We start from the raw sequence: 72,089 nt of genomic DNA, 5'->3' as shown, positions 1-72,089 counted from the left end.
TTCTATTTCGACCTAAAGATCTATTATAATTCCAAGTGTCTCCAATATCCATGTGGTTGACTCGTTTGACAACCTAGTTTGACACTTCTTTGACTTCCTGAACCCCAGTGGTCTTCATATTTATTCCATTTCATCCATCTACATGGATGGCATCCATAGGAATTGTTTCACCTCTGAAATCTTAAATTCTAAAGCCCTTTTTCTGACTACAGCTTCCCCTCTAACTCTTTCTCCCAATGTGACAATTTTTTAGTCTCATCAAATATTGACTTTCTGTTTTTGGTCATGCCATCAAAACCATCCTGGCTCTTGGCATGTCCCTACCCAGCACCAACCTCATGGTTCAGTGCTTTAGGGAAACACTTGCCTACACCGTCGACTGCTTTTATTCTGACAAACTCACCCTGCAAAACTTCCACCGGTAATTCGGTAATTTGCTTCATTTTACCTCAATCTAATGTTCTGAGGATTTTAACAGAAAAACCACAAAACCATTTTCTTTTACTTAGGAAACTCTTAGCTGCAAGTTGTGGAAAAACTAAATGAAAATGCTTTAAACAATAAGGATGTTTATTATTTCATGTAACAAGAAATCCAAAGGAATGGTGCTTCATTCCTAACATTGATTCATCAGATTGTTATCTTGGCTTGGTCATTGGGCTTATGCCTTCAAGACTGCAAAATGTTGCTACAGTTTTATGCATCACACAGATAGAAAAATATTCAGAACAAGAAAGCACGAGTTTAATCCTATTCATTTGTTTGAATGAGATGAAAGTTTCTCTGAAAATTCTCTCGGTGTATTTCCCCTAAGCTTTCATTGGCCAGGTTTGGGTCATAAGCCTTTGATATAAATGCGAGAGAGAAAGCAAGGATCTGGCATTTTAGTAGGAGTTCAGGTTTGTCACCAAGCATGGATTGGCTTCTGGATAGGCAACAATAAGGGTTTACTATACATTAATATTGATGCTTATAAATGTATAGTCTCCATTTTCAGCTGACGCTTCAGTGGTACTTGACAATACGCCTGCTTGTTCCAGTGCATCTCAAACTTTAATGTACACACAAATCACCTGGGGATATTTCAAAAAGAAGATTTGATTCAGTTGGTGGGGTGCTGAGATCTGCATTTCTATCAAGCTACCAGGGGATGCCACAGCTACTTGACTAATGGCTACTCTTTGAGTCACAAGGCTCTATCGCCTTCTCTTATTTCAAATATTCATCATCGCTCTCCACTAACCTAGCACTATCCCTGTCACTGTCAGGAAATTATCTCATTCTCTATTTCACAGAGAAAATAGACCCATAAAGTAGGGTTTTCTCAACTTAAGAGGTAATATTGTGTAAGCATCAAGAGAGAATGGCCTGTAGCATTAAAAAGCTGAGGTTTCCAATTCCCGATATACTACTTCCTCCCCTGTGATGTTTTCCAATATCTTTAACCTTCCTGAGCACCAGATCCTTAACATATAAAAATAATAATGCCAAACTCTTGGTGTTTTGAGAATTGATATAATTTGAATAGGTCCTACTTAAGTTTTTTTGATTATAAAGAAACAACTTAACTTAGAAAAAAGAATTGAAAGCATTTTTTAAAAAATTGGAGTATAGTTGCATTACAATGTTGTGTTAGTTTCTGCTGTACAGCAAAGTGAATCAGCTATATGTGTACATATGTCCCCTCTTTTTTGGATTTCCTTCTCATTTAGGTCACCACAGAGCAATGAGTAGAGTTCCCTGTGCTACACAGCAGGTTCTCATTAGTTATCTATTTTATACATAGTAGTGTATGTATGTCAATCCCAATCTCCCAATTCATCCCACCCCTCCTTTCCCGATTTGACGTCCATATGTTTGTTCTCTACGTCTGTGTCTCTATTTCTGCTTTGCAAATAGGTTCATCTGTACCATTTTTCTAGATTCTGTATATATGTACGTTAATATATGATATTTGTTTTTCTCTTTCTCACTTGCTTCGCTCTGTATGACAGTCTCTAGGTCCATCCACGTCTCTACAAATGACCCAATATTGTTCCTTTTTATGGCTGAGTAATATTCCATTGTATATATGTACCACATCTTCTTTATCCATTCACCTGTCGATGGACTTTTAGGTTGCTTCCATGTCCTGGCTATTGTAAATAGTGCTGCAATGAACATTGGGGTGCATGTGTCTTTTTGAATTATGGTTTTCTCAGGGTATATGCCCAGTAGTGAGTGGGATTGCTGGGTCATATGGTAGTTCTATTTTTAGTTTTTTAAGGAACCTCAATACTGTTCTCCATAGGGGCTGTATAAATCTACATTCCCACCAACATTGCAAGAGGGTTCCCTTTTCTCCACACCCTCTCCAGCATTTACTGTTTGTAGATTTTTTGATGATGGCCATTCTGACAAGTGTGAGGTGATACCTCTTTGTAGTTTTTATTTGCATTTCTCGAATAATTATGAAAGGATACTAAGTAATATATTGGTTAAGATTAATTTTAAGTGTAAGAGAAAACCCCAAAATCACAGTGGCTTAAACAAGTTAGCTACTCATTACTGTCTCATAGTCAAGGGTCTGGAGATATGCTGTCCAGGTTGGTATGGCTCTTCACAGTGACAGAAACTCAGGCTGGGATTCTTCTAGTTGTAGAGAATATTTATTTCAAGCACACACTTGGAAATAGAGATGGACTCAGTATATACTGAGCTTACTGTGAGATGGAATCAAATTAAAACTACATTTATCAGCTCACTACACAAGGCTCCACTATTCTTGGTTGGCTGTTGTGTTTGTGATCTCAGGAGCTGGAGTTGACTCATAGTCTGTACTCAATGAAACCTCAAGGGTCTGGTTATTTCCCTTTGCCCAGTGCACATTTACTCTGATAAATGGATGTAAGCATATTAGAGAAAAGTAAGAAGAAAATTTACAGAAACTATTTGTCAAGTGATTGATCCATCCTGCCTCAAAGTTACCCAGCTTCTTTTTAATTCAGGGGATGCTAGATTTGGATTTGGGGTGAGATATGTTGACTTTATATGGTGATGGCCTAAATCAGGCCTCTGGTGGCCAGAACTAGAGTCCTTTCAGTTATAAAAATCAAGTATAAAACTAGTGGGTTACACATATATTTTGGTTGTGTGCTTAAATCAGGTCTCTGGTGGCTAGACCTAGAGTCCTTTCAGTTATAAAAATCAAGTATTAAACTAGTGGTTTACATATATATTTCTGTTGTGTGCTCAGATCTTTCTGATTACTTTTACACACTTTCTGCCTACTTTGATAAACATAGCCCATCTATTGTCTGGAAATTTAGATGCCATTTGTCTCCGACAACTTGAGATTCTTTCATTTCTCTGAAATATGGGAACCAATCTCAATAGCACTCTCTCTACCAGGGACTACAACAACAGAAAACAGTCAAAATGCTTTTTAAAGCTGAAAATGTTCCTGACCTTTATCATTATCACTATCTCTCTCTCACACACACAACAAACACACACTCATAATTGTAAAAATAAAGGAGAGGTATATATAAGGCAAATGTATCAACCTACAACAAACTAGAAAATAAAATAGCCCTTCACAATAGATAGTTTGAGAAACACTGCTAATGCATCTGTGCATCTCCTAAGGATCCATGAAATCCAGTCTATAAAACTTTGGGAAGAAAATCAAGCTTTAACAAATGTGATTTAAATATATTTACATTTCTTCATTTGAAATGTAGTAATTTCTCAGTATTTGTGTATTTAGCATTCCATATTTCAGCTATTTTAAAGCAACTCAGAAGGTTCTTGGCATTCAGTACTTTGTCATTTTGCAGAGGCAACCATTTGAATTTTGCTTTGAGACTGGTATGTCCAAGTGAGTCACTGCTAATAAGTAAGGCTTGTCTGACCCAACATCCATCACAGTGTGATTCTGTAACATTTAACTCCTTGTCACCCACACAATTTATAGTGAGGATTTTATATTGCCATTGTATTAAGGAGTATCTGAACATCACAGGAAGTTCTTTCAAATGCCTCTAAAAGTCAACATTAATTAAACAATCATTATAGTTAACATTAAATAAATAAACATTAAAATGGAAAGAGAAATATACTTAAATGTCAGATATATAAAATAACAAGGAAAACAAAATATATATGTTCACTGAAGAGAATGAGAAGACAAGTCACAGAGTAGAAGAAAATATTTGCAAAAGACATATCTGGTGAAGGACTGTTATCCAAAATACACAAAGAACTCCCAACACTCAACAGTAAGAAAATGGACAACTTGATTAAAAAATGGGCAAAGGTCTGAGCTGACACTTCACCAAAGAAGATATACATATGGCAAATAGGCATATGAAAACATGTTCAACATCATATGTCATTAAGGAATTTCACATTAAAACAACAATAAGATACTACTGCATACCTATGAAAGTGGCAAAAATCCAAAACACTGACACCACCAAATGCTGGCAAAGAGGTGGAACAACAGAAATCCTCATTCATTGTTAGTGGGAATGCAAAATGGTACAGCCACTTTGGAAGACAGTTTGGCAGTTTCTTGTAAAACTGAACATATTCTTACCATACAATCCATCAATTGCACTCCTTGGTATCTATCTAAATGAATTGAACACTTATGTCTACACAAAACACAAAAACCTGAACATGGATATTTATAGCAGCTTTGTTTATAACTGCCAAAAGTTGGAAGCAACCAAGATGTCCTCTAATAGGTGAATGGATAAACAAACTGTGTTACGTCTAGACAGTTGGAATATTATTCAGCACTAAAAAGAAATGTCATGAAATGCTATGAAAAGACATGGAAGAACCTTAAATGTACATTACGATCTGAAAAAAATCAACCTGAGAAAGTTATAAATTGTATGATACCAGCCATGACACTCTGGAAAGGCAAAACTATGAAGACAGTAAAAAGATCAATGCTAGAGGTTGGGGAGTGGTGGAGGAGGAAAGGATGAATTGCCAAAGCACAGAGGATTTTTAGGTTAGTGAAACTACTCTGTATGACACTATAATGGAGTACACATGTCATTATAAATTGGTCAAACCCATAAAAGGCACCACACCAAGAGTGAGCTTTAACATAAACTACGGACTTCAGGTGATAATGGCGTAACAATATAGGTTCATAGATTATAACAAATATACCAGTCTTGTGTGGGATGTGGATGGTGTGGTTGGGAGTATGTAGGAACTCACAGTGTTCTGCTCCATTCTACTGTGAACCTGAAAAATAAATCCTATTAAAAGAAAGAGCCATGCAGACAGAATTTATTCATAATTAATTTACAGGCATGTTGAGCCATGATTCCATAGTTTAGAATAGTAATTACAAAGAAACCTTAACATGGCAATTTATTCATTTAAGGTATGGCCCTGGGAAGAGATGCATCATCCATTATTTTGTAAAAAGCATGCTCTGTATAACCAATTAATTGGCAACACACTCTCTAGAAATGGGCCTGATCAATTCAACATGGAGCATTTATCCCGTAATGTGTTTGCTTGCAAAGTCATATGTTTATTTACCAAAGATTAAAGACTATATTACAGTGCCAAATGTTTTGTTTCAATTAAAGTATTTTAATGCTAGTAATTCCATAACTTGCTTAGCAAACAGACAACTGGGAAAAACAATGTTTATTAAGTACAAGTGTTGCTTTTACTGGAAGGAAGCTAACTCTCAAAGATAACTCTCAAATTATAATGCCCTACATATTTTAGAATTAGCATGAAGATTCTGATATACACAGCTTTTAGCCTTCTGGCTTGTTTTCTGATTGAGTGTCATTTGTTTTAGCTCCTTATCATTTAATATCTGACAGAGTTGAGTGTGTGTTATTTTGTTCTTTCTTTCTTGTATTCCACAAATGAATTGAAATAGCCTACTCTCATATAAAATAATTATCTGATATAAACTTTCTGGCAGAGAATAAATTAGTTTATAGGAATTTGGTAGCCATTTTCCCGCAGCAACCAACATACATTCTTCAAATTTTTTCACTTCTTTTTTCCAACTTTAAAGAAATTTTACTGAGAAAAACACCTAGAATTAGACTCAATAAATCAAATTATTACCATATTTTGTCATACTAATGACAAAAAGTCACTAAACTTTAAATCAGTGTATAGAGAAAACATGAGGAACATAGTATATGATAAAAGTATCATCTCTATTAGATTAGAGAATTTTTCATTTTAAAATCATTTATATTTGTATTTTCAAATACATGGGGCAATTATTTGGAAAAAATTCAATCAGATTCTTACTTCATGCTTTAAAAAAAAAAAAAAAAGATGAAATGAATGTTTGCATGTGTGGTAGGCTAAATAACAGCCCCAAAGATACCCAGGTCTTATTCATTGGAACCTGTGAATGTTACCTTATCTTGCAAAAGAGATATTGCAGGTGTAATTCAGTTAAGGATTTGAAATGGAAAGATTATCCTAGAATATCTGGGTACACACTGAATGTAATCACAAGTGTCCTTATAAGAAAGGGGAAGACAAAGAGAGATTTGACTACAGAAGAGACGTGACAATGGAAGAAAGAGGTTGGAGTAATGTAAGAACGCGACTGCCAGCCAAAGGGTACAGCCATTTAGAAGCTAGAAAAGGCTTGGAAACGGAGTGTCCCCTAGAGCCTCCAGAAGGAACCAGTCCTGCCACCTTTAGCCCAGTGAAACTGATTTCACACTTTTGGCGTCTAAAACTATAAGAGAATAAATATGTTCTTTTAAGCCACCCAGTTCTTAGTAATTCGTTTCAGTTGCCATAGGAAACAAAACTACATGTAAAAGTAAAAAGACAAAATATACATATCAAATACATACGGTATGCATACTGAGGCATTTGGGAAATGTAATTGATGAGTGCCACTTTGAAATGAATAAAACTAGATTGATGTGATGCATAGAGTGATGGAAAGATGGATAGATATATAAGAAAGGAAGAGTACAATGATAATGGTAGAATCTAGATGGTAAGAATATAGGTTTCCACTGTGAATTTTTTTTTCAGGCTTTCTAAGTTTGAAATATTTCATAATAGAATATTGGGAAGAGTCATAGATGAAAATATAGGTTATCATGGGGTAGGAAACAATCATTTTTCCATGAGACCAAGGGTAAAAGCTGGAAATTAAAAGATTATTGGATTTGCATGAGTCAAAATGAAAAGCTTTGAAGTAGAAAGTTTTTAAATGAACAAAGTTAAAACAAAAATAATTAAGTGGGAAATATTTGTAATATGTGTATCAAAAGATATGTATCCATAATATGACAATGAAATATTGTCCCTAGAAATCGACATTATATACACTACTATGTGTAAAATAGATATCTAATAAGAACCTACTGTGTAGCACAGGGGATCTACTTAATGCTCTGTGGTGACCTAAATGGGAAGGAAATTCAAAAAAGAGTGGATATATGTACACTGTGCATACATAAAACTGATTCACTTTGCTGCATAGCAGAAACTAACACAACACTGTAAAGCGAGTATACTCCAATAAAAATTAATAAAAGCAGAAACATTGTCCCTAGAGGTTTTTAATGGTCTCCTAATGGTGCTGAATACATAAAATTATTGTGTTTGAGATTCAGATTAATACTCTGTAGCTAAACTTTGGAGTCACCTCCTTTCCTTTATCAACTATATCATAACTTTTATTATTTGGGGAAAATTATATGCAAAAAGTATGGAAAAAGAAACCCAATAAGAGGTTATGAGAAAGTTGTCCTTTATTTGTCGTAATAAATGATGCTAATTGGTGATGTAGATGATATTCTGGACCTTTCATCTCAGAGCATGCACATTGGATGTTAACTCTGAAGTAAATGTGCATCTAGATGACCTCGCCAGTCTTTCCTGGATCTCTCTTCCAACACTCAAGGTGGTTTCTTTAGAAACTAGCTCACCTCAAGTTAATTTAAACATTATAAACCAAGTATAAAATATGAAGTGCTATTTTCTATAATAAAGATCATTTAACCATTATAAAGATGAGATACCACCTCAAGAGTCTCCGTTGGAAAAAGAATGAATAAGAATATTATGGTGTAACTAATCAGTGGAAGAGTATGTAGCCAGTGCAAATTGTTTTCAGAGAATTCTCAGCCATCAGACAAATTGTTCATAAAGGATGTTCTATGAAATAGCAGTTATGTATAGTTATTTGTATGGTATGGTCCCAGTATTTCAACAAAATCTTCTAAGTAGAAATAAATACACAAAAAATAAAGACCAGAAGGAAGAACATCTAATTGTTGGCAGTTGTTTTCTAGATTGTGGGAAATGGCCTTTGTTTCTATCTTTTGGTTTTCTCCTGTATCTTTCTTTCCTCCCTCCCTCCCTCTCTCTCTCTCCTTCCTTCCTTCCTGTCTTTCTTTTCCTTTCTTTCCTTCTTTTGCTATAACCATGAATCATTTTTATAATAAAATAACTATCTAACACAAAGGTACATTTATGTATGCATGTGTGTATAAGTGGACAATGTGATTCCATGAAATCATGGCAGCAATGATTCCAGTCTTAGCAAATGGAAGGGGGTCGGTCACTAATGATTCCACCCTGCCTCCTTCTCACCTGTGCGTCCCCAATCAGTGAGGGAACTTTTTAACATAAAATACTTGAGCCCTACCCTTAGAAAGGCTGAGATTTTCTTGAATGGGGACAAAGCATTTGTATTTCATTAAATTTCCCCAAGAAAGTCTAATACCCAAGCAGATTTGAGAATTACACAGCTAAGCAATGCTTCTCAGACTTTAGTATGTAGAATTACCACCTGCTGCTTGTTAAAAAATACAGATTTTTGGACTTTTACCTTTCAGTCTGAGGCAAAGCCCAAGCAGAAATCTGCATTTTTGGGCTTCCCTGGTGGCGCAGTGGTTGAGAGTCTGCCTGCCAATGCGGGGGACACGGGTTCGAGCCCTGGTCTGGGAAGATCCCACGTGCCGCGGAGCAACTGGGCCCGTGAGCCACAACTACTGAGCCTGCGCGTCTGGAGCCTGTGCTCTGCCACAAGGGAGGCCGCGATAGTGAGAGGCCCGCGCACCGCGATGAAGAGTGGCTCCCATTTGCCGCAACTGGAGAAAGCCCTCGCGCAGAAACGAAGACTCAGCACAGCCATAAATAAATAAATAAAAATAAATAATTAAAAAAAAAAAAAAAGAAATCTGCATTTTTGACAAGCACCCAGCTGTTCTATGTGTTTAATAGGAAATACATTATGAAATAGAGCAATCATGCTTTAAAATATACAGGGAAGTTGACAGAAAGTATTTTATGAGGGCAATTTTTACCTTTACTCTAAATTCACCCTGCCATGAACACGTGTGTATGTATGTACTTTTTTTAAAAGTATTTCACGGCTTCCAACTATTAGTTTCTGTTTGTAATTTGCTTTATAAATACAGAACTGTCATCTAGGGGTCAAAAGAGGTAACTGCAAGTTTATTCAAGTTTTTGCATTAAATTATTTTTACTTAGTCCATTCCTAAGAACCCCTCGCCCAAACACTAGAGAAGCAAGACAGTTTCATGCTTGAAAGAGTTCTGAAGTCCCTCTGATCTTTGACTGCTTGCTTTACCACTTACTAGCTGTATGATCCTCTGAGTCTCAATTCTCTTATCTGAAAAATGGGGCTGTCAGTAGTGCTTACTCCACAGGGTTAGGTATCAGTGCATGAAAGTACTTAGCACAGCACCTAGTGTCCACTGCAAGCTCAGTGAAAGGTTATGTTTTCTTGTACCAAAATCCACGCACTAAATTTGATTCATATTTAAGTTGAATAATATGACTCCAGTGGTATGTATTATTCCTGATCATTGCAAAAGTACTAACATCTAAAATCTGGAATAAAAGTTTAGCTACAGTCACACTGATGCAAACTACTGATGTTGTTATGATTGCTAGCCCTAACGTGTGTACTCAGAACTAAGAATCAGCTGTGAATTCAAATTAGTTCATTTCTTTCTATGACCTAAAACTTATACAACACACTCCAAAGCATACCATGTATGAGGCAGTCCCTGTTTTCCAGGCATGGGCAATTGCTCTCCTGAGTCCTATAATTTTTGTTGCAGAACACCAGCCTACAGCCCATGGGCCAAGAGTAGCCTGTGGGTGATTGTCATCTACCTGTGTTCCTCTTGACACTTAATAGAATACCTATCCTCTATTGCTTTCTAGAGACATTGTGGCCAGCTGCTTAAGAAGGTGTGGCAGGAATATGCTCCCCAACACCAGCCTGCATACCAGGATCAACAAATCTACCTTTGTCCTATACAAGAAAGTCTACATATCATGTTGCAAAGATGGCTGGTCCCAGGTTCACAGTTTATTAGCTTGGTTGCTTAGGACATGAGGTTCATGGAAGTAATGTCAAGGACATGACAATATTGGCCTGAGTGGGATCTGTAGTTTATCTGACCCCAAACAGGTGCCTCTCCTCTTTCTCCCTCTCTCTCTCTCTTTCTGTCACATACATGTGTGTGTGTCTATATTAAATATTATATTATAACAAATGGGAATATATGTAAAGCTTTTCACACAGTGGTTGGCACATATAGAATATTTGCTATATGCCAGCCAGTATGCTATGAGCTTTACATACATTCTCATTTATTCTCACAAAACCTTAAGAAGTGTATTACAATATCCTCATTTTACAAATATTATTGCAGGATTAAAGAAGTTAAGTAACTTATCCAAGGGCATGAAGCTACGAAGTGATAGAGCCAGAATTCAATACTCAATCTCAGGATTTCTAACTTCAAGTTATATATACATACGATATTTTATATATATATATATATATAATATATATATATATATGTGTGTGTATGTATATATATTTGAAGTTATATATATGTTACATATAACATGCATGTTTAGATGTAGTTTTTCAATGGAAAAAATACATATATAGATACATAGGTATACATTTACCTACATATATATATTTAAGCTACTATAAGTATAAAATTAAAGCTACTGATCCACCATTAGTAGAACATATGTTTTGAGCTATTTTCTCAGTTTGTAAATGAATTTAGGTTACACCTCTACTGAGTTCTTTTTTATTCACCGAATAACACACACGTGTGTGTGTGTGTGTGTTTTAGATACGTTTTATATATATGTTTAAATCTATACATCTATTTGTGTGTGTATACATATATATATATATATATATGCATACCCCCCCCACACACACACATGTCCTTCAATGAACAAAAAAGAATCCAGTAGATGTGTGACCTGAATTCACTTGCAAGCTGGGAAAATAACTTAAAACATATGTCTTACCCCTTGTGGATAAGTAGCTTAAATTTTACAGAATATGCCAATTCCATGAGTTTTATGCAATCTCTTGGTTGTAAGGTACACATTTTTAATTTGTTTTCTGATCCTCAAAGAATAGGAGAAAAGATGCAACAACCTTAAGAGATCGCTTGGGTTCACAGCAGATATATGCATTGTTGGTGTTAATCCTTGTTTAGAACTGGGCAAAATCCAGAGACATCAGAGCCCTCTCCAGCATTCCTTCAGTGTTATCTTTGGAAAATCAAGTCACTCTGTATTAACCACACAAATGAAAATCTTCATGCTTTAGCCAAATGAGTGGATTTGTTAACTCTGTTGACTTAACCTGGTTCTCCTTTCTATTCATTTCAGAATATTTCCTTCTTTAATTGTCCTTTATGTGTCTATTCATTATCTACCTTGATTATTAGCCAGATTAACTTTTAAAGCCAACTAGAATCTGTTTTCAATTTGTTTTAGAATGGTCAACCACACAGTGTTCCCAGCCTTTAGCCTGAAGTTTTCAATTAGGTTGCAATGACTTTTTAACTTGAAAATATTGTTGTTTTTTCTGGCTGTATACTTAACAAGAAAGGAAAAACAACTTTCCCTTTACTTTGATAGTCTTCCACCAAATAATAAAAACCTGATCCAAAACACTAAAGTAGATCAGTCCATTGAAACTGGTGGGAAGTAAGACACAATGAAAATGAAGTGGCACTGAAAAATTTTGACAATAAGTTAATTTTGTATGTTTTTTAAAGAAAGCTAACATAATCAAAGCAAATGGAAATGGATATGTGGTATTTAAAAATAACATTTGTTCTATCTTTAGAGTTTATTATAAAAATATTATTGACTCTGACTTCTGTAGTGTTTTCATTCTAAAGATCTCCAACTTCAGTCTAATTTTCAATTTCTATTTGAGGATGATTTAACAGAGGCATGAGGGGAAAATCATTTTCTATGGGGTAAATCTTAATAAGAGAAGATATAGATTCATAAGCTTCCCACTTGTCTGCTGTATTTCTAATACTGAAGCTATAGAGCTTTATTCTCCTTGATTTTCCACATCCTATCATTTGAATCACTGTGTGGTATTGGAATAGATATACTGAGCAAGATTTGAGCAAATAGTGCTCTAGCATTATCACTGTGACCAAACAACACTCTTCAACGAAGCCCTGACATACTTACTGAATACTTAGTGTTTTATTCAGACTCGGGTTGGAAACTAATGCTCCAGTAGGGAGAATACATTTGCCAACATACTAAGAACACCACTAGTGTTCAGTGAAAAAAACTAAAGTGTAAGATATAAGTTACAAACGCATACGTTGTAGGTATACAACTGCCGCTAACTATAAACAGACACCACATTCCAATCATTTCCCTGTCACTGGCATTTTTTTTTCTTGTGATTTTCTACTGACAAGGTTACCAATCCATCTAATCATTGATTTGGAGAGTACAAAGATAAAAATACTAATTATTTTGTTCCACCCTATGTATTATATCATAAATATATAACATTTTAATTAATCTTTAACAAATACGTTGACAGCAATCACTTATCATTAACTATGTGCCAAGTACTCTGCTCAATGCTTTATATGCATTTTTTTCATTTAATCCTCATATCACCCTTAAGAGATAAGCATCATGTTTGTCTCCATTGATAGATAAGGAATCTGAGGTTCAGTGAGATTCAGTGGCAGTGAGGCACACTCAGTAAGCATCCATTGATTGTCTTATGTTATTCATGCCGTCGCTTCTAATACCCCTGAGCAGCCACATCTCTTACTTTAGCAGGGAAAATAGAGATGACGTCCTTTCAGCCTTATTTCTGGATATCAAAGAATGGCTGGACTTGCAGCCACCCATTCCCTGGAAGAAAAGCTAAACAATGAGCAATAGAAGTAAAGCAATAGAGTCACAGACCAATTACAAATATAAATTGTACCCAAGTGACTACAAATATAATTATGAATTTGGTCAAGGACTTACCTTTCAGAGTTCAAACAGAATCAATTTTACCCTCCAAAATGTGAAACATTAGAAACATTAGCTAAGAGAAGCCAAGTTTCTAGATATGGAAAAGCTAGAAACTAACATGCTTTACTGTTAATCAGCCAAAATGATTTATTAGGCCAAATAAATGTCAACATCATCTTTGCCAGGCAGATATATTATCAACAACTACCTTGCCCCTTCCCTACACAAAAACTCTGAGCAACACCTATTCTAAGAGCATTAAAGAGTCTTGATGGAAAACGTTGCCTCCTTCTCCAAGTTCCCTGGCCCAACTTGAACACAGAATGCTGTAAAAAGTACAGTCACAATCAGTTGCCCTGGTGTGTCATACCCTAAAGAGGACAGAGTAAAAGTTATTCTTCCTCAAATACAGGCAAGATTGCTCATTGCCACAGAATTACTAGCATACTTCTTTCTTCTCCTATTTCCCATCTTCCACTAACTATAACCCTTCCACAACCCTTTTTGGTGAAAGTGGCAGAGTAAACATAACAGTATGTTAATTTCTCCAAAGCTCATAGGCTTACCTCTAAAAGGCATCCCCTTGGGCTCACAACTCTGAGCCTTTGAGAAAAAAATAAACTAGAAATATATATCGAGACAAAAAGTGTAAACTGAGACTACCAGTATCAAACTGACTTAATTGTTCAATAAAACTTTGCCCAGAAAAGACCACAGATCAATAAATATTATTTTTTCAAAATATTCATGCATTGATTACTTGAGCAAAGAGTTGTCTTCTCAAATAACAGTTTATCCATCAAATCTTCCCTTGAGACACTCACCTTACTCTGTCCACCAGTCCTAAACTATCATGTCACAAATTTGGGGCAATTTCATCATCTCTACACCTTGAAACACCTGCCCAGACCCTAACCCCCTATAGACGTCCATTCATACTTCCCTTTTGTGAGATACTGCTGAAATCAGTCAAGATGGCATTCTGTCTCACTGCAGTGACTTCTAATCTATTGACCTTACATAATCCCTAAGATCTTACGGAAAACCCCGAACGAACTTTTTGGCCAACTCAATATTTAGCTGTGCTTTATTAAATGGTTGTTTTGTAATATTTTAGGGAATTCAATAAAAGAATGTCAGTATGGTACAGAGAGCTGGACTCTTCCAAGTGTACTCGTGAAGAACTCAAGCTGGTTTTGTTTAATCCATTTTATGAGCATCTTTGTTTTTCAAGATTTCAGGGAACAGATTTGGATGATGCTATCACAACCACAAGTACGGAGATTTCACTGAGAGAATATCAAGATTATTTAACATAATCTCATAGATTATAAGTGCAGATCAAAAATACTTTTCAGTGGTTGACTTTAAAGTGTCAGCAGCTTTTGAAAGTGCAAAGGAGTGCAAAAGACAGAATTTCATTTTTTTTCAATTTGTGTGTGCATTTCTCACAAATTAAATCCAGACTTGTTTCTTAACTCAACATTTGGAAGATATTTTTTAAATAGGCCAACAACTAATTATTTGCCCACTTAAACAAATAAGTAGCTTAGAGAAGGTAATTTTTTATTTTGTTATTTTTAAAATCAATTCCAAAACTAAAAAAAGGAAAAACAATTGACTTAAAACCATAAAAGTAAAATCTTACAAAATTTAAGCTATAGGTCTCTAAACATTTATTAAAAGTCTCAATTTCAATTATCTCTATTTTCATATTTATCTTTCAAGAAGAAATTTTTGAGGAGCTGTAAATAAAACAGTTGTGTTAATGACAGTTGTGTTAATAACAGTTTGAATACATGGTATAAATACCCTTTCACTGCAAATGGATTAATATCTGTGCTAACCACATATATCATCTATGTTAACTGATGCTGCACTGACATATTATTTGATTAAACACCTTTCAATATCAGACGCTTTTTCACTCTTAGCAGGAAGTTTTAATGCAAGGGATCTAACCTGGATTCATGGACAAATAGTTTAGTCTTTTACAAAAGATACAAAGAACTATTGACATGATGATATTTCTACTTTTCCTTGGCAAAAGCCCTACATACAGAGCTACAAAGGCCGACCTCATTGGACCAGATGGAAGAGGAAAGAAAACTGAAAACAATAAAATGCACAAATTAAGGCCTCAATGACTTAACCAGGCTCAGAGCCATCCTGTGGAACACTGGAAGGCAATAGAAAACTTCTCTTCAGCTATTCACTTTTTAGACGGGAGAAGAAACACAGGAGCGAATTAAAAATGAAAAGCTTAATAAAAACAAGGAAATTTTAACCTTAAAATACAGGGGGTTTGTACTAACAAAACACACGTTTTTATCATCAGAGACTCGGAAAATGTCACGTGAAGAATATTGATACGCCAGTTAGAAAGAATAACGAAGGAATTTTTCAGCAGAGGTATGAGGTAATTAGTAATCCTGCTGTGGTTACTGAAAATAGTTATTTCTCCTTTCTTTCTTTCTTTTTTCTTTCTTTTTTTCTTTCCTCCTTCCTTCCTTCCCTCCTTCCTTCCTTCCTTCTTTCCTTCCTTCCTTTTCATATATTTATTTTCCAGTATTTAGACATATGGAAAAGAATAGCAATGTAGATCATTCAAAGTTACAATTAATTTACATCAATTTATATTTGGGTTAAGTAAACAGTTTAGAAGTTGTGTTTTGATGTGGAATTTTGGTATAATGGCTAGGCTTGCCATGCAGTACCACTTCATAAAGCAATAGTGTGAGATGGCAGGGTACAGAGCCTGTAAGCCTCTGGAGACAAGGCTGTATGTCTTAGTTATCTTTGCCATCTTTGCTCAGCTCAGCATCTGACACTTGATAAGCACTCATTTTTTAATCTGTGAAGGACATGTTCTTGAGGAGGTTGAAGGACCTAGTATGTCCAATTACAGATGTCAATACTACACGATTGTTTTATTTAGTAACTTGTCTTAGAGATGTAACTGGGAACATAGACAGCCAGTTTACCATCATTTCTTCAGCAGCACAGCTAGGATGGTTATGGAATCAAGGTGGCTGGAGTTCAAATTCCGTCTCCAGTGCTCACTTGCTGTGTGATTCTGGGCAGGTTCCTTACCTTCCTTGGAGTGGCTCTCCTTGCTGGGAAATGGAGGTAAGAGGAGAAGCTGCCTCAGAGGACTGCTGGGAGGACTAACGAGGAAATCCATGCAGAGAGGTTAGTGTGGTTGCCTGATCCATAGAGGGCATTCAATAAATATCATTTATCACTATTACTCATACCCTAAAATAAAATCATACAATTTTTGACAGCTAACTCTATTAATGTCCCGTGGCTGCTGTTACAAATTACCACAAACTGAGTGGCTTAAAACAACAGAAGCGTTTTCTCACAGTTCTGGAGACCAAAGTCCAAAGTCTGTATCACTGTGCTGAGATCAAGGTGTTGACAGGGCCATGGTCCCTTAGAGGCTCTGGTAGAGAATCCTTTCCACTCCTTGCCTCTTCCAGCTTCTGGAGGCTGCCAGTATTCCTTGGCTTGTGACCGCATGTGTCCAATTTCTGCCTCTGTGGTCAACTGGTCTTCTGTTCTGTGTGTGTTTATGTCAGTCTCCCTCTGCTTCCCTCTTATAAGGCTACACACGGTTGTATTTAGGGCCCACTCTGATAATCTGCTCTTTCTCAAGAATCTTAAACTTAATCACATTTACAAAGGCTTTTTTGCCATATAAGGTAATCTTCACAGGTTCCAGAGATTAAGACCTGGATATCTTTGGGAGAACCATTATGTAGCCTGCCACATTGATATTTAGAACTTCAGAAATCGGAGGATTTGCTTCCCCAGCTGTGTATTATGGGAGTAGTCTGTTTGTCTCTCTCTGTCTCTGTCTCTCTCTCATACTCTCTCCCTCTTTCTCTCCCTTTCTTTCTCCTCTTCTTCTAACGCCTGTCCCATTTACCTAATTATATATGTCAAGTGGCTTGACCAAATAAAGTTGTTTTCTTATGTACTGAAAAACTGGAATAGGCAGCTACAAGCCGAAGTCAGGACTTGCATCTCTGCAAGGCTCTGTGATTCTTTTGGATTTTCTAGCATGCTTATTGCCACATGGTGACAAAATGGCTGTCCCAGATCCAGGCGTTCAAGGTAGGAAGAAGAGTGTTTCCAGCTGCTTCTGTCTGTTTATCAGTAAAGCAAAACTTTCCCTGAAAATTCTCGGGAGATATCCTTTTATGTCCTATTGGCCAGAAGTGTGTCCTCCATCTCTAGATGCAAAGGAAGCTGGGAAAAGAAAATACAGCTTTCCTTGCATGGACAATGGAAGGCGTCAAGACGGATCAGAGAGAACTGCTGTGTAAGCCAAGCACCAGGTTCTACGGGATACCTGGTCTGTAGAAATGTTGGAGGGAGGGTGTGTTGGGCAGAGGAGGAAGGAGAAGAGAGAGGTAGAACTCTAATGAAGACCTACTAGGAGTCAGGATGTGAGCCTATAGTTCCATTCAGCCTCTCATTTCCTATTCACAGGAGTCTTCTGAGGTCAGAACGAGTGTTCCCAATTTGCAGAGAAGAAACTGAAATGCTGAAATTTTTAAAAACACACTCTAATATACAGAGTTAATAAATGATGAAGCCAGGAATAAAACTGAACTGGGTCTAAATCCAGACGCTCCGCTCTTTCTAGTATCCAAAATGAAGTATCAGACCAAGCAGAACAACTGTAGTTGACTTTTTTCCTCAGCAGCCACTCTGCTTCGAACGCTATTTTATTTTGACAGTGTTGACCAAAACTCAGAGCACTTCACCCAGATCTTAAATGTGCTCCAGGGCTGCGGTTATGGGGGCAGCTAAAATGCTCCAGTTCCATCACAAACATGTCATGAGAGGCAGGGCCTGGGCAACACATTGCAATATGCAGCTGAGATGGGAATGTGGTACAGTGAGCCTGAGAGCTTGTCCTCACCACAGAGAGTGGGATCCCTGGGCTTCCCATGGCACACGTGATGCTTCTCATCAAGAGTCATTGGCTAAATTGTATTTGTTGGTGACAAGTGCTAAAAGGAATGCAGCTCAAGTATTGCTGCTGACATATGGAGTTAAATCAGACTTATGTCTCCAAATCTGCCTTTATAGACATGAGTTTCCAAATATATTGCTGAGAGATTTTTACAGAGAAGAAGTTCCATTGGTGGATACTGGCTTATTATTAAAGAAAAGCAAACCCTTTCTTAAAATTTTCTACAAATATAGAAAAATTTAGACAAGAGGAAAAAATATAATTTAAAAATCTGCTCCAGAACTAAAACAACCATTTTTGATTATCTGAATTATATCTCCTGCCTCATCTCCTTCTCCTTGAACTAATCTAATGCTTTCTGTCCCTGTTGGGTTTATATAATTCAAGCTCATCAGTTTCTGTGTGTTTTATGAAAGCAATAGAGGAAATAAAAATTTTGATGCACCCATCAAAACATACTGTACAAGACAAAAGTTTTCAATTTACATTTTGTTCTGATAAAGTGTAATGACTGTAGCAATACAAGTTAGCCAATATCAAGAGGATCTCAGATCCTAAAAAGGAATTTATTCCCTTATGGTTAAAGAATGTTCCACACAGTGAAGATACAAAATAGGATTTCATAATTTGCACATTCTTGGGAGTGGGTAGGGACTCCTTTATTCATCCATGAAAATAAGCACTGGCCCATCTACCTATGGCTCTGGAGGAACAGGTAAGCACTAGAGACGCAGGAGTGAGGATATCAATCTCTAGGAGAGATCCAACCCCTTTAAAGTGAGGAAAACTGAGGAAAAAAGAAGAAATGTCTTTCAAATCATTATGCTGTACGCCTTAAACTCGTACAGCAGTGTATGCCAATTATACCTCAACAAAACTAGAAGGAAAAAAAAAAGAGATGCCTTCTCAGCTTGCTGGGAACACAGATTAGGTTTGGACCCAGGTTCTGCATCACTCAAAGCCAATAAGTCTAACTCAACAGACCCTTCCTGCCCACACTTGACCACTTGTTTTGATTACTGGCCAGCAAGAGTGGTTCCAGAGGCAGGCACCAAATGCCAGTGGAGTCACCATTATAGATCCCACATATGACACCCACTGCCAAGAAGAAACTGGATTAGAGCACTGCTGGATCTGTTAATGCACCCACTGTCCTGCACTCTAGATTTCCCGGGACTGAACCCCCAATAAAGCATTAGCTTCTAAGCTTATACATTGGGCTTTGTTTTCTAAGAAACCCATGTTAAGACAGAGAGTGATAAAAATCACACCTGCTCTCAGAAGTAGTTTATAAGGCAGGGGTGGCAGGGATTTTGTGCTAGGCATTTGTGAAGTTTAAAGAGTGTGGAAATGGGCCTGGTAAGATCCAGGGATGGTCACAGGCCTAAGTCAGAGCCAGTATGAAGCAGAGAAGCTATCCCCTCCTTTGGAAATCGAAGTGGAATTGGGAATCGCACTTACCCATGCCCAAGGAAGATAGATGATCAGAAAGAGGAAGGGCAGGAGTTCTCCTGTGAGGCTGGACTCCATCTCACCTCACAGATAACAGTGAGGTTCTCGGAACAGGGCATTCCATTTTTAGTAAGAGCAGACTGAATTTTCAGTACAAATCAGTGAAAAGCAGGAAGAAGACGGGACAAATGTGAAAAAGAATTTCCTTCCAAATCTTTATGTCTAGGAATACTAACAATGGACTCCCCCAGAGTGTTAGGAAGAGACCAGCCTTTAGCAGACCTGAAAGTTCATGAGGGATTGCCTGAGGAATAAAGGAAATTTCCCCAAGATTGGAGCTCCACTCATCTCAGCAAATCTTTACTCGTCCTTACTCAGCCCAAGTTAAACAATCAAGTGCATTACCAGAGCACGTGCAGGGTCATCCAAAGCTAGGATTTCAGTGTTAGGTCTGCCACCTACTGGTTTTGCAATGTTAGTCAAGTCAGCTCAACATTGAGTCTCGACGTCCTCTGTAGACTCCAAATAACACTCACAAGATTATTAGCAGAATCAATGAGGTAATGTGAGAGATCTTTTTAAATTGCTGCCTCAGAATGTTTTTGGCTACAAAGTACAAAATATCCAACTAAATGTGGCTGAAGTCATGCGGGCATTTATTATCATCTCTCATGGCCGGAAGCCCAAAAGTAATTGCCAACGTTGGTGAATCCTGCCACTAAGTGAGCATTCTGCTTCAGCTCTTTTCAGTTCTCTAGCTTTCCCCGCGAGTGTGGCACTGCTACAAACATGATGTCCTCACACAGTTGTATTAAAAAGTAGGAAAGGTGAAAGGGTCTCTTCTACGTTTCCCTCTTCGCATCAGAAGAGAAAAAACTCTCAAAAGTCCCCGCAGACCTCCCCTCAGATCTCATTGGCCAGAACCGGTTTATATGTCCCACTCTAAACCAATCATAAATGAGGACGTAGGAGAGCCAGCCCAATTTGGTTTAAAACCAATCACCATTCACCTCCTGGGCTGGGGGGAAGACCTCCCCCTTCTTTTCTAGAGTCCATTGCCACCAGAGAGTTAAACGGAGTAAAGGTTTTGTTGGCTCAGAAGTGGGAATGGCTGTTGACTTGAAAACTGAAAGTGATTGTCAAAATTTAAAAGAGTTAAACAGGTAGTATTTTAAAAATACACTGTATGACAAAAATAAACACATAAGTAAATAAAAAATAAAAAAGGATAAGAATAAGTTCCTGTCCTTAAGGATCTTAAGATCTAACCTAAGAAAACAGCTTTATTGAAAGTAGGAGGATCTATTTTGAGAATCTGTTTTCTCTCTGAATTTGGATTCCCACTACTTCCAAAGCAATGATCAGGATAATAGGTGTATAATGCGTTCACCACCTAATCAATCGATTCTGCAAAAAATATAAAAAGGAGTAAATGAATGACATGCCCTCCCCGTTAAAAATAAATCTCTGTTTATTGAAAGTCGGAGTTAAAATTGCATTTCTGATCTTTACAGATGTAAAAAAAACAAAAAAAAGTTGATTTCTTCGCTTTCTCTGTTTGGGTTCTGATATACATAAAAATTGTATTGTGCAGCCGTCCATGGTGGCCCTATCTTTTACCAGACCACAACATTCCCGGCCCTCCAAACATGTCAACATGTGGGGTGAGATACCTAGCAGGCGGGAGTAATTTCGTCATCTTTCACTTGATGTTGACAGAAATGGTACAGGGTGGTTTAAAAGAATTGAAAGCAGAGACAGGTGTTTGGGAATTTATAAACAAACTGTTTGTGCTTTAAAGAACACATAAGAGTTCCTGGAGGATTTCCCCCCATCTTCTCCCTGTCTTTACTTTCCATTGTCTCTGTGCTTGAAAATTCTGTCTTGCTATTAGTTTTTAATGAAACCAGTATGTTTATCATATTTGATGGCAGACTTGGTTGTTTGCAACTCAAGGCTATGTTATTTTTCCCTCAGACAGATTCAACTGGCAGCCTCTGCAGATTCCTTTGCACAAAAATGACACCATGACACAAAAGTTCTAGTGGCAAGAAGCAAATTCTATACCTCAGGAATTCTGCCAACAAGATAAAGCATTGCCAACTGACTTTTCTTTTCCTTAAGAAAAAAAAAACAAAAAACAGAAAGGGTAGAATTAAAAGTTTGGACAAGAAAACATGCTCACATCTCACATATCATAACAGAGCAATGCACTTTAGAGTTTTCTATGATTCTAAATGCTTGGTTGATGCTACAGCAGCCCCTTCACAGCTATCACTTGCTGCCATTTCAAAAGATCTTGGACTCTGGGGACAGACTTGATTAGCATGACTAAGTTTCATAGTCCCAAAGCTTCAGGCATCAGCAACAGAGAGGAGCCAGGTAGACACTGGATAAATAATAAATAATGAGAAACATGTTGTAACATTCACTGTCAAATTATATTTCCCATTTTTTCTTACATCTACAAATTTCTAGTAAAATGAAGTTATGCAGTTTCATTAAATTATCTAGATGCCATTTAAGAAGAAAAAGGAAAACAGTTTTCGTATAATTTCAAATGTCTCCTTCACGGCAGATACAAACATACGGAAAGCTCTGTGTTGTATAAAAATTTCCCCTTGTCCCCACTGTCCAGTCAATCTACAGAACCAGGTCTTCCCTTCCTTTCACTGCCAAACTTCTCAAAAGAGAGTTTACAGGGACTTCCCTGGTGGCACAGTGGTTAAGAATCCGCCTGCCAATGCAGGGGACACGGGTTCGATCCCTGGTACGGGAAGATCCCACATGCCTCGGAGCTCTCTAGGGCCCGCGAGCCACAACTACTGAGCCCATGTGCTGCAACTATTGAAGCCCACGTGCCTCGAGCCCACGCTCCACAACAAGAGAAGCCACCTCAATAAGCATGCGCACCGCAAGGAAGAGTGGCCCCCGCTCCCCGCAACTAGAGAAAGCCCGCGTGCAGCAACGAAGACCCAACGTAGTCAAAAAAATTTTTTAAAACAGAGTTTACACTTTTTCTTAAGCTCTCCGTTCCTTTCTCATAATAATCTTTCTGCCTCCATCCATTTGTTTAATGGTTTCTCAAAGTCCAATGACCTCTTTACAAAGGATCTCAAAGTTTGTGAAATATCTGTTACTCTTGTTCCATTTGTCCTTGTTCGTAGGCCCTTGAAGACAGCATGCTCACCTGAAAATCCTGCTAAACTTAATCCTATCATCAGTTTCTCCTAAATGCAAGCATTCTCCAGAAGGTTTCTAGGACTTCAGCCTTTTTCTCTCTCAGACTTTCTCATCTACTCCTGTGGCTGCAAATACCCACCATGCGTGCATCTGTCTCTTAAATTTTGCTTCTCATCGAAACAGCAGACTGGCTGGTCAACTGCTAAGTTAAATCAGCATATAGGTGCATCATGGCACTGCAAAAACTTCCCTCTGGTCCAAACCCATTCCTGCTCCTTCTAGTAAGCTTTCGCCCAAACCAGGATTAAAACACAAGATTTATCTTTGGCTCTTCCTTCTTGGGAACTTCTAACGTTCAATCAATTGCTCAGGTCTCTCACTTATATGCCTGCAGTTATTTTCCTCATCTAAGCCATAGTTTTTACTGCCATGGCCAAGATCAAGTTCCTATTACTTCTGTTCTAGACCATTTCAAGCAGTATTTATTCCCTCTTTCCACATCCTTCCGCGCGTCGTTTCCCTGTTGGAGTGATTTTCCTAATGTACAGTTCTGACCTTGTCAGTCCTGACTCAAAAACCATGTACCTTTTACCCATTTTCTACAGAATAAAGATCAGTGTTTAGTTTAGCATTTAAAGTCCTTTATAATCAGGGTGTTAGAAAGCTTTGCAATCTTTAAAAATCTTGTGTAGAATTCATTGTTTTAGCTTGCCACAGAGAAGGACTCACCACAGAGGTAAATAAATAAATAAAGTTGGTTTTGTCTTTTTTTTTTTTTTTTAAGTTGGAGAGTGAAACAATTTTTTAAACTATGATTGTATTGCCATCTGCTGGAGTGACTGGAGCACAACATTTGAAGCAATTTCTTTTTTCAAAAATGTGAAAGGGGGCTTCCCTGGTGGCGCAGTGGTTGAGAATCTGTCTGCCAGCCAATGCAGGGGACACGGGTTCGAGCCCTGGTCTGGGAGGATCCCATATGCCACGGAGCAACTGGGCCCGTGAGCCACAATTACTGAGCGTGCGCGTCTGGAGCCTGTGCTCCGCAACAAGAGAGGCCGTGATAGTGAGAGGCCCGCGCACCGCGATGAAGAGTGGCCCCCGCTTGCCACAACTAGAGAAAGCCTTCGCACAGAAACGAAGACCCAACACAGCCATAAATAAATAAATAAACAAATACTTTAAAAAAAGAAGAAAAATAACAGTACAGTTAAAAAAAAAAGTGTGAAAGGTTTGGCTTCAATATTTTAAAATTCTCTCTGAATACGGCTTTTAATGTCTAATCTAATAACAGATGTTAAAGTTTCAGGAAAGAATTACCTTTGATTTTAAAGCACACCAAATTACGATTAACAAATTAACATGACTTTTGCTTAGAAGCGACTGTGAGTGTTCACCCTTTATTACTGAGAATATCCCAGTTGAGTCCAAGAATGAAATGATTGGCTTTATGAGAAGTAAAGTGCCTTGTCTAACATCAGGTGACTTTCAGAAAGTCGCATTTTCTGATGCTACTCAACCATTCAAATCTTTCTCAAACTTTAAGACGCTGAACTAGAATTACCTTTCCCAATGAAGGTTTCCCATGCCAAGTCTCCCCCTTCTTGAATTCATAGGGCTTACTATTTGCATAAACCCTTCATTTAGGAGATTAAACAGACTGCAGTGTACTGACATGTACATTTCCTGTGTTTGCCTCTCACTGTTCAGTCATGGTTAAGAATCTGGTCTGTAAAGTCAAATTACCTGTTTCAAAATGTAAATTTGACACTTACTAGCTGTTAATTAATATTTTTGTGATTAGTTTCCTCCTCTGTCAAATGGAGATAACAATGCTTCCCTCACAGGGCTGTTAGAAAGATTATTTTATCAAAAACTGTAAAATCACTCAAAAAAGTGCCTGCCATATAGTAAACCCTTAAGAATTAATAGATAGTGTCAAGCATATTGCTACAGGTATGATGCTTATGCAGCAAAAATCCCAAGAGGTAGCAGTGAGTCCCACAACTCATAATAGTACTATTATTAAATGACAGACTTCATTAGGTATTTTTAAATTAATTAGATTTTTAAAGTATAATTTACATACACTAAAATTTATCCATTTTAATGGTACAATTGATGAGTTTTGACAACAGTTGAATAACCATAACCACAAATAAGATAAAGATAATTTCCATCACCCTAATATGTCTTATGCCCTTTTTCATATATCCCTTGTTCTTACCCCCAACCCCTAGGGACCCCCAAGCCCTAGCAACCACTGGTCTACTATATGTCACTATAGCTTTCCTTTCAGATAGAACTCTATGTGAATGAAATCATACCATATGCTATCTTTTGTGTCTGGATTCTGTTACTTAGTGTAATGATTTTAAGATCCCTCTATGTTGTTTCGTATAGCAGTAGTTCATTCCTTTTATTTCATATTAGTATTTCATAGATATTTGGATTGTTTCTAGGTTTCAGCTACTGTGAACAAAACTGCTATGAAAATTTGCATACAAGACTTTGTGCAGACATTGGTCTTGGCAATATCTTTCTGGATACATCTCCTCAGACAAGGAAACAAAAGTAAACAAATGGGGCTGCATCAAACTAAAAGCTTCGCACAGCAAAGGAAACCATCAACCAAATGAAAAGACAACCTACCAAATGGGAGAAGATATTTGAAAATCATATATCTGATAAGGGGTTAATATCCAAAATACATAAAGAACTCATACAACTCAACAACAGCAAAAAAACAACCTGATTTAATAATGGGCAAGGAGTTGAATAGACATTTTTCCAAAGAACACATACAGATGGCCAATAGTCACATGGAAAGATGTTTAACATCACTAGTTATTAGAGAAATGAAAATCAAAACCACAGTGAGCTATCACCTCTCACCTGTTAGAATGGCTATTATCAAAAAGGCAAGAAATAACAAGTGTTGGAAAGGAGGTGGAGAAACACCTCACACACTGTTGGTGGGAATATAAATTGGTGCAGTCACTATGTAAAACAATGTGGAGATTCCTCAAAATATTGAGAATAGAACTAACATATGACCCAGCTATTCCACTCTGGATATTTTTTGAAGAATATGAAAAAACTAATTCAAAAAGTTGTATACACCCCTATGTTCATGGCAGCATTATTTACAATACCCAAGATATGGAAATAACCTAAGTACTCATCAATGGATGAATGGATATAAAGATGTGGTATATATATATATATATATATATATATATATATATATATATATACAATGGAATACTACTAAGCCAGAAAAATATGAAATCTTGCCATTTGCATATAGATCCATATAGATGGATCTTGAGGATATTATTCTAAGTGAAATAAGCCAGATGGAGAAAGACAAATACCTTATGAATTCACTCATATGTGGTAAATAAATAAACAAGTAAATAAACCAAACCAAACAAAAATAAACATGTAGATACAGAGAACAGAGTAATGGTTACCAGAGGGGAAGGTGTGTGGGAAGGTCTGAACGGGTAAAGGGAATTATGTATCACAATGGATAGAAGCTAAGCTTTTGGTGGTGAGCACACAGTAGTGTATACATTAGGTGAAATATAACGTTGTACACATGAAACCTATATATGTTATAAACCAACGTTACCTCAATATATTAAAAAAATTTAAGTACAGTATTCCATCTACACTGACAAAAGATGAAATAAGCTATATGAACATTTAACATCAGAAGAGAATCAGTATTTTACTGAATGCAGTTGAAAGAAGAAACAATTGAGGAGGAAAACAAAGAATGAGAAGAAAAATCATTATTGAAAGAGAAAAAAGAAAAATAAAGACAGAGTTTTGTGGCTGAAAAGTTAGATGGCAATTCAAGTAGTAGTGCTGTGAGAAGGTCCATGTTGAGTTGCTTTATATCCATCAGAAGGTGTGTGAGGAGTGGAAAGCACAGGCAGAATTCAGTGAAGAACTGAAGAGGTAGACGCTGGTGGAAGAGGAGATGTTCTCAGAATCCTGGGAGGAAGACCAATGAGCCAAGAAAAACTGAGACGCCCAGGAGGCGAGGAGACAGGAAGAGCTGGTGGAGAACACACACCTGGGGCTGGGCGCCCAGGCCACCAGCATCAAAGCACAAGAGCAGGTGGTGCAGCGACAGAGAAGAGGAGAAACAACGGTACAAAGGGTAAACTTGAGAAAGAACAGGATAAGCTAAAGGAAGAGAAGACAAAGCAGGAAATTAGGACCTTTTTGCAAAATGCCCTCTGAGAGAAGGTAGGACTTATTCAACAGGAAGAGAGAACAGAGCAGGACTTGAACAAGAAGCTCATGCAAAGGGCCCTTCAAAAGTTCCATGAAGAGACTGATAACAAAGAAGCAAAAAGAGAGAAGACATGGGAAGAAAATGGAAACTTTCTCAGGGATATGTAGCAGAGCAACGTGAAGAGGAGGCTGCTTGGGAGAAAGAATTAGACAGAATAATAGAGGGAAAGAAGGAAAAGAAGTTGGCTGAGAAGGACAGTTTGCTGCCACTTGACAGGAAGGAAAGGAAACAACGTGGGAATGAGGTCATGTGTACAAGAAAAGTTCAAGCGCAAGAAAGCTTGCAAAGAAAAGGAAAAGAACAGGAAGAAGGTGCTATGGAATAGGATCACACAAATGAAGGTCTTGAAGAACTTAACAGAGAGTAGGAGAATTTTGCAAGAGGCTAAGGTTTAGCCCAAGAGTACAGCAGGCTATTGCACATGCAAATATCCTACCAGCTGCAGTCTCAGGAAGCAGAGGAGGACGAAGTTTGAAGCAGAGGTAGCAGCAAACGAGATTTGTCAGGACAAGATCCAGGAGATCCAGATCACCCATCAGGTGTCATCCAGAAACATGCACCCCATGCAGACAGTTTGTCATAATAAGCTTCCAGCATAGTCTCATAAACACCAACATACTTTTTCTCAGTCTTTTAATATTTTTAACTACAATATGCTTGTATGTTCTTTAAAAATAACAAAGTATCACCATCCTTGCAGACCCACAAGCAGCCCAGCATATTATTATTAGGAGGGAGATTCCTTAGAACTGGCGATCTGTTTCCATGAGAGTTGTGAATTGGCAGACAGAAAAAAATAAATTGCTTTACTACTCCAGGCGGCTGGTGACAATGGGCCAGCCAGCTGTGATCTCGGGATTAATGGATAGGGACAGAAGCCACCAGATTCCTGGGCTTCTCCTGATCTCGAGGCAAAGAAAGTTAACACCGGAGGGGAACAGTTTGGCTCAGCCGGGCAGGCCTCTTCTGGAAACTGGCAGCCCCTCCTGGGGTCACTGAGGTGACAGGCCTGGACAGCTGGCTGACCTTCTCAAGTATCTGCAGTAACCGTGGATTTTTGGCCCAGGCTCCTCTGGATGTGCTAGCCTCTTCTCAGGGGCTAGGGTTTTTCAGCCCCCCTGTCCCAGGGCCTTACAGGGAAATCACTTGGCTGCCCCAGGCTGTGGCCAGGAGCCCTTGATCTTTGCTGTGCAGGTGGGACCCCTCCCCCTCCTGACTGTACAGCTGGCTAACATTTCCCTCCCTCCTTCCTGCCCCAAACTTATACAAAACAAGTCTTCAGGGTCTCAGTGGGCACCCTGGGGAGAGAAAGGGGTCAAGCACATGTAGTGAACCTACCATCTTCACAGAATCCTTGGCAAATTATATATTACACTTTTGTTATAATTTCTAAGTAGTTTTACTTTTCCCACACATTATATGTTCTTTGAGAATAGAAATTTTATCTCTTAATTCTCTCTTATCTCTGCTCTGTCTTTCATGGTGTTTGGTTTAAATTTGAAATTCAGTTAAAAGACCTTCTGCTCCCAGAATCCCCTTTACAGGCAATTCCAAGTCATACCTGTAGGTGGGGCAAGTGATATATTTCTCCTGCCTGAGAAAAGCAAGCCAGGATTCCATGAGGTAGCTCTGAGACTTTCTGAATTTTGATTGTTTCTCAAGTTTGGTAAGGATTTACCTCATATGAAAGAGGTGGGTAAAAAAAATCTCCTTTAAGTCTTGAGAAATTGTTTCTATGGGTGAGGGAGAAAATGAGTAACTTCCCAGCCCATACCTCACAGCATTAGCTAAGTGAAATGGTTATTTCAGAAAGTGAGAAGAACAGATGTCAGAAGGTAAAAAAAAAAATGTGCTAAAAAAAGTAGGTTCTTCTGCCAAGGTTTTATCATCTGGGGTTTTGATTTAAAATTCCATTCAGATGCTATTTGTTAAATACCATTAAAAAAAAAAAAAGTCATCCCCCATTCCGCCTCCACGATGGGCTGGAAAACTTACTTTTGATGCTTCATTGACCTTGGCTGTCCATCTTGTTCCACTGAAATGAGCAGGTTATTTTCTCTAAAAGTAAATGCCTGAAACTGTGTTTATAGATGCTAATAGATTAAATGAAACTGCTCTCTGTGACCACTATTCAAGGGTTAAAGATCAAAGCTCACATTAGCTTTGTTAAAGTATAATCTGGTGCCTTGCTCACTACAGCGTGATGCTGGTTCATCTTTAATGCTGTGCTTGGAGGAAGGTAGAAGGATGAATCCAAGGGGAATTCTTCTTAGTCAGTTTCTTAAATTGCCTTCATCTACCACTAAAGAGAAAGCCAGAGAACTTAAATGTATCTTTCATTTTGGAGGAAAGAGATATATATATATATATTTTTTTTTTTTTTTTTTAAGATTTTTAGAAATTTCATGTAATGTCTGAAACATTTATATTAACATATTTCCATACATATTTCCATACAAATACAAATATAAGATTTTTAGAAATTTCATGTAATGTCTGAAACATTTATATTAACATATTTCCATACATATTTCCATACAAATACAAATATAAGATTTTTAGAAATTTCATGTAATGTCTGAAACATTTATATTAACATATTTCCATACATATTTCCATACAAATACAAATATAAGATTTTTAGAAATTTCATGTAATGTCTGAAACATTTATATTAACATATTTCCATACATATTTCCATACAAATACAAATATAAGATTTTTAGAAATTTCATGTAATGTCTGAAACATTTATATTAACATATTTCCATACAAATAACCCAATGAAAGTTTAGTATTAGTTGTTTTGTTTGTTTTTTTATACTGCAGGTTCTTATTAGGCATCAGTTTTATACACATCAGTGTATACATGTCAATCCCAATCGCCCAATTCAGCACATCACCATCCCCACCTCATCGCAGTTTTCCCCCCTTGGTGTCCATATGTCCATTCTCTACATCTGTGTCTCAACTTCTGCCCTGCAAACTGGCTCATCTGTACCATTTTTCTACGTTCCACATACATGCATTAACATACGATATTTGTTTTTCTCTTTCTGACTTACTTCACTCTGTATGACAGTCTCTAGATCCATCCACTTCTCAACAAATGACTCAATTTCGTTCCTTTTTATGGCTGAATAATATTCCATCGTATATATGTACCACAACTTCTTTATCCATTCGTCTGTTGATGGGCATTTAGGTTGCTTCCGTGACCTGGCTATTGTAAATAGTGCTGCAATGAACATTCGGGTGCACGTGTCTTTTTGAATTACGGTTTTCTCTGGGTATATGCCCAGTAGTGGGATTGCTGGGTCATATGGTAATTCTATTTTTAGTTTTTTAAGGAACCTCCATATTGTTCTCCATAGTGGCTGTATCAATTTACATTCCCACCAACAGTGCAAGAGGGTTCCCTTTTCTCCACACCCTCTCCAGCATTTGTTGTTTGTAGATTTTCTGATGATGCCCATTCTAACAGGAGTGAGGTGATACCTCATTGTAGTTTTGATTTGCATTTCTCTAATAATTAGTGATGTTGAGCATCTTTTCATGTGCTTCATGGCCGTCTGTATGTCTTCTTTGGAGAAATGTCTATTTAGGTCTTCTGCCCATTTTTGGATTGGGGTGTTTGTTTCTTTGATATTGAGCTGAATGAGCTGTTTATATATTTTGGAGATTAATCCTTTGTCCGTTGATTCATTTGCAAATATTTTCTCCCATTCTGAGGGTTGTCTTTTCGTCTTGTTTATGGTTTCCTTTGCTGTGCAAAAGCTTTGAAGTTTCATTAGGTCCCACTTGTTTATTTTTGTTTTTATTTCCATTACTCTAGGAGGTGGATCGAAAAAGATCTTGCTGTGATTTATGTCAAAGAGTGTTCTTCCTATGTTTTCCTCTAAGAGTTTTATAGTGTCCAGTCTTATATTTAGGTCTCTAATCCATTTTGAGTTTATTTTTGTGTATGGTGTTAGGGAGTATTCTAATTTCATTCTTTTACATGTGGCTGTCCAGTTTTCCCAGCACCACTTATTGAAGAGACTGTCTTTTCTCCATTGTATATCTTTGCCTCCTTTGTCATAGATTAGTTGACCATAGGTGCGTGGGTTAATCTCTGGGCTTTCTATCTTGTTCCATTGATCTATGTTTCTGTTTTTGTGCCAGTACCATATTGTCTTGATTACTGTAGCTTTGTAGTATAGTCTGAAGTCAGGGAGTCTGATTCCTCCAGCTCCATTTTTTTGCCTCAAGACTGCTTTGGCTATTCGGGGTCTTTTGTGTCTCCATACAAATTTTAAGATGATTTGTTCTAGCTCCGTAAAAAATGCCATTGGTAATTTGATAGGGATTGCATTGAATCTGTAGATTGCTTTGGGTAGTATACTCATTTTCACAATGTTGATTCTTCCAATCCAAGAACATGGTATATCTCTCCATCTGTTGGTATCATCTTTAATTTCTTTCATCAGTGTCTTATAGTTTTCTGCATACAGGTCTTTTGTCTCCCTAGGTAGGTTTATTCCTAGGTATTTTATTCTTTTTGTTGCAATGGTAAATGGGAGTGTTTCCATAATTTCTCTTTCAGATTTTTCATCATTAGTGTATAGGAATGCAAGAGATTTCTGTGCATTAATTTTGTAACCTGCAACTTTACCATATTCATTAATTAGCTCTAGCAGTTTTCTGGTGGCAGTTTTAGGATTCTCTATGTATAGTATCATGTCATCCGCAAACAGTGACAGTTTTACTTCTTCTTTTCCAATTTGTATTCCTTTTATTTCTTTTTCTTCTCTGATTGCCGTGGCTAGGACTTCCAGAACTATGTTGAATAATAGTGGTGAGAGTGGACATCCTTGTCTCGTTCCTGATCTTAGAGGAAATGCTTTCAGTTTTTCACCATTGAGAATGATGTTTGCTGTGGGTTTGTCATATATGGCCTTTATTATGTTGAGGTAGGTTCCCTCTATGCCCACTTTCTGGAGAGTTTTTATCATAAATGGGTGTTGAATTTTGTCAAAAGCTTTTTCTGCATCTATTGAGATGATCATATGGTTTTTATTCTTCAATTTGTTAATATGGTGTATCACATTGATTGATTTGCGTATATTGAAGAATCCTTGCATCCCTGGGATAAATCCCACTTGATCGTGGTGTATGATCCTTTTAATGTGTTGTTGGATTCTGTTTGCTAGTATTTTGTTGAGGATTTTTGCATCTATATTCATCAGTGATATTGGTCTGTAATTTTCTTTTTTTGTAGTGTCTTTGTCTGGTTTTGGTATCAGGGTGATGGTGGCCTCATAGAATGAGTTTGGGAGAGTTCCTTCCTCTGCAATTTTTTGGAAGAGTTTGAGAAGGATGGGTGTTAGCTCTTCTCTAAATGTTTGATAGAATTCACCTGTGAAGCCATCTGGTCCTGGACTTTTGTTTGTTGGAAGATTTTTAATCACAGTTTCAATTTCATTACTTGTGATTGGTCTGTTGATATTTTCTGTTTCTTCCTGATTCAGTCTTGGAAGGTTATACCTTTCTAAGAATTTGTCCATTGCTTCCAGGTTGTCCATTTTATTGGCATAAAGTTGCTTGTAGTAGTCTCTTAGGATGTTTTGTATTTCTGCGGTGTCTGTTGTAACTTCTCCTTTTTCATTTCTGATTTTATTGATTTGAGTCCTCTCCCTCTTTTTCTTGATGAGTATGGCTAATGGCTTATCAATTTTGTTTATCTTCTCAAAGAACCAACTTTTAGTTTTATTGATCTTTGCTATTGTTTTCTTTGTTTCTATTTCATTTATTTCTGCTCTGATCTTTATGATTTCTTTCCTTCTGCTAACTTTGGGTTTTGTTTGTTCTTCTTTCTCTAGTTTCTTTAGGTGTAAAGTTAGATTGTTTACTTGAGATTTTTCTTGTTTCTTTAGGTAGGCTTGTATAGCTATAAACTTCCCTCTTAGAACCGCTTTTGCTGCATCCCATAGGTTTTGGGTCATCGTGTTTTCATTGTCATTTGTCTCTAGGTATTTTTTTATTTCCTGTTTGATTTCTTCAGTGATCTCTTGGTTATTTAGTAACGTATTGTTTAGCCTCCATGTGTTTGTCTTTTTTACGTTTTTTTCCCTGTAATTCATTTCTAATCTCATAGCGTTGTGGTCAGAAAAGATGCTTGATATGATTTCAATTTTCTTAAATTTACTGAGGCTTGATTTGTGACCCAAGATGTGATCTATCCTGGAGAATGTTCCGTGTGCACTTGAGAAGAACGTGTAATCTGCCGTTTTTGGATGGAATGTCCTATATATATCAATTAAATCTATCTGGTCTATTGTGTCATTTAAAGCTTGTGTTTCCTTATTTATTTTCATTTTGGATGATCTGTCCATTGGTGTAAGTGAGGTGTTAAAGTCCCCCACTATTATTGTGTTACTGTCGATTTCCTCTTTTATAGCTGTTAGCAGTTGCCTTATGTATTGAGGTGCTCCTATGTTGGGTGCATATATATTTATAATTGTTATATCTTCTTCTTGGATTGATCCCTGGATCATTATGTAGTGTCCTTCCTTGTCTCTTGTAACATTCTTTATTTTAAAGTCTATTTTATCTGATATGAGTATAGCTACTCCAGCTTTCTTTTGATTTCCATTTGCATGGAATATCTTTTTCCATCCCCTCACTTTCAGTCTGTATGTGTCCCTAGGTCTGAAGTGGGTCTCTTGTAGACAGCATATATATGGGTCTTGTTTTTGTATCCATTCAGCCAGTCTATGTCTTTTGGTTGGGGCATTTAATCCATTCACGTTTAAGGTAATTATCGATATGTATGTTCCTATGACCATTTTCTTAATTGTTTGGGGTTTGTTTTTGTAGGTCCTTTTCTTCTCTTGTGTTTCCCACTTAGAGAAGTTCCTTTAGCATTTGTTGTAGAGCTGGTTTGGTGGTGCTGAATTCTCTTAGCTTTTGCTTGTCTGTAAAGCTTTTGATTTCTCCATCAAATCTAAATGAGATCCTTGCTGGGTAGAGTAATCTTGGTTGTAGGTTCTTCCCTTTCATCACTTTAAGTATTTCATGCCACTCCCTTCTGGCTTGCAGAGTTTCTGCTGAGAAATCAGCTGTTAACCTTATGGGGGTTCCCTTGTATGTTATTTGTCGTTTTTCCCTTGCTGCTTTCAATAATTTTTCTTTGTCTTTAATTTTTGCCACTTTGATTACTATGTGTCTCGGCGTGTTTCTCCTTGGGTTTATTCTGTATGGGACTCTCTGCGCTTCCTGGACTTGGGTGGCTATTTCCTTTCCCATGTTAGGGAAGTTTTCGATTATAATCTCTTCAAATATTTTCTCTGGTCCTTTCTCTCTCTCTTCTCCTTCTGGGACCCCTATAATGCGAATGTTGTTGCGTTTAATGTTGTCCCAGAGGTCTCTTAGGCTGTCTTCATTTCTTTTTATTCTTTTTTCTTTAGTCTGTTCCGCAGCAGTGAATTCCACCATTCTGTCTTCCAGGTCACTTATCCGTTCTTCTGCCTCAGTTATTCTGCTATTGATTCCTTCTAGTGTAGTTTTCATTTCAGTTATTGTATTGGTCATCTCTGTTTGTTTGTTCTTTAATTCTTCTAGGTCTTTGTTAATCATTTCTTGCATCTTCTCAATCTTTGCCTCCATTCTTATTCCAAGGTCCTGGATCATCTTCACTATCATTATTCTGAATTCTTTTTCTGGAAGGTTGCCTATCTCCACTTCATTTAGTTGTTTTTCTGGGGTTTTTTCTTGTTCCTTCATCTGGTACATAGCCCTCTGCCTTTTCATCTTCTCTGTCTTTCTGTAACTGTGGTTTTTGGTCCACAGGCTGCAGGATTGTAGTTTTTCTTGCTTCTGTTGTCTGCCCTCTGGTGGTTGAGGCTATCTAAGAGGCTTGATGGGAGGCTCTGGTGGTGGGTAGAGCTGACTCGGAAAGAGATATATTGACTCTGGTTAAAGAAAGTATGCCTTGGATTATCTAACCAAATAAATGGCACTGGATTTTGTTCAAAAAGCCACTTGTGAGACACACACTGACCTATAGGCAGGAGTGCTTCCTGCCTGGTGTACTTCTGCTTAATTGGGCTTCACCAGCACAAAGGTTGGCCTGGAACCTTTCCACAGTGGTCTGTGCCCTGGACTTACCCAGAACATAGAATTCACTGGTAAAGACAATAGTTAGCAAACCACAACAGTATGGCTGGTTTCAATGAGCTTTTGGGCTGGCTGTGCTGGAAAGTCACGCTGTTACCTGCAGAGCTCCCACCGTATACTTGTCTATTGATGTGCTGTTTGAGGCAGGAAGTAAAGGAGAGAATGGTGGCTAATGTCTGAGATCCTTAGATTATAGGAGGAGTGCTAGAACCTGCCAAAACCATTTCCTTCATTCCTTCCCAAGAAGATTCTTGTAATGGGTTCAGAAGCAGCTAGACCTACTCAAAAGAGACTTAAAATGGCAAAACTTTAAAGGCTCAGGTGACAAAATATGGCATGGAATTTGGGAGAAGGCTGAATTTGGGGCTGTCTGTGCCCCAAACCAGCAGTACTATATGCTGACAATTTGATTGGAACCTTTGGGGGAGTCTGGAAACAGCAAGACAGAGGGGTCTCCCCAGGTGACTGACAAGGCTGGTGTCCTTATCCTGAGTCAGCTTTGTAAGCAGCTGATGTGCACAAGCAAGAGAGGAAAATAGAACAGACGTCCTGCAGTGTCTTGAAAATGGCCTGATTATGCTCTAGCATTACTTTGGCCAATTCCTGACAATGAGCATCCTTCTTCCCTAAGTTAATAGACAAAATAATACACCTTTGTTGAGAACATACCTGCAACAATCACTTGGCTTAGACTATCTCAATTCATCTTCACAGAAATCCCCTGGAGTGTTGGTATTACCATCCCCATTTGATAGATGAGGAATCTGAGGCCCAGAGAAGATAAATATCCAAGGTCTCACAGGTAATAAGAGGTAGAATTCAGATTTAAACACAAGCAGTTTAATCTCAAAGCCTATGGCTGTATACAGTATAATTGACTATTTTTCCAAAGCAAAAATCCCCCACTTATATGGGTACTAGACGGAAGTGTTATCCTTACTATTGCAGATAGAAAAAAAATGTATGTGTTATGGAAGCAAAGATATAAGTAGCACAGGGAACAAGGTATTAACTCTGGGTTTATGTGCCTCATCAAGGAGATCCCTGCAAGAGATTAAAATGATGTTTGTCAAGCAAATAGGACTGGGAAAAGGAGTCCAGGCAGAAAGGACACACCTGCAAAGGCTGGACAGCACTGCAGAGCAAGACGTGTTGGTGTAACTGGAAGCAGACTGGTTTAGCTGGAGCGTAAGCCACAGGTGAGGACATGAGGTTGGCCGGGTAGACAAGAGTCAGAGCTGGTCAGATGGGGACCTTGGAAGAATGCATTCCCTGGTTTGGAGATAAGGAGCTTTTATCCTATGAATGGTGTCAAGTCACTAAAAGATTCTAGGCATTCGATGTGTGTGTGAGGATGGCAGTGACACAGCTAGCCTATCGTGGCAAGGGTAAGAAACTGAAAGTAGATAACTACTGTATTATTTTCCATAGTAGGGTCACTCCACTTCATTTTTTAAATTTTTATTTAATTTATTTTTTAAAATATCTTTCTACATATATTTTTTATTAAAGTATAGTTGATTTACAATGTGTGTTAGTTTCAGGTGTACAGCAAAGTGATTCAGTTTTATATATATATATATATATATATATATATATAAAATGTATATTCTTTTTCAGATTCTTTTCCCATATAGGTTATTACAAAATATTGAGTATAGTTCCCTGTGCTATATAGTAGGTCCTTGTTGTTTATCCATTTTATATATAGTAGTGTGTATATGTTACAGCCAAATTCCTAATTTATTCCTCATCCCCGCTTTTCCCCTTTGGTAACTGTAAGTTTGTTTTCTATGTCTGTGAGTCTGTTTCTGTTTTGTAAATAAGTTCATTTGTATCATTATTTTATTCCACATACAAGTCATATCATATGATATTTATCTTTGACTGACTTACTTCACTTAGTATGATAATCTCTAGGTACTCCACTTCATTTTGACATTAAACAGTATGGCCATTTCAGAGGAACTCATGCAGCCAGGGGGCATTAAATGGAATGAAGTTCTATTTAAAAGCCTCACACATTTCCCTCCAAGGTACTCAACATAGAAATGGATGCTTTGTTCCTATTTTCCTATGGCTACAGTCCTTCTTCCACTTGATTTCCAGTAATTTAGAACACCCCTGTTGTCTCTTTTTTCAGAATACTTGTCTGTGGGGAATTAAAATACATTTCTCAGTATTTATATGTACAATTCAAGGTTTCAATAGAGAGTTGACTTTCCTGGCGAGTGAGTTGACAGCCCTGGAAACCCTCCCACTGATTCTAAACAGGGAGCTGAAGTCTCTTCACCACTAGCAGGTCAATTTTGTTTGTTTCACACTTATATATATAAACACATATGTATATATGTATATATAGATACACACACACATATACATATATCTCTTAATGTAAATGACATTAAGAGATATATGTATATATAGAGGATGTATTTATATATACATATAAACACACAGACATATATACACATATATCTTCATTTTATTTTTAAACCTTATTCTTGCAAGTTAAAGGAAAATATTATCCTAATGTTTTGATTTTTTAATTTATGGGTTAGCAATACCTAATTGATAAAGTCATTATAAGACTTAAATGACATAACATATAATGGACCTAACACAGCCTGACCCAAGGCAGGCGCTTGCACACAGCTCCATCTCCCTCGCCTTTAGCAGATTTTAATTGGACGTAAGGAACTTCATACTATATTTGTCTGGACAATGTCAGGCAAAGGATACAAGTTGACCCGTCAAAAAGAATTTTTTTGTTCTTTGTAATAGGGCAGTTCAGGGATGGCTGGATCCAGGGCCTCAGTTGGATTAGGTCTATTAGATCTCTCCTTCCCCTCCTCCTTCTCCCCCCTCCACCTCCCTCCTCCTCTTTCTTTCCTTCCATCCTTCCTCTTTCTTCCTTGAAGTTGGCTCCATGCTCAGGAGTCTTCTTCCCGGAAGTGACAAAGACAGGTGCCAGCAGCTCTAGACTTAAATTTTACTGACTGAGCAGTCTTGAAAGGGGAGAACACTCCTTTCCAATAGCTTGATGGAGAATGTCCCAAAAGGCTGGCATGACCTCAAAACCATAAAAAATCTGAGAATCATTAGAAAATTATTATCACAGCCTCTTTGTGTCATATGGGTGCATCGTGCCTAGAATACTGCATGGAATTCTGGTAAATTCCAATAAAGAAAAAGAAATAAGCTGGCAAATACTCAAACAGAGACAATTACTCTGACTAAAGGTGTGAAGAGCACTCCCGATTGGGTCATAAAATAAAGATTTGATTCTAGCCTAGAAAAATGAAGCCTTCAAGCTTGTACATAGCAAGCCTTTCTGCAGCAGAATAAATTAGAAAATCCAATGACCAGTGCCCTTATAAGGAGAGAGACACTGAGACACACACAGGAGGAAGAAACTCATGTGAAGACAGAGGCAGAAATTGGAGTGTTGCAGCTACAAGCCAAGGAACTCCAAGAATTGCTGGCAACCACCAGAAGCTAGGAAGGAGACATGGAACGGATTCTCCCTCAGAGCCTCCAGAAGCATGAGAGAGAAAAATAACTCTGTTGTTTAGCAATCCAGTTTGCGGTGACTTGTTTCAGCAGCCTTAGGAAACTAATACAGATGGCAATATGTTGCAATGGAATGAAAACTAAAATTCTCAGCAAAAGTTCTTTGTTTAGTTCACTCTACCTTTTTACAACCCATGAAGAAGCCGGTTATCATGCTGAGAGTTTCCTTTTATCTGTAAAATGGGGATAATTATGTTTTTTTCTGTTAACTTAGAGGATTATATGAAAATCGAATCAAGTCTTTTTAAACTATGCTGGATCTTCCAAAGTGTGTTTAGTTGAACTTGAGGGTCTATAAAGATGGGTTCTACGGTGAAGTAAGTTTAGAAAATCCTACACGTATGACTTTTCTCCAGAAGACTCACAACACAGGTTATTAGATAAAACACAAAAAGAAGGACTGTAATTTGGAATCTGTTTAGCCTTCTTTAACCCCATCTTCTCCAGATTTCTTTGACCATGAAACATTGCCTTTGAGGAACTTCAGTTCGTATCTTGTAGATGCTTGCATTGATTTGGAACACAGTTTGGGAAACACTGCACTATGCCACTGTAAGATACTCTAGGAATTATTTGTGTAATAATTTATGTTGGATATAAGGGAGAACACTTGGGAAATCTGCAGAAATCATCACACGTCTTCATGGCAGTGTTCCTGCCTTTGCATATTGCCCACTGACTTCTGTTGAATGGAATTGAAAGAGGTGTGTAAATGGAGTAACAGGTTTGATAAAATGCGTACTCCAACCCCAAGTTCAGGAGCAACAGAAGTTCCTCTGCCTCCAGAAGGATGGCAGGAAGAAAACAAACATCTGCTAAGACGCCTCCGTATTCTGGGCCCCATGACAGACAATTTCACAAATGTTATCTCATTTCATTGAAATATTTGTGGTCTTAATATTTGTATCCTAAAACTCACACATGAAAAGTATACTTAAGTATGAACATATATTTCCTTTAACAGCAAAAACAACTTAAAATTACATTATTTATTAGTACTTTTATTGGCAATAGAACATAAAATAAGTAAGTATTTAACAGACTAGCCCAGAATCCCAGATCATGTGTATTTTATTTAAGAAAGACCCTTTCAGGACTTTCATCTCATTGAACCACCAACTGTTAACGGTCCCTACAACTCTAAGCTATGAGCTAATTCATTTATTATCGTTAACTATGGGAACATAGCAGTGAATATAAGAGACACAGTCCTGACTTCCTGGAGCTTGTATTCTAGAGGAAGGAGACGAAACACAAAGAAATGGGTATGAATATATGTAAGATGATAATAACACCATGGAGAAATATTAAGCAGGGAAGTAGAATTGAGAGTGAGATGTGTTATTTTAGATGCTGGGTCAGGGAAGACCTCGCTGAGCAAGGGACTTTGTGCGGAACTTGATGGAAATGTAGGACTGCTCAGGACACCTGGGGACAGAGAAGACAGTACCAAGCAAAGGAGACAGCAAATGCAAACAACCTGCCTGCAATGGGAGAATACTTAGCATGTTCATGGAACAGCAAGGAAGCCCAGTGTAGCTGGAACAGAGTCACTAGGGGGTAGAAAAATAAGAGATGAGGTCAGTCAGTGGAGAGTGAGGACACAAATCATGTAGGGACTTCACAGGACATGATGGTAAGACTTTGACTTTTACTTGGAGTGAGTCAAGAAGCAATTTAGGGTTCTGAGCAGAGAAGTGGTATGATATGACCTATATTTACAAATATCATCCCTGTGGAGATTGTGACTATGGTGTGGGAAAGAAGACTATGGAAGCAGGAAGACCAGTTAGAGACAGTTAATCCAGGTAATTCTAATTGAGAGGTGATGGGGGCTCGGTCCAGGGCTCTTCTGTAAAGGTGCTGAGCGTGTGAATGTGATTTGGAGACAGAGCTGACAGGACTGGCTGATAGATAGCATGTGAGGTATGAGAGAAAGAGGAGTCAAGGAAGAATGTGGGGTTTAAACCTAAGCATCTAGAGAGATGGAGGTCCATTAGATGAGATGAATGTGGGTAGGGGCAAAAAAATTTTTTCCTTTTTTTTTTTTTTTTGGTGGGGGGGTGGTCCTGGGAAGGTGGAGAAGGAAGAATCAAGAATGTGGTTTGGGACAAATTCTATTTGAGATGCCTTTTAACGTCCAAGTGGAGATGATACGTAGGCAGTTGGATCTACTAATGTGGTGCTCAGAATAGAGTCTGGGCTTGAGGTCATCTCTTATAAATGATAGTTAAATCCTTGAGACTAGATGGGATCACTCAAGAATTGAGATTAGACAGAGAAGAGTAAAGGGCAGGGGACTAAGGCTTGGGGTACATCAATGTTTAGAAAATCATTTTTAAAATTTAATATTTATTTTTATTGAAGTAACATTCGTTTATAACGCTATATAAATTTCACATGGACATTATATTTCTACCTCTATATACCTTACAGTGTGCTCACCACAAAAAATTTACTTTCCATCCATCACCATACAGTTGATCCCTTTACCCATTTCACCCTACCCCACCCCACTCTGGTAACTACTACTCTGTTCTCTGTATCTATGTGTTTGTTTTTTGTTTGGTTAGTTCTTTTATTTTGGCTTTTCATTTCTTTTTTTTTTTTTTTTTCACAGTCCACATATGAGGGAAATTATATGGTATTTGTCTTTCTCCATCTGACTTATCTCACTTAGTATAATACCCTCAAGGTCCATCCGTGTTGCCACAAAAATAGAAGGCCATTTTTATACATGAGGCTCAAAGAGGTATGGTACCTTGGCTCGGGTAGCATGGCTGGAAAGTGAGCAAGCCAGGGTATTTTATCACTGGCAGTGAAGTTCCTCATCATAGAGCATATTTATACTCCTGTCATGAGAAAGACAGTTTAGCAGGGAATCTGGAAACACTGCCCCTGCCTCCTGAGGATGGGGTACATATGAGGGGATTCTAATGAACCCTGGTGAATCGGCAAGAACCAATATTTTAATCATACTGATTTCACTAGGCATATAAAACCAGATATTCTTTTGATTTCTTGGGGTACAGAAAAAGCTATAGATTCAAGATCATTAATATTATATATATCTTATTCTGTTTAATCTATGCAATCATTTATTGAGTACTACTACACCAGGCACTTTGCTAATCATTTTCGTGTTGGACACTTTCCATGCCTCTCTGTATCCACCTCCATCCTGCCCCCCCATCTCTGCTCTGTGCCCAGAGATACTGATCAGTGTGGACCACATCAGGCGACTCCCTTATCCTCTGTTCCACACAACAGTCCTTCCAGATTGCACTCCTTACCCTCTCCACCCCTCTCCGCTCCTCTCCACACCTCTCATGCCCTCTATTGCTAGTCTGAGGATTCAGTACCAGCCATTGTGCTGCTTCCCCTACAGCCTACCCACAACTTTATAAATTGTCCCTTTCTTAAATTCTCCTCCAGTTACCCCCAGTTGAGTGTTGAATCTTTTTTCCTTTGGGAACCTTGAGTAATACAGCCTTGGAATGTTGTCTCCTTAGCCTTCTCCCTTCACCATGTCTCTATGACATAAATATAATCCCCATTTTACAAATAAGAAAAGAGAGGGCATTTGCCTGAATTCACACACAAAAAGGGGCGGAGTCAGCATTTGAGCCCAGGTTTGTCTGACTCCAATACCTGCACTCTCAATCATTATATTGCAACACAAAAGCAATTCTAATCAATAGTAAGTATAAAATCATAGGCAGTTATGAACTTATAGATAAATCAATTCACAATGTATTTAAAATGTAAAAAAATAATCATTTATTATATGCCAGCATTTCATAAGCTCATTTGATGCTTATGCTCTAACCCCATCATTATCAGCATTTTAGAGATAAAGATAGTGAAGTTTATCCTCTAAATATTCCCAATGGAAAGAACTTTCACAGAAAAGCCTCAGTGAGCATAATACAGTCAGGGGTATTCTATTAAAGACATGAGGGTGACACACAAGGAGAGAGATGCCAACATACCCCATGGCAAACAATTAATAACTTCCTAGTAATTTTTCTCTTCAAAGCTCCTTCTGGTCTACTCTACCAGTGGGTCCTGTGCTCCACTCCAACCACCCTGCTCTCCTCTCTCCTGGGTCCCCTCCTTGCCTCAACATTTTCTATGCTTCTGCCATTTGTACAAATATCAATGTTCTGCCCCAAGTATATACCCCAACTGCACACTTCAACCCATCCTGGTTTAGATTGTGAGTGAGTCTCTCTTTAGCATAATCTATCCTCTTAAGAGAGTAATTAGAATAATCTATCATGTATCATCTCTCTACCTTCTACTATCTATCATCTATCTATCTATCTATCTATCTATCTATCTATCTATCTATCTATCATTCTCTATCTAGGTATGTTTTTGTGTATATCTGTGGAAGTATTTTGAATTACATCAATGGTTAGTCTCCTGAACAGTGTAGAGTGGGAGATTTAACTTCCAAGCAAACAAGTTATCCTGCAACAATTTTAGGGATGCTGTCTGAAGAGAAAAGAAAAATAAAAATGAGAGAGGAAAAGATATTTAGAGTTTATAGAATTCCTCAAGGTCACAACCAATAAATAGCAGAGCTGGAATGTGAATGCTCCAAAGTCTGTGTTAACTTTTATGTTATATTGCAGTGAGAATACTTAGGCACAAAAATTGACAAGGAAGAAAAAATTAGTCATATTTAATATACAAGTTAGTTTTAAGCATTTTGAGCAGATGATATTTTCTGCCTGGAATGCCATAAAACTGACGGCAGCTTCCCAATTGCCCGTGGCTATTGCTTCTTTGGCCAATACCATCAATCAGCAGAAGCAGACCAAGGCTTGGCGTCGGGCTCTTCAATGCATTTGACAATTACTGGGACTTGCCAATCACTGATTAACAAACCAAGATTTTCTGAGGACCTGTCCTGTGCCCAGCACTGAGCAGGGAAACCTTGTGTGGTATATTAAAAATGTAACCCATATTCTCGTTCTCTGCCTTTAAGAAATATATCACTGAGGAGTCAAGACAGAACATATAAAACAATCATTCACCATGTAAGACAGTACATACTCTTGTGCCAAGTTGCATGTGTGAACTATAAACATCAAAAGAGAGAAAAGTGGTTTGGGGTGTTCATGGGTGTTTGTGGAGGAGCTGAGCTGACATCCTTGGTGAAGTAGCTCTGATTCCTCTCTTTCTGGCTTCCAGAGATTAATTACTAGATTTTAATCATTAGATATCAATCCTTCAGTCCAACATTCTTTGGAAGTAAATTTTAAGTAAAAATGGTTACTTTCTAAAGGTAGCAATTGTTTTAAACAATGTTTTCCAATCAGTGCAGAGGGTTTCTTGCCACCTCAGATGTCAAAAAGAGGTTAATCATAAAAAAAAAAAAAAAAAAAAGAGGTTTATCAGAGCAGATGCCTCCTGAAAGCTGCTTCCACAGCTCACATTGGCCATTTGTCATTCCTCAGCAAAGCTCTGAGAACCTCAGCTCTCTTTAGACTGCTCCACAGTCAAGGATCCCCAGGGGGTAAGGAAAGCACACCAGATGCCCTCGCAAGCCTCCTTGGCTTCCCCTCTCAGCTCTGGGCTTCATTCCTCCCAGGGATAAAGTGCAGGCAATGCTAAATAATCAGTCCAAAATTTTTGTGGGTCCAGGCCTTTCAGACTCTGACCATGCCTAGTGTGTGGCCTGTCAGGATCATGGTAGCTTGTTTTATTCACTAGAGCGGAGTCCTTAAGAGTCCTATTTCACAAACACCAGCTCTTATGGGGTCACCAAGAGAGAAATGATTGTGAGGGAGAAAAGAGACTATTTTCTTTTTCTAGTGTTACTTCTGAATCTTTTTCCCTCTACTCTTCCTGAATCCTTCTGCACCCAAAAAGAAGTAAAGTCATCCTGCCAATTCCTCCCTAAGTAGCAACCACTTGATTTGCTCCACATGCCTAACCAGGAAATCTGAATATGTATGAGAATGTCTAAATACCCACATGGCTGGCGGGTGGGACAGCTAAAGGGTAGGGTCCATTCCTCTGTGTTGGCCAGATGATGTCAATATCACAGAGTGCTGGTACATTTATAGGAAAAAAAACTGACATGGAAAAGGTAAAGGGACATTTTGGCTCTCCTTTTAAAACTCAAAGCAGTAACATAGTCCCTAGCAGTCAAGGTTCAAAAGGCCAGCAGCATAATTAGTCTGTTAAAGTCTCAGCAGTTCATATGGTTTAGAGATTTAAGGAATGGCATTAAAATGCCATAAACATAATCCACAGAATAAAGTTTTGAGAGCTGTTTGTTTTTAGTTTTGTTTTTTTGGTTTTTAAAGAAAAGAAGCCCTTGCCTTTATGAGTCTCTTCATAGGGATTCCATTTCAGAAGCTTGGGTTTTACAGAAATAAATAAACCAAATTCCAAGGCACATTGAGGTCTTGCCAAGAGGTGGCCATTTAGAAGCTGACTGTATCAGAAGTAAGCAGGGAGTTGGGGCTGGGGCCCCTAGCGTTCACTAATTTTCATAGAGAGGAGGCAGCCCATGTGGTGTGACTTCTGAAGGGCTGTGGGGCACACATCCCTTCCCCAAAATCAATCTTCCGTGCTTTGCTCCCGTTTTAAAAGTCACGTTTTGTTTAAAAGTCGAGATTTTCCAAGTGTGTTTCCTGACGCCCCAGGCTTCTTTATCAGTGCCTGTGGGGCTGTGGAGGAAGCCAGATGGGTGGTCTCTGGGAGCCCACTCTCACTTTATTCCCACTTATTCATATTTTATCTGTTTGAAACTTTTACTAGCAAATGGATTGAAATATTTAGTTTGTAAAAAGGGTTTTGCTAAAAAGTAAAAACAACAAGAAGAAGAACAACAAACCATCCTCAAATTTAGAAAACTTCTGGGTCAAGTTGTTACTTTCAGTTGATAGTGTATGAACATGCCTAGTGCCCTGTGGAAAAAGAACACAGGACAGAGCATTCACAGGAGTCACCGAAGCTCCCTTAGCAAAGATCAGGGCCCTGAGGATGGAAGCCCCAAATCTAAAATATGATGGGTGTGCTGTTGGGGAGGACTGGGACAGGTTAGATGTCAAAAAGGGAGGAGGAGGACCCAGGAAGGCTAAGCCCCAGGGAGGTGACGCATTTTAGGGACTTGGTAGAGTATGCAGCATAAGAACAAGGAAATTTCCACAGAAGATGCTAAAAGGGGCAGAGAATGTTGAAAAAAGATGATACATGGAATGAAATGGAAGATTCAACTAAAATGCCATGTAAACAACATCAGATATCAAGTGAGGGGAGAGCCTGAAAATCAAGACGCAAATTTCAAAGGAAATTGCTCAGGACCAGGTACATGATTTGGGGCCTTCACCCACTTCAAGGGTAAAAAGATTCCCCAAACTGGAAATTAAGAGGAAGATTTAAGAGAAAGCTTTCGATAGAAAAAGCTGTACTTTTGAGTTCTACCCTCCACCCCATGGCAAGGGGCGAGGGTGAGACCTGGCTCCTGACTTGGAGTCTAGTGGGAGGGCTTTCAAAGGAGACAAGCTCTGAGAAACTGCTTTTGTTGCTGGGTTTGGGAGGTTCCTCTGACGCATACCAAATCCCCTCTGGTGCTCTGGGGGAGCAGAGGGAACTGTGGCTAGGAGATAACTTTGCTCCCCTCTGACTGCAAGTCACGATCTGGCAGGCCTACAGCCAGGTGGAGGCTCCGGAGAAGGGATGCCCGCTGGGGGCCCTTTTATGTGGGATCCTAAAGACGTGCCTAAAAGAACTTCTGCCAGAGGACAAGGGCCTTGGGACTGAGAGGATCTGTGTAAAATGAAGCACCTGCAAATCAGAGGCTGAGGGGTAATCGGAACAATAGGTCAAAGGTGAAGAGAACTGTTGTCTGTTACTGTCCGAGGGGCCGAGCAGGTCGTGAGTCTGGAGGACCATCTGTGAGGCTCTGAGCACGAGAAGCCAGCTTACAGGCAGGACAATTAAGTGGATTTTTTTCTTTCCCCTTTATCTGTCTTTCCTCTCCTATTTTCAGCCCCAAGTCAGAAAGAACAGCTATTGGGTGACAGGAAAGATGGGCAAAGAAGCAAGAAACCCATCACATCCTTTTCTCCAAAGACAGACTTGTCCAGGGCCACCTCTAGCAAATGGAGTACAAGTCTTATTTGCAAATGCAAATCGTGGTGTTAATTAACATATTATGACTGAAGATCCTAATTTCTGAAATAAGACTTAGGAGATTTGGAGGTCTCTTTTTATAAAATGAGGATGACCAGAAATGTCGTGGTGCTTGATAGTTTTCTTCCAAAGGCAGAAAAAAAAAAAAAAAAAAAAAAAATTCTTCAATGAATTCATCTTAAAGTGGCAGTGGGAGAAAAATGCCTTTTAATTAGAAGCGCATTAACTAGGCTTGTTTATGGTGCCAGTTGAAAGAGCTTACAGGACAGTTGATCCCACCTCCAGTGCCATGTCCAGGGCAGGTCTTGACCCTGAGCTGAAAAGTAAAATGCCACACACTGTGGTCAGGGGAGCAGTGATAAGTGCAAGCATCCAGGGAGGATTTGGGAGGTTGATTGTATGGTTGCTTGCTTGGTGTCTTTTAGTTTCTCCTTGCAACTTCTGCGGACAGCATTCGGCCTAGGAAGGCTTTTGAGTCTACCACAGGCCAGCATTCTATGTAACCCCACCTACTGCAGTAGAAGGAAGTCTATCTTGTGTATTCATACCATATATATAGATATATCTACATATCATACCATATACTCATCTCTCTATTATATATATACATATATGTGTATATATAATAGATACACATATTTGATTATATATATATAATAGATATACATATAATCAAATGGCTGTGAGTTATTTGTTGGGTGTTTTTGTTTTGCTTTGTTTTTTTAAACTGGACCCAAAGAGAAAGGTAAGACAAAGGTGCTTGGTTTATAGGAAAAAAAAATAGGAAGCAATGGTTTACTTACCCTAACCCTAAAAGTCCTTCTGTTTTCTCTATTTGTTTTTGGGGGTGGGGAAAGTAGTTGGTCTCCTTTCAAAATACCAACTATCTATCTGAGTCAGTCCTTATCAGCTTTTCTCAGCAAGCCCGTTCACAACTTCTCAATAATGGGAAACATAACAAGAAAGAAAAAAATTAATCTCAGGAGAAAAAAAGATATGGATTCATAAGACCAAAACAGTAGGCATACTATAACAACACATCATTGATTAGATGCAGCAGGAAATAGGACTGGGATAATGGCCCAAGAATTACAGGAGAGAATCGCTTTCCGGCCTTTTGGCTACGATCAAGTGTAGTATCTGCTCTCATCAGGTTAATATCTGAGGACAATACAGTAAATGGAGCAAATTTTTGGAGCTGGGAATTGGAATAGGAGCTTGCTCCATTCACTCCACACCTGGACCTGGTATTCTCCAGGAATGGTGCACCCCCTCTCATAACAACAAAGGGCAGACTCTGCCTTCCTCACCTTTTCTTCATCACTTCGCTCCTCTTCGGCTTGCCCGAGTGAGGTACTGTTTTTCTCGCGAGGTTTCATGCAGCCTTGGCTCCGCCCACCGTACCTTCGCAGGGCGCTCATGTTTCCTTTTCTTCCCGTTTTGGCTTCACCCGCCGACTTGCAGCCGGTGGATGGCTCTCTTTAGTTTCGGTATGGCATTGACCTTCGTGGGTTTTCAAGCAAGTTATTGGTGAGTGTCTTCATTATTACCACTCTATGCTGGTGCTATCATTGGCCCAAGGACTTTTTTCAATAGCTCTCAGAGTGACAGCAACCCCAAACCCCAGAGCTAGTTTTATCGGCTTTGTGGAAGTAGCGTCTCCAGGTAACGGAAACTTCAGCCGCCTTACAGGCTCCGTGCTCTTCCCTAATTCAAGCCAGCCTGACCACCAGGTGGTTATGCCTTAAGTGGTCGGCCCCTGCCATCCTGCCCCTCGGGGCGCCCTACGCCTGTGGTCACAAGGAGCCGGGGCCTACCAGCTCTGCCACATTTCCGGTCTCTTACCCCATAAGGCTCTCTGTATTCTCTTGGACCTCTTCTCCAACCCTGCTCAGAATTCTGAAACCTTGTTTTTCTGATCATCCACCCTATTCTCAACCTTCTCTTAAAAAGAAAAAAGAGAATTATAGGAAAAAGCATCTGAGAACCCTGTTTCCTTGGGGTTTTAGGAAGCACTTCTATGGAGCTGTTTTATTCATAAAATATTTCATAATATTTTATCAGAAACATCTGGTTCTATTCCTTGACCCACAGATAGGGGAGGAGCTTGTGTGTCATGAAAACTGGAGGGAGGCTTGTGCATTTCTGGATCCAGCAAGAACAAGAGTGGCATTGATCACTGTCAGCTCAGGTTTCCACCTGCTCACAGGCAACACCAAGGTGCATTTACTCATTCATGTGCTTACAATGATAGCTTAGAGGACAAGCTCAGGCTCCAGCCCATTACTAACTGGGTGATGGCAATAAAGTCACTTCACCTCTCTAGGCCTCAGTGTCCTTACTTTAAAGCAAAAATGATACCAGTCCTAACCTCATAGGGTTTTTGTGAAGATTCAATAAGCTAATGTTGATGTGATGGCCATGATAAAGAACTGTTCATCTTTTATGTTGTGGGAGCATCACTGATGAACAACCCCAGCTCTTGTTGTTTGGGATCCACTATAATATATTCCCACAAGGCTGCTCTCAGCTAATGGCCAAGCATGATAGGGGAACCAATGCAGGTCATTTGAGATATGAGACCCCTTCCTCCCAAAGATGACTTTGGTTTAAAGACTCCCACTGACTTGGCAGAACATTTCTTGGAATTGCATTGCAGCTCGAAACTCTTCCTACCCAAGCTTCTGTCCTCCCTGTCTTCTTCCACAGGTGTCAGATGATCACTGTGGTAGGAAGACTCTTGCCACTTTCTACTACTTCCTCCCCTTTTATCTTTACAGGTTTTTCACCCACAATAAGCCTTTTTGTTTTTACCCCGTCTTAGTGTATACAAACAAAGTTGGTAAAAACCAACATCTGGTATTCATAGATACACATACATGTACAGCTATCCCTGGTATGTAGTACATGCTCTATAAATAGTGCTTTTTATTATTAACGAATAGAGTGATAGGTAGCATAACCGTGAATGCTCGTGGGAATTCAGAGAAGGGAAAAGTCATTTCAAACCAAGACATTCAGAAAGATTTTGTAGGTGAGTTAGATTTAGAGCTAGCTGGAAGATTCTCTAAAGTGAGATTTGTTGAAGATTGGGGACAGGCAATTTGAGCTAGGAGAATAATAAAACACAGAGGCTGGGGAATGGAGATTCTTCTAGATTGGCTGGAGTGTAGGGTACATGTGCTGTTGTAATGCCATATAAGTCTAGAAAAGTAGGTTGAGGATAAATTGTGGAATGGATTTATATGAGTTAATTCTGCTGTTGTACCAAGCAAACCCCAAATCTCAGTGGCTTACAGCAAGAGACATTTGTTTCTCATCTGTGTTCCCTGCTGATGGCTGCTATGTCTCCATATCATGTGTCTCCTCATCTTATTCTTCGACTCAGACTGAAGGATCTGCTCCTACTTGGGAAACCTGGTTTCCCAAGGCAAAGGACTGGCAGAAACATACGATGGCTTTTGAAGCTTCTGCCAGAAACAAGCCATATGTCATATCTGCCCCTATTCTATTGGCAAAAATAAATCATATGGCCAACCCTGACATCAACAGAGCAAAAGATACCCCTCCAACACAGGAAGCACTAAAAGTCACATTGCCATGAAAGAGGATGTATGGTTCCTCTCTCAGGAAAGAGGTCTAAATAGTTGGTAACAATAAATCTATCTACCACAGGTGAGAAATCATTCAGCTGACCAAATATAAACACTTAATATCTTTTAGTAGGCTCGTGACACCATCAGCGTTGCCTTTGGATGAGATGAATCTGGAATGGGGGGAGTGGAGAGGAGAATAATACTGCTTCTGTCCAGGAAGGAGATGATTACAGGCAGGCTAAAGTTGCGACAGCTGGAATTAACTGTGCCCTCTCTTCCAGAAGCCAACTCCCTAGTCTTTATTCTAAGACCTGATCAAGCAGATGAAGGGAAAAGTCACCTGTTAGGATGCAAAACAACGAAATCACTTTGTAAGTGTCTGGACATTGAGGGACGCAGGACCAATTCTCAGGTTAGGCCTCAGAAAACTATGAAAGAGAAGTCGGATTTGTCTTTAGAGCCCACTCTCCTTGCACCTCTCTCTTCACAAGATCCCACAATTTCCGTCCCTATTGACCAAGCCCCAGCTCACAGTGCTCTCATTTTGTCCCCAAGATGCCCAGGTCTCCCCACCTGTGATCCCCCCCAGGCCCTCCCAAACCCTCCCAGGTGACACCCACTGCCTCTGGCCTGACCCTCCTGCTTCAACCCACCTCCTTCAGAGAACCCCTTCCCGATCACTAACGTCATCCCGTCCTCAGGGCCTAGCTAGGCAACTGGCTAGCTGTTTCCTCTAAAAACACAGTTCACTGTAAAATGTTACTTTACTATCCTGTTCTGGAATATTTAAATTTTAAATGAATGCCTCAGATGGAGAATACCTTCACCTCCAAAAAGCAGCCTTTTGTATAGGCCAGTTGAAGGAGAAATTCTTAAGCAAGGAAACCCATTAGGTCTTAAACCAGACCACACAGGCAAGTTCTCAGCGTGTTAGCCTCCTGGCATCCCATCTCTGCCCCTTTCTTAACAGAGTACATGGAGTGTATCATATACTGTTCCCTGGTCTACACAGAGTGCCATTTAACTAGATGATGCCAAACACAGCATTCTATTATCCTACAAATGCATTTTAATGAGAGTAGTAGATTCAGAACCAGAGACCAATGCCTGAACATTCCTGAACCCATAATGATCATGCTGTGTGCTATTGTACAAAACTTCTGACAGGTGTTAGTGCACTTGCTGTAATCCTCTCACACCATAGACAAACTTTCTAAGTCATTGTTTTTGGTGGGAATAGAAAGGAAGGTGATGCCAGAGAAAAGGGTGACCCCAGGCCAGCACTGGTTTAGTAAGTATGTTTGGGCTAATCTTGAGATGCAAGATCTCTTTCATCCACCAGAGCATCAGACCCCTGATGGAGGCAATTCTTTTTTTTTTTTTTAAGTCAATGATTCTAACAACATCTGCCCCTTGGGTGAATACCTTGGCATCTCCCCACCAGTGGCATCAGGTCACACGATAATATTCATCACACCATCTACCACAGGCACAGAGACGCAAAGGCCTTCTCCAACTGCAGCTTCCAGATTTTCCGCTCTCAATAAGCAGTGCGTCCAGTTGGACCTGAAAATATATCGCCTGCGGCCAGTTGCTCCTGAGCCACCTCTGAAGTCGTGAGACAGCTATCGACGGAGCAGGGCTGAAAGGCAGGTCACCTGGAGGTCTGGTTACTCCGCGGCTCCACTGCCACATTGGTGCCACCTGTGCCTGGGACTCCGTGGGACTTTCGGCACCAGGTTCCCTTCCACAGCAGAGAGAGAGAGAGCCACTGCTCCTACCATCGGTGAGTTAAGAGACATCTGTATATGGATAAATTTTGCCAAGTTTGAGTGGAGTGAGGCAACGGAAGAGGGCAAGACGGAGAGAGCTGAGCTGAGAGAGGCTGAGAGGCTTGGGCTGACTTGGCAGATGACAGGTTTTGTTACAGATTTTTAAAATAATGTTGCTTTAAGGACAGAAAGAAAGCCAAGCCAAGAAACATCAACAGTAAGTTTTCCTCCTTTTTCCCCCCAAAGATATGCTGAAGCCAGGTTTAATTTTATGTCAGGAAAGAATTCCCTCCTGAGACTTTCCTGGCTACGGTTCAGTTGAGGATAATGTTTTCCAGCCATGTTTCCAGAGTCCCTCAAAGAATGAAAGGAAAACGGCAAACAATCATGAAACCTTCACTTTGAAGCAGCAGGGGGAGCTGTTATGATAAAGAAACTGGGTGGTTTCTTCTTGGATGGAGGTGACTTCTGAAATTCAGTCAACGTTCCCTACCTTTTATTTTCAGGACCAGGGAGTACCTAAAGAATAAAATATTTACAGATGCTAGCAAATTTTATACCTCTGATTTTAATGCAAAGACTTCATGTTATATTTTACATCAAAAGGGAAGAAGTTGCCAGCATCTGCAAAGCATAAGAGTATTCCATGATTACTTCCATCACCGTGTAATAAAGCATATCTCATACTGTTTATTGCAATCCCAGAGTCCCCGATGGAAGTGGATGCTTAAAATTGGACTTCCAGGGCATAAAAAAGAGCCACTGTAACCACCGCACCAAAATTCACCTATCCTTACCACACAAAGTATATCAGGGCTGCCCAGACTACTTCTGTCCAGTAATTCTGGTTTTTAAATTACTTGGGCCCATTTAAAAATTGAGGGAGAGGTTGGGAGGCCAGACTCACTGCTTATCATTAGAAACAGTCTTTGCTCAATTTCTTATTGGGTCGTTTTGAGGTCCTACATTAAAACACACAATGTGACTTCACACAGAGTTAAGGATTAAATGACTATGTTGTTACTATGTGTATACTCTACTATCTGTAACTATATGTTACTATGGAAATGTTAGTGCATTTTAGCTAATTCTCATGGCCGCCTACCTCTGATTACTTGGTTCCTTCTAGCATCAACAGAACCCGTATGTATAAAACCTTCTGAAGCTGAACTTTGACAATTATTGGTGTTTCTCGTACACGTTTCTGTGGCTGTTGCTTATACGTTGTCAAGGATGCCCCCAGGAGTAGTAAAATAGGCTTCCAGGGAAAGCTGGCTAAAGGGAATGCTTAAGTTCAGGGAAACTGAGTGCCAGAGAAGAGGGAGATAATGGGGAACTGGCTGGAACACAAAAGATTCAAGAGGAGAAGAGGCATCTTTCATGGAGGAAGTTGAAAAATCAAAGACCTCTACAAACAGGTGTATGGGTAATCCAATACCTGAAAGACTAATATTATATGATGCAAGGAATTCTATTACAGCAGAGTGCCTCAGATTTTCAGAGACATTATGGGAAAATGATCTGAGAAAGCAAGAAATTGGTCAGAAAATAGACTGGTAAAGGGCTGGCAGGAACAGAGTCTACAAACAAGCAGTATGCAATATATATGTATGTAATGGAGGTGGAAGAGCTGAGGTAACAGAGAGAGAATTAGAAGGAGTTCAAGGATGGCCTAGGCTTCCCTCAGAAGAATTTTGGGAGAAATTACTGTTAATATTCTATAGTATCATGAAATACTTTGCATTTCTGCTCTTAAGAGAAGAACAAACACATCAGCTATTTCCAAACATGGCCGGCTTATATAATATATTGACTATCTCCTGATATACTAATCAGCAGAGTTCTCAGTGGTTCCAGAAAGTTCCAGATCATCCTGAAACTGCTTAGGTACACATTCTAAACTGTGATCTGAGTAGGAGCTGCCATATATCTTCACTTAATCTTTATACTGTGAGCCCCTTTGGGTCAGAAAAAGACTTCATTTCTGCATGTCCTCCATGGGAACCTCTGACCACGTTCTGATCCCCAGAGGGCCCACTAGGGACATTAGTGAATGGTATTACCTGTCAGATTCAGGGATAAATCAGTCATGGAAGTTTTGCTTTGATAGTGGTTTGGGGTTGAATTTTGTTCTTTCTGTGCAGAGTGCCTATGAATGTAAATGGGTTTCCACATGTACCTAATTTATAAAGCAATGTTCACCCAACAAGAAATATAAAGCCTTTGTGTTTCTAAATCATTCTTCCCAATTGTACTATATCAAGTATTAATTCTCTGCTGGGTAGTGGATCTGCTCAGGCATCTGAGGCAGCTCCATAATTTTCCAGTTGTTTTCAGATACTAAACCTCAGTCCAGCCAGTCATTAAACATGAGTTTATCTTCACCTTCTGCCCTCCTCCACTTTACCCAGTACAAGCATGAACTGGTGCCCTGCCTGTCTAGAGGGCTGTTTCAGGGCACCACCACCTTGTATCCCCCTTCTAGGATTACCCTTCCAGGGTGTTGAGCTGAGAGGTAAGACAGGGAACGGGAAGAGCATCATGCGAACAGGCCACCACCATAATGTCTCTCTCTTGGTGAGTGCTGCTTCTCTGGACACAGCCTGGCCGTTTCTGGAGGCGGGCCTCCAGATTCTGGCTGTCTCTGGGGACTAGAGATAGGAGTCGTTGAGCCCCAGTGATTTGGGAAGTTGGAAATCCATCTCAGCCATTGAAGCCCCTCAGCTCTTGTCACTGGCCATAGACTCTGTAGTCTTCTGCAGCTGGAGTGTGGTGGGAAAACTGTCTTGGAATTGGGGTGAAACAACCTCAATTACATTCTAAGTAGCATCCACTCGGCCCACAGAGATCCGCTGTCTTGGCCATTAAACTGGGTGCCCCCAGTTTAACACTGCCCCCCTCTAGCCCCTCTCTCACTAATACTCATCTCCCCTGCTCCCATGATAAATTCACAAGTCCTTTTCCTCAGAAATGCCCAAATAGGGAACCAAAGGATACAACAGTCTTTGTGAATAATTCTCTTAGAACCCCTAAGGAGGTTTTAGGGAGAAAGACCGGCTACCCCCATTTCCATTCCCCATGGGAAGAGGAGGGAATTGCCTCTCATCTCACACACACTGTACTCTAATGACCCTTGGATTTACCACCTCTCTCTCTAGCTCCCAGTTTTATAATATAGCAGATCGAGGCTGGTAGCAGCTGGCCACACCCATCATCTCTTAAGAATGTTGGCTCTGACTCCAGTGTCTGTCAGCGAAGTTATTGAATTCTTTCTCTGTCCTCAGTCTTGGGTCCTAGTTGCCAATCCCAGGTGTCCCACTGATAGCTTGTTATAGATTAGAAGTAAACAAAGATCTTTGGAAGAAAGGAAATATGGGGTAACCATAACTATTTAGGACAGATATTTGGAATCAGGTGGACCATTCTTAAGATTTTTCATTATTACCTATTAATTCCATTTCTTTAACAAATAAATAAGAACTAAAAGTTCATCACAAGTCAGACATAAGGATAGACTTTTGTAATGCGAGAAGGAGACATATCCCCTGCTCTTTAAGGGTCCTTTACTGTTGTGTAATGTTTACAGTTCGGCATCCTGATGCGAGTGGGAAGGTAGGCTGAGGGCACTAAGAGCAGGCGGAGGACGTGCTCCTGCCGAAGCCAGGGCAGATTTCAAAGAAGAGATGGCGTTTGATGTGGTTCTTGAAACATGAACGGCATCAGTCATTAGGTAGGGAAGAGAAAATAGAGGAAGACATCTCAAGTAGAGATAATAACGGCATGTGCAATGACAAAAAGATACAGAGATTATGCTGAATTTAGCACACATGCCTTTGGGGTGGGGTGACGGTAAAAGATGGGCCCAGCAGAGTCACTTGAGTCTGAACTGCAAATGGCTTTAAATTGTCTGTTAAGGGGTTTGGGGTTTTCCTGTATGTGAAATAGGGAATATCAAAGGTTTTAAAGCAAAAGGATGATACACCGAATGTCATTTTCATAATAAGTCTCTGACATCAAGGTAGACTAGGATAAGAAACCAGGGAGTTAGGAAACAGATGTGATCACCTGGGGGAGAATTGGTTAGTGCCTGAACTAAGTATACAGCATCAGGAAGGAAGAGGAGGAACAGATAGGAGAAATCTTTCAGAGGAGAATGGAATTGAGAATTACTCAGTGATTTTAAGCTTGGGTGTCTGGGTGCATGAAAGTAGTCTGCTGAGATAAGGAGCACAGGAAGATCTGGCTGAGAGGAAGATACTGGGTGCAATTTGGGACATGTTAAGCTGGAGGTGAACTGTGGGACATCTAGGAGGTATTTGGGCAGGAGTTCAGGAGAGAAGTCTAGGTTAAATGTGGGAATAATCAGTGAGTAGACAAGGCTTGAGGCTAGGCGAGCGGATGTGAGAATGTCCAGTTAGAATATGTAGAAACAGAGCAGGATGCTAAAGATAGAACATTTAAAGGGCCAGAAGAGGTGAGAGAGGAGCTAGGGAAAAAGGGTGAGAAAAATCATTAAGCAAAGAAATCAGGTTGCGCCAAGTCTCAAAAGCCAAGGCTGGGGTTATGTCAAACAAGACAGAAGCAGCCCCAGTGTTAAATGTTAGAGAAAAGTATGCAGAATAGAAACTAAAAAAAAAAAAAAAAAGGTAATGAGATAAATTGGGAAGTAACTTGGGTGATGCTGGCTTTAACCAGACCATGTTTTTCTTATGTTTAGATAATTGAAATGAATGTCTTAAAATAGGTGTTTTAGAGAACTTTTAGCTGTCTCTTGGATCAGAAATCTCTGCAAATGCTGATTTTTCCACAGACCATGAAATGTGCTTATATCCTTACATTTTTCTTTAGGATAAACAATTTTTTAGCAAATAAGCAAAAAGGAAAAGACATTCATTTTTTTTTTTTTGAAAGGGTAAACTATACATGAAAATGGCCATTACTGAAAGGGTTGGAAGTGATAACAGCAGTTTTTCTCTGTAGGAAAGGAAATAACTTAGATTCAGGAAAAGTAGCTTGCTGACAAGGCAGTCAGTCACAGGGCTCCCTGAAGGAAGTTAAAAGATTGGCTTTTTAAGGTCATAGTTCAATGAAAAGTGAAGTTGATGTTCACTTGAATAAAGCTTTCTTCATTTATCCTGAGTGGACTGTCAGAATAGCTAGCAGAAATACAAAAGGCTGGGGCGCTAATGCCTCTCTCCATGTTCCAAGATTCTAAATGTCAAGTCAGATTATTTGCTGAAAGAGTAAACATCTTGGAAATATGATGAGAAAATGCATAAATGATATTTCTCTATTCAACATTCTTTATTCTAGTTCCACTGTATGCATGTAAATGCATGTTTTCTTGAACAAAACATCAAAAATAAAACGTTTTAAAAAATATGGCATTTGCCTTTTGCGAAGAATTGGATCAGTGGCTCACCATATAAATATACAGTATTTTTTCTTATATTCATAGATGACACAGTATCAAATAAAAATGATATCTTTATGTTATTTCTGCTCTAGAAAGTATCTTAAGGTATGTGTGGATTCGAAGAGGATGAAGGAGAAAGGAGATAAAATTAATTGCCTACTGCAGGCACATGCTGAGAATTCTGGTAATATTAATGACAGAGTCGATGAGTTGTGTCCAGTGCTCAAAGAGCTAGAGTGTCCTCAACATTGGCAGAGGTCTTCTAAGCTCCCCAAGCCCCACTCAATGTTTATCCTATCATAATGCAGTTAGCAAAGACTGTGGACCTGTTCTCATTCTGAATCAGGGATAACTTGGACCTAAGAATAAATGGGGATGAACGAAGTGAAAGATTATCTTGGCACGTCACTATGGATAGACTAGGTTCTATCTCTTGGCTCTCTTTTGGAAAGCAGGCCTGCTAAACTATCATAAAAGCGTAGGAGTCTACCTAATTTGCATTTTCCTAGAATTGTATATTCCTTTATAACCTCAGAGATTTATCTATTCCTACATCCTACCCAATGTGGGAATACCCCCTACACAGTGAGGCATCTGAGTCAGATATCTAGACCTGGGCATCACACAGACTTGAGTTCCAATACCAGTACTGTCACCTATAAGCTGTGTACTGAGGCAAGTTGCTTAACCATTTAAAGTAAAATGGGGATGATTAAAATTCCTCATTTGTGGGACTAGTGTAAAGACTAAATGTGATGCTATATATTATACACTTGGTATAGCGCTCCGAGCTTAAATGGTAGTCGGGAGAAGAACTGACTGGGGTCAGTTATTTTCAGTTACCTGGAACTTGTTTTTAAAATAATAGTCTTTCCCATTTTTGAGACGTTAAAATGTTATAATGTCTTTCCGTCGATTAAGCCAAAATTGTATTCTTAATTTTGCCCACTAATACTAACTCCATCCTCTGGAATGCCACAAAATAAATCCAGTTTTCAAGTATTTCCATTCCATTCAATACTGAACTGTCCATCGCTGGGAAACCAAATGAACAAGACATCATTTCAGGCTGAAATAATCTCAGGTAATACAGGAGAGAAGATGCGCAGACAAGTATGTGTTTGCATAGGACACATATTTAAAGTATTTAAGGGTCCAGAGGTATACAAACAGAATACAGGTAATGGACAGGAAGAAATTAATTTCTGGAATGGAAAGGAAAGATGAAGACTGTGACTGAAAATAATTTGTGGAACAGGAGCTGTGCTACACCCTGAAGGATGTGTAAGATACAAGGGCATCCTGAAGGAGACTGCACATGCAGAAGCACCTGGGCATGTTCAGAAAACGAGGGGCCATGCAGTGGGCAGTAGGCATGAATCTTTGGTTTCCAATGATATGGTGGTCTATGTATGCACCAAACATTGGGGCTAGATTGAACAAAAACAATGCCTCTCACATAACTGTAATCTTCTTCAATGTAACTTTACAGCTGTTATAATTAGCAGCACAGTCATAATTTTGTGTTTTCTTCATCCATGAGTACTCAAAGTACAAAGCTAACATAGACAGTCGTTGAAAATTGTTCATGTTAAAAAGACATCCGTACGTGCAAAGTTCGGGACCTACCTGGTCAGAGTACAGAGTAATGAGTAGAAGTGAGCCATTGTTTCCCATTGGCGTAGCTCCCTCCCTTGCCTTCTCACCTATTCAAGGACATCATGCTGGCAATTTGCCCATTTTAATTTTCTCTTTACTGCTACAGCTTTCTCATTATCACACAAATATGCTCTGATTTCTCCCAGTCTGGAAAACAATTCATCTCAACCCTGCTTCCACCTCCTACCAGCTACTTTTTACAGGGAAAAAAAAAAATCTTAGGAAAGAAAGTGTGTGTCTATAGTTCCCATTTCCTATTCTGATGTTTTCTCTGTGGGCTTAGCCTTCAAAATACATCTGCTGTCTGACTTCTTATCATCATGTGTTCCACTACCACTCTGGCCCAAGCCACTATCATGTCCCTCTTGGATCCCAATAGTCTCTGAAGTGGTCCTCCCATTTTTTGCCGCTAGTCTGCCCTACTGCCCTACTTTATTCCCAAAGTAGCATCTGGATGTGATTCTGCGAAAGCATATGTCAGATCATGCCATTACTCTGCTCAGATCCCACTGAAGTTTCCCATCCCATTCAGAGTGGCATCCTAGTCTGTACAATAAGCTCTCAGGACCCATGCTCTCTACCCTCATGGTTCTCTCTCTGACTCCGTGTCCTGCAGCTCTCCACTTCACTCACTCTGCTCCAACCACACAGGCTTCCATACAGTTCCTCAAGCTTGCCAGGAGACTTGCCTCATCTCAAATGATTATGTGCTGCATGCCTAATTATCTCCCAGCAGGTTTTCTCTTTTCAGTATGATTTCTATTGCTTGTAATAGGTTGGTCTACAGTGAAAATAGCTTTGTCTGTGATTTGAAAACACTGTCTAGAAACTCCATTAATAAAAACACATTATTTTTTAAAATGTATCCCTCATGCCTTACTATATAATTTTTTATCATGTGACCCTTTTTCAGCTTCATCGTCTTCAATTATCTTTACTGTTGTATATGAGTGACAGCTCCTTTCTACTTGAAAGTCTCACCGGCTTTTTCTTCAAAGGCACTGGCCCCTGGAAACGTCTCCTACCTCCATGAGTGCTCTACAGCCTCCTTCACTGGTTCTTCCTCCTCAGCTCCCAGCGCTTTGGCAATTCACAGAATTCTATCTTTGGTCCTCTGTTCTTTGTACATATTCAACCCGGGAAATCTCATCCTCTCACTAACTCAAATCTTCAACTGTACACTGTGTGCTCCCAATTTAAGCCCAAACCTCACTCCTTAGCTCCCTTCCCAATTGCCTACCAGCCAGCTGTGTCACTATGTTCCAATGTCACTTCAAACATAATATTTCCCAAATTGGACTCACTAAATTCCTTTGCAGTCAGTTTTTCAAGCAAGTCAAATCCTCAGTGAATGCACCACTATCCATCTAGATGCCATTCTAGAAATCTCCAAGCCCTCACTCCTCTGCCACATTCATTTTCTTGCAGAGATCCTTAGGGGAAGGCATCTTCCCAAGCCCACATCTTTGAATACAAGAGTGTGGGTAGCTTAATGCAAATCTATCCCTAAAATTAAAAACCATATTCTGCATCCAACAGAACAAACTTTGGGCACCCTAAAATGATAGATGTGGATTCTGAATACCAAAAATCTGGGTTTATAGTCCGGCTTTGCCTTTTGTGGCCTTAGGAAAGTTAGTAAGCTTTCTTGAATCTCAGTTTTCTCATCTGCCAAATGGAGATAATAATAATTACTTCACACATTCTTTGGAAAGATTAACTGAAATAAATAATAGGCTAGCCCCTAGTGACACACTGATACTTTTAAGGGGCACTCAAAATATTTAATTTCCATCATTCTTTCCTATCAAAAGAGGCAATTATACTTGCTTAAAAATTCTTTTGTTCAAATATGCTTGAAATGTGCCCCCATCCCCTAAGGAACAGGTTGCAAAAGTAATCCAGCTGTGATTTAATATTGAGAAAGCCAAGCTGAGGGAGTTAGCTGAAGGGTGTAATTCACCTGATTCACAAGCCATCTGAAGTTATCTGGAATGTACAAGTGATCTTTTTAGTGAAATCTTTTTACAAAATGGTGTATTCTCTTTGTTTTGTTCTGTGGAGTGATGGGAGTTTGTTCCTGACACTGTTATACTAAGATCATTGGAATTCTGCTCCAGAGCAAGTTAACAGAATTAAAGGAGCAGATTGGTAGTGATTAAGAGCCTGGGCTCTGAGTAGAGCTGCCAAAATTCAAATCTGCTCACTAGCTATGTAGCCCGAGGCCAATTATTTAACCTCTCTAGGTCTCAATTGTAATGAAGTGTTGCTGTGAGGATTAAATAACATAATAAGTGTAAAGGACAGAGGAAGGAGTATCCACTTAACACATCACATTCCCTTAGGGAGTGAGCATAATCTGGAGGTTTCTCGCCATAAGAAGAGAGTAGGATGACCTGGATTAAGGAAAATACCAGAATTATATTAAACGGTAATTATGACAATTGACAATTTAAAGACATTTAAGTGTTTTTTAAATATTGGTTTTAAATATTGTTCTATATAGTCTCATTTGTTAGATTCTGAAGGAAAGTCATATTTCTTGTTTAGTGCATAATTTAGAGTAAGGCTGTTCTGTATTAAAAGCCCAAGTGCTATTCTAATTATTTATTCCCATTCCTCTTTATTATTCACACACAGGAATGACCTTGTCCTTGGACGTATGCTTCCATCACTTCATTGCAGTTCTCATGAAAGCATATGATCCTAAAAAGAAATATGTAACCCATATAGGGCTTGAACTTCCAAAGTTGGTATTTTCAAACCCGTGAAATAATGGCAAGTACCACAAGCAAGGAATAAGACTACTTCTGAGTTTCAAGAATGATTTTCACTGGATAACAGTGACCAATGACACTGCAATCAGCATGGTCCTTTCACCATGGGCTTAATATAAAACATTTCATTGTCCTCTCTCCAAAACTCCCCTTCTCACAACAAACTTTCCTACTGACTCCCTAATACCCTGCCACTAGATTCTCTTTTGGATACTGTATTCTCAGTAAAGTAAGAGAATTACGCTCTCTGAGGTATCTGCATGATGTCTCCATTGAAGCCCTGATATTCTTGGATAAAGTTGGGGCATGAAATTTTAGCATCCAGTAAATAATCCCACTTCCTGACCTCATCAAGCATTTTAGGGACTACAGAAATCAAGCTAACTAAATTCGGAAGATCAATTCTATCTTCTGTCTAGTCAAACAATCATTGCCACCTCATAAAAATATTCTTATTTCTGTCACTATGAATTTATTATGAAGTAGCAACTAAAATAATGAGACATAGAGTCCAATTTTAATCATGGCTCCCCCAGGTGGATCTGAGCTACCTTGAGCCAAATTGCTTAATAGTTTTGTGTCTTGGTTTCCTCATCTGAAAATGGATATTAAAACCATAGTACCTACATCATAGGATTATTGCAAAGATGAGTTAAGGTAATTTACAGATAATTTCTGGGACAGTACCTTGCATGCATTAAGTGTTTAATAAACTATTCTTAGTACTGTTATTGTTTTCATTTTACTCAGTTCCTGAAAATACAGCAAGCTAAGACAAAGTGCAATATGGAATGCCAAAATATATGAAAACCTTCAAGCCTGTCATGTTTTAAATGAGAGTCCAGGCTACTCAGCTAAAAAAGCCAGAGTCCCTGCAAGCTACAGCAATATACATTCAAGATCTAAGTAGAGTGAATACTGGACAGGAAAGACAAAAAAATAAATAAATAAAAATAGAAGCACAGTTTCAAACCATGCCTTAAAAAACAAAAAGTAGCATTTTTCACATGAATGAATATTTCATTTGCATCCTGGGAATCTTTGGGGGTAGAAGGGTTTTGACTTTTCTGGTCCCAGTCAGGGATAAATTACTGCCAGCATGGAGAGGAACCCACCAAGTACTGGCATGAAAAATGCTCACCTAAATGTTATGCACCTCACTCCCCACTTCCTCTCCCAGGACAGATAGAGTTCCCATTTGGACAACTGTTCTGAGTTTATTCCTCCCTATTATAATGCTGAGTAAATAGAGTCCACAAGATTAGGACTGTTCAAACAAGAACTTACTTTAATCAAAAGGAAGGAAACTACTACTTCATCTGAGAAGGAGTTGATGAGATTATGTGGCTAGGAAAGGCATCCATTTATTTAAAAAATGACAACAGTCCCCATCCTCTATATGTATCTGACAGTACTGTTTACTGCATATCATGTGGATAAGCTACAGCAACATTTTCCTTAAATACAAGAGATTTAAATGGTAGAACTTTAAAGGCAAAGACAAAAACATTCATTGACTATTAGATAGTTCAAAGCCATTTAAAAACAGTAATCAAGCTCATATATAAATAGTAGGCCAAAAAATAAATAAATAAATAAATAAATAGTAGGCAATATGGTAGGTAGGATAGTATATTTGACTGCAAAACCAATTACTCTAAAGTAATTTATTATAAAACCTAATCTTCAATTCCAAATAAATAGTCAGACAGTATTAAAATGTACACGAAGCTATAACTGGCCAGGAACACAAGGAATAAAAAGAGACTATTGCTCTGTGGTTCTGCTCTGAATGTAAGACGTCCTCTGTATAGAATTGTCAGTGCCTTTAGTGATGAACTATTTAGAGGGAAGGAAAGAGAAGGGGAAGTCTCTCTTGACTCAGCAAGAAAATACGAATGAATAAAAACAAAGCTTAAGCAATAAATAAATAAAAAGGAAATCAAGTGTTATAATTGAAAAGAGAGAAAAGGTTAGACAATGAAATAAATAATTTTGTTCAGATGATTTGGGAGAGAAAAAGAGTCTTAGATAACGAAAGGGCATATGCTTAAGGGTTATGAAAAGACTGAATGAGGAAGCAGGTTCTGGAAGAAACCAGAAAATGTAAGTCAGTTCAAGAAATGGGGAAATTCGTTCTAAAAGTTGAGACAGAGAAAGAGAGAAGAGATAAAAATGTCTTACATTTTATTGCACAGTATACTTCCTAGAGCATCTGGCAAAAGCTGTCTTTCTTCATTCCTACTTCTAAAACTAGACTTTCAAATTAGCCTGTCTCCTTCCTCACTGGAAAAATGCCTTGAATCTAAATATAGATGACCTCAATGATCCCACTGACCTCAAGCCAGGCATTCGGGGGGCACTCCGGAGAGGGTTGCTGAGAACTGGGGTGGGAAAGCATCATAAGGAGGGTTCTCTTGCAGTAGATGAGAGTAACACCAAGATATAAAGTCTTGGACATATACATGTAGAAAGTTCATAAAGATATAAAGAAGCAAGTGACAAGCAATGCAGAGTCTGTAAGGATCAAGTGTCCTAGGAGTGTTTCCAGAGGTGGAGGTCAGTGTTAGGATTGAAAGAAGGGCAAAGTCAGGGAGGAGTTAGGCATTCCAGAAGGGGCAAACAACATAAACGCTGAGGTGGGAACACTTCAGTGCGCTTACAGGACAGTGAATGGGGGGAAATACAATTGCTAGGACTGGTTGAGTCCTCGCAATTTTTTAACCATCAGCCAAAGGAGATGGGATTTTTTACCATCATAACATGTGGACCGAGTGGAAGATTTTGAACCCAAGATAGGTATTATGAAAGAAGCACTTTTGAAGATTTACTCTGATGATAGAGTGCAGGAAGGCAGAAGGGAGAGGAGACCAAAGACCTTATTTCAAAAGCCCACATATCAGATAATAGGTTAAAATAAGGTGGTAAACTAAATTGTTGGATTAAGTGTAGAAGTAGTGGATCAAGAAAAACGACTTGATATATATAAAGAAAAGTGACTTGGTATTGTGGGTGAAGGAGAATGATGAAACAGTGTCATTCTATTTCATAGCTCTTTCCTCTCTCCTAATGTAAGTGTTTATTTGAAAGACCTTTTGGCACAATTACGGCTGCTGAAGTATACTTTCTTAGGAATGCTTATCTTATCTTCCCTGACTTAATGGTCTTCTCTCTCATATCTATCACCAATATTATCAAAAAACTCTGCTGTTTAACAGCTTCTAGGTGATTTCTCAATTTCTCATAGGAGACTCATACAATATAATTCAGTGGGAGAAATATCTGCGACATACATTTCAATGCTTTCTCTCAGATTGCTAACAAGCAATCAAACCTCTAGAAACCATCTTAATTACAGGAAGAGGCATCTGAAGTCATCCTCAGTACTAACAAAGAATGAGGACTACAAAGTCATGGGTAAAAGACCACAGATAGTCTGAAAAGCAGCATTTCTAAAGCTTGAATTTGAATCAACACAGATAACAAGGCTTCTATCTGAATTCCTTCAAATAAAAAAAAGTCTTGAAAAATCAGTGGCACAGTTTTCTGTTGACAAAAAGAAGGGAGGAAGCTTCATATTCTCCCTCCCTCCTAGATATAAAGGGGAAAGCGGAAGGGAGACAGAGCTCTTGAACACCAAGGAATATAATGGGCCTATCCATAGGACACATATTGATCCTCTGACTTTGATTCATCCAAACAAATGTCACCTGTCCAGAGAGGACTCAAATCCACGGCCAATCTCCCCATCACCCCCAAACATGGAGCTTCTCCAAGGGCCTCCTCTCAGAGTGCAACCAGTTACAGGAGCTGGCATCTTGAGAATTGTTCTTGAAATCCTCCTCATCCTAACTCCTCATGTAAAATCAGTGCAATTCAAATCAGGTCCTCAATTACTATTAAGCCTGCTCTGAAATACATTTGGAATTCAACCATTCCTCTCCATCTCCACTGCCTCCATCCTCTTCCAAAGCACCATTACCTCTCATCAAGACTGAGGCAATGGGCTCCTATTCTCTCCACCTCCAGTTTTCCCTTCTCTAATGCATTCTTCACTCAGAATCCAAAAAACTCCTTTTCCTTTAATGTATTCTATTTTATTGTATCACTATCCTCATTAAAATTGTTCAGTGGCTTCCCACTGCACTCAGAATAAAACCAATTCTTACAGAGACTCTTAAGGCTTGCCTGGGCTGACCATTGCCCTCACCAAACTCATCTCCCTGTTTACCTTGCTCCAGTGACTCTGGCCTTCTCTCCAACCTTGAACACAGCGTTGCATGTACTGTTCCCTCCGTGTTTACCCACAATCTGCCCATCCTTAGAACGACCATTCTGGAACTCACCAAACTATATTAGTTCCCCTCATTAGTTTCTCCTGTTTAGAATTCATCTGGCTATATAGGACAAATGATCCTCTAGTCTATGATTTTATGTATATTTATATATTTATATGTTTAATATTTTCTTCACCCACAGACAATCAAGGCCATGAGAATGGAGACATTTCTCACTATATCCCTGAGGCATAGGGCAAGTCTAGCACACAGCATGAACCCAATAAACACTCGATAAATAAATGAATCTAAAATGTAAACTCCAATAGGGTAGTAATCATCTATCACTGGTCTGTTGTATCCCTACTGCCAAGGGATATGTATCTTAGAAACATTGATAGATGCCCTCAAAGTATTAGTTCAATAAATAAATAAATAAACAAACTGTTTTTCCCACTAATAGCTAATTCCATTGAGAGACAGGCCTAATTACAGAAAATTCCTTCTCAGAGTGAGTTGGAGTCTCTCATTCTGTCACTTCTGTGGTTTTGCCCTTTGATCTAGACCTGACTACACAGAATAAGATTAGTTCCTGTTCAGTATGAAGTTGGGACATGCCAACTTCCCTCAACCATCTTCAAGTGAATGACATGACGTCCAGACTTTTCTTTACTCTGCTTGTTGTTCCCTGCATATACTCTAGTTTTATAATTTTTTCTCTTGAAATGCACTGTCCCAAACTGTACCTGTGATATATTCTAAGGTATTATTATCCCCATATTTTCATGCTGGATATTTTTATTAGCAGTGCCTAATTACACACCCTGGCAGGCAGGCTCTAGTATTAATTTACATTGAACTTTCAGCTTACTATTAAACCCCAGGAATGCAATTAAATCAGGTCCTCTATGTCTACTACTTATGCATTTGATTTTGTGAACCTGTTAGGATTTCCCACTTATCCCTAGTAAATAACAATGAGATTTAACTCTAATTTTCATGCTCTTGAGATCTCTTCAAGTCCTGGTTCTGTCATTCAGTGCACCTGCTCTCTGTCTCAGTTTTATATCATCCAACACCCCAAAATGTTGAAAACTCTCTCCAACTCACCCCAAAACTCTCTCCCTTATGAGGAATCACTCTCTCTTAGTACTCTGTCATCTTTCTAATTGCTCCTTCTCAGTCTCCTCTGAGGCTTTCTTGTATTTACTTATTCACTTGTCCATTTGATAGGTCATGAAATAAAAGTTTACTGAGCATCTCCTCTGTGTCAGGGACTGGGCTAATGTTCTGGATGGAAATACAAAGATGAAAAAGACACAGCCTTTGTCTTCCAGCTCAGTTCCCAAAAGTCCCTTGGCCTTCACTTAATACTGTGCAATTTTACCTGTAAACATTGCTAAAAACATATATTCTGCTAAATTCTGAATCAATGTATCCATCTTTATAATCTCTCCTAAGCTCTAAATGCTTATTTTCGGTGCTTTACTGGGTTTGACTTAATTATCCCCCCAAAATCTCAAACTCAAATGGCCAAAACTTAATTTATTATTTATCACTACACCTGAGTACCTCCAGGATACTTTCCATATTCCTGATCTTGATTGATGATATCATCATTTGCCCAGTCACCTAAACTAGCAAATTAGGAGTCACCCCAGATTTACTGTTATTTACCTTTCACATAAAATGGGTCACTGGGTCCTGTCAATTCAATCTCATAAATACCTCAAATACTTCTCTTCCTCTGTATCCCTACTGCTACTGTTTTAGTTATCTTCTATCAGATGGATTATTTTTATATTCTTCTAGCTGACTTCCATACTTCTAATTCCATTCTCTCCAAATACATCCTTCACACTGTTGTCTGAACACCAAAAGGAATTAAGGCATTTTTATAAAACATGTATTCTGTATAGTAGTAAGATTTCAACAAACAAAAGAATAAAACATGAGGCCAGGCAAAAATAATCTAGGAAAAAAAGATAGAGCCAGGAATAATATCTAATGTTTATTCGTTCTTCCTGGGACTCTGATACTGCTCTAAGTGCTCTGCATGTGCTATCTCTTAACAATCATAGCCACCCCTATGAAGATTGATAAGGAAACTGAAAGGTTAACATGTCCAAGGTCACTTGGCTTGTGACCTAGTAGATCTGAACCCAAGATGTCTCTCTGTAGAGCTCATGTTCTTAATCACTCACTATGCTGCCTTCTAAAAATGAAATAGAAGTACAAAAGTTATGCCATGAAATTTTATAAACTTGCTACAGGTGACCAACAGATTTAACTCTTAACTGTCAAACAGTCAACACAAAGAGGAAAGAAAACAGATACAAGGTTCATAGTGTTGTAAAGTAAAACAAACCAGTTACCCATGGAAAACACAAATTAATGCTAAGACCAATTTAAAAAATGGGAGCAAATTGACATAAGCCAAGATGGCTGCTCAAAACTGTTAGGTTCTCTTGGTAGGATCTGTATAGCCTCTGATAGTCAGAAGTAGGTAAGGGCTATAGGTTCCTTCCAGGAGCCACCCCACACCACGGTGGTATACTGTAATGAGAGCAAGTCTCAGTCTAAAATCTGACATTCTTTTCAACATTTAGTAGCAACCAGACAGAAGAAAAATATAGTCACACAGCCTTAAAAATCTAGTGAAACCTCAGCTTCCACCTCAAGCACATTGCAGGAATGGTTTACTCAAGCCAGAGGAAGTGATGTTCTAGCAGCTGAATTGCCAGCCTCCTAGTCTGACCAAGTTACAGGATCCTCGTGGAGTGGCAGGATATTTCTATCCTTGTTAGGTTGCTTCCCATTCATGCAAGGACAAGGGTACCTTTACAGCATTTCCAGCACATCCACCAGTATTGAATGCCAGTGAAACATCAGTGAAAATTTATTTCTATCATCTCTTTGCCAGGGGTTCTTAAACATTTTGTGCCATAGACCCATTTGGCAGTTTGACACAGAGTGGACTACTTCTTGGGATAATGTTTTTAAATATATTTAGGGGAAAAAAAACCCATGATATTTCAAAGAAAGCCAATTATATTGGAATGCAGTTATCAAAAATAATGTAATAAAAATTGTGCTTCTCTTTTAAAGCGTTGAATAGTAAGGCTTAAAAACTACTGTAGCTCTTCTTAAGTAATGAATCTAAATTTTATCTTGGGGTATCTACAATAACTGTAATGCTACATGAAAATTGATCAGATTGTTGGTGAAGGATGCTCTTTCGATGTCGCCAATATTTCATGGTATCAGATGATGATGGCTTAATGTATCCATCTCAAGTTAGACATAGTCCTAACACAGAGATCAGAAAGAAAATAAGTCCATAGATGTAAGTAAATGTTTTCTAGGCCAAAAATAAGTAGAGCAAGTAACTTTTATTGTAGCTTAAATGACAGTTTTCATATATGAAAAGAATCCAGCAAATGATGGGTGTACAAAATCTACAGGTAACAGAAAATGTGAAGGTAGAAAGCTTTGCTCACCGAGTACCATCCAGGGTCCAGAATCTTGTTTTTAGAAAACATTTAGTTGTAAAGGTGCTTTTGACTATACCTATTCTTACCTACTGTGCATTAACTTTTAGTTTAACTCTCAAAATACAGTGAGGAAGCAAGGGAGTTGCCTTTGCTGGTCCCCTTATACTACAAGGACCTCTAGGACTTCTGTGGACAGTCATCAAGGAGTCTCTGATCGCCCTGAACATGGGTACAAACTTTAGTACAAGTAGGTAATCCACAGCTCTCACCAGATTCTCAAAAGGGACTTGACCTGCCAAAAGATAAGAAGCATTTTTCTAAACTATTTTTTCCTTCCAGGGCACACCTGTTGATCTCCTTGGCAATAGCTTTACATTGCTCTTTTGGGTATATTTTCTTTTCTTCACAATTTCAATCTAAATCTTTCTTAACCTGGTCAAGAAATCTCCTGTTCAGCCTTTCAGAACCTTGTGAAGGGCACTAAATTCCTTTCCAAAAAAGCCCCTCTAGTGTGTGAGCACCAGTTACGCGTACTACCACCACCTGAAGGAGTTTAGAGTGGGTGCTCACTGAATTTGGAGTCAACACAGGAACCGTGTAAAAAAAGAAAACCTTCCTCTTCCCAGGTTTTCCTCTTTTTAAACTGAGGTTCATGCTTGGGACCCCAAGAATCTAGATGAAGAAAGAGAAAAGATCAAAACCACATTGTTCTAAATACATAGCTATTTGGAAGCACGCAGAGAACGATAAAGAAGCCCATGTAACTAGGAGCAAACTACAAATGCTTAGAAGGGGATTTGTCATGCACAGATTGTGGATTTGTCTCTATTGTCCTGGTGGCTCCAACCAGGCAATGTCTGTCCCCTTGTTGACATAGGGCGGTCCTAGAACAAAGAAAGTTGATGACATAAACACATCCTTTTCCCAGCACTTGAGTGTGTGTGATTTAACCTTTAACTCCTGCTTGTTGATGTAGGTGAGATGTCAAATACTTTCTACTGAGCTGTTGGCAACTGTTTAAAGTGTTTTCATCACTCTTCCACTAAGATGAATCCAGGCTCAGTCTAACCTGTCGCTGTAATCGAGTTGCCTCCTCCACTCTCTCTCTTCTCTCTCTGCCACTTCCTCCAGACCCAACAGGAAAGCTGCGACAAAAAACAGGGATCAACCTGGTAGTCACTGTAAAACTGCAGTTACTTCAAGTGTTGCTTCCTGTTTTTGAAAGAATACATTCCTAGCACGGAATAGAGACTGCGGTCTTGTGACCAACTGTGAACAAAGGATTTAAACTGTCACACAAACAATAGGGAGTCCATATCAGATACTGTAATCCCGTTTTCATCCTCCTTTAATTCTTTAGACTCAGAGATAAAGCCTTTTACTTCCTCTGGATCAAACCTGCCATGAAAAGACAAAACAGTGCCTTCTACCCACTTCACACTTAAACCCATTCCAACTTTTCCTGAGGCTGAACCTAAACCCATCTGTCTACTCAAAGTTTTAAATGGACATTTCTGTTTAATGTTTAAGCCAAAAGTATAAAGTTCTTGCTAGTTTTGCCTTTGCAAGACAAAGGTCCTTCCACCACCAAAAGAGGGGCAAAAGCATGAAAATTATCAACAGTGTAATGTCATATATATTTTTTTCCTCAGTGGTCATTCTTGCTACCTTAGAGATAGGAGACAATTCTGCTAAAAGAACTGACTCTTAAGAGACCAGCAAAATAACAGCACTTATATAGCACATACCTGGAGAAATGAACCTGTATAGACTAAACGCCGCCATCAATATTTTCATCTTTTCAGTCTGGAGCTTGCACTCATTTCTTGGAAAGGAAATCTGTTTCATTAAAGAAACGGGTTATGCCAAGTATACAAAAATAACGGTGGGAGGTGGTGGGCTGGAGGAAGGGCGCTGCATGACTCAGAGAAGACTGCCTTCTATAATTAAT

The 72,089-nt window shown here is 38.9% G+C and overlaps 2 pseudogenes; both read left to right on the top strand.

Moving 5' to 3' along the window:
* The first annotated feature begins 17,420 nt into the window (after positions 1-17,420).
* Positions 17,421-27,859, top strand: LOC103000505 (cilia- and flagella-associated protein 53-like; annotated as a pseudogene).
* Positions 27,860-48,248: 20,389 nt separating this feature from the next.
* Positions 48,249-48,421, top strand: LOC114239138 (U2 spliceosomal RNA; annotated as a pseudogene).
* The last annotated feature ends 23,668 nt before the right edge of the window (positions 48,422-72,089 follow it).

Source organism: Balaenoptera acutorostrata, chromosome 2 (assembly GCF_949987535.1).
Source record: "Balaenoptera acutorostrata chromosome 2, mBalAcu1.1, whole genome shotgun sequence".
Classification (NCBI taxonomy): domain Eukaryota; kingdom Metazoa; phylum Chordata; class Mammalia; order Artiodactyla; family Balaenopteridae; genus Balaenoptera; species Balaenoptera acutorostrata.
Note: the sequence above shows the minus strand (reverse complement) of the source record. Positions and strands in the feature narration are given on the sequence as shown.